Source organism: Hesperophylax consimilis, chromosome 6, assembly GCF_061612785.1.
Source record: "Hesperophylax consimilis isolate HC1 chromosome 6, BYU_Hcon_1.0, whole genome shotgun sequence".
Lineage (NCBI taxonomy): Eukaryota > Metazoa > Arthropoda > Insecta > Trichoptera > Limnephilidae > Hesperophylax > Hesperophylax consimilis.
The window spans coordinates 1,932,159-2,004,247 of NC_142841.1; the positions used below are offsets into that span (position 1 = coordinate 1,932,159).

At 35.5% G+C, this 72,089-nt stretch overlaps 1 protein-coding gene across 1 annotated transcript; it reads left to right on the plus strand.

Moving 5' to 3' along the window:
- The first annotated feature begins 18,344 nt into the window (after positions 1-18,344).
- On the plus strand, positions 18,345-39,762 carry LOC149422822 (ATP-dependent RNA helicase DDX54). Its single transcript, XM_089632302.1, has 14 exons — positions 18,345-18,457; positions 18,586-18,795; positions 19,219-19,398; positions 21,524-21,707; positions 22,964-23,138; positions 24,586-24,757; positions 27,615-27,825; positions 28,019-28,266; positions 29,473-29,679; positions 30,034-30,171; positions 30,283-30,458; positions 30,588-30,723; positions 38,785-38,953; positions 39,470-39,762. The coding sequence occupies exons 2-14, from the start codon at positions 18,613-18,615 to the stop codon at positions 39,682-39,684; spliced, it is 2,394 nt and encodes a 797-aa protein (XP_089488428.1). The 5' UTR covers positions 18,345-18,457; positions 18,586-18,612; the 3' UTR covers positions 39,685-39,762.
- Positions 39,763-72,089: the final 32,327 nt, after the last annotated feature.

The following is a 72,089-nucleotide window of genomic DNA, read 5'->3' on the forward strand; positions in this document are numbered from 1 at the left end:
AATATTGTAGCAAAAATAAAAATAAAGTAGAAGTCGGGGGACCTCCCAAAAAGACAACACGATCAAGGGAATCAAAGATGTGAGGTCAAGTCAACAGATGGAATAAAATATAAAACATGAGTACGGCAATTTTATGCGCTATATAATTGCGCTGTATTAAAATCAACTTTAAAATATTGTTGATATTTTTGTGGTGTGAACAAAGTTTGTTACTTAAAAAATAACCTATTTTCAAAATCAATTTGCAATTATCGAAGAAGTTATTTTCATTTAATGATTTAGTATTCAGTGATTACTTTATTTTTTATATATGTGAATGATTCAAGGAGTTAGTGCCAGTAAAAAGGTTGTTGGCACTCCCTCTAAGGTTCCTACTCCTTCGCTAAAATATCCTGGTAATTGGTCAAATTCCACTTCAGGAAAAAAGCGAGACATAAATTACTTTCCTTCCCAACCAGAAGACTATGGGGTATATTCCTTTGATGAATATATCGACGACCTCGCGCACACTTGTGTTAAGTGCAATTTAAAAATTCCATTAATAAGTTAATTATAAGATGTAAGCAAAAAATTCAATGTGAATATCCGCTTTTTATCCATTTTAGATGAAATATGTCGTGTTAATTTTTTTCATGTAAGATCGTTGGAGTATGTATGATACAATTTATATGATCAACCATTAATCCATGTATGATCGTGTGGGAAGTGCGGAGATTAGCAAAGAATACAAGGCTGACGTAAGCGTAATGAGTAATTTAAAAGGGACGCTTAAATGGTTTGGGCATGTAGAGCGAATGAACGAAGAAAGGAGTGTGAGGCGAATATATGACGCGAATGTGAATGGTGAAAGAAGTCGGGGACGCCCGAGTAAGACATGGCACGATCAAGTACAAAACTTTACTTTAAAAAAAATATTTAGAAAAAAACTTAACCAAATTCATAAATCACGAATAACCATTACAATGTCACCTTATAACGGGGTACCACAGTAATGTCAAGATTTCAAGAGTTGTAAAAAATAATAAAAATTTATATTTGAACATATATAAGTTTGATTATATGTAAGTGAACCTGATACTTGAGTCGGGCCATTTAAAGAGTAGGAATAACAAAAGAGTATGTATTAGACAATGTATGAATATGAATGAGGCAAGAAGTCTGTGCTAAGACATAGTTTTATTTAATTTGTTTTTACTCCCAGCCGTGCTTTAACGTGGATTTTAAAAACAGAATATATCTAGTGAGCTATCGAAAATAATGCAAAAAAATAAAGTATGATATAATAGTAAGACAAACCGAATATAAAAAAAATTATTAGTAAAACATGTAACAGTAATATAAAGATGTTTGGCGGTCTGTCCTCTCTACCTACAACAGTAGGAAACGGCGGGATGGTTAGTTAGTTAGTTGTTAGTTAAATTTCCTGCGAAACATCTATTTACAAAGTAAGTAATCTAGATAAATGCTTTCCAAAACACGTAATTGTTTTTGCTTTAACTGCGCTTAGCACATACCTATGTGCGCTAACCCATTGATAATGTTATTTTTAGGATCTAGTTTCTTAGTTAAACATTTAAAAAGAAACACAAAAATATACCTATAAGGTTTTTTTAAAGAACTTAACATCTAGCTGTGAAGAGCGCCTGTGATGTGATTTTTCATAAAAAAAGGTTACTTTTCCCCGAACTGCTTTATCGCCAACGATAAATTCTATGAGTAATATTATGTCTCACGCAAGGTATATCCGACAAAAGAGTTGGTAAATTATATTATGAAAAGCTCTTGAAAGTAGAAAAGTAACAATTTATTTTATTGTTAAATAGAAGTTCCTTATATTACCACACTATTAATAGGTAAGTAACTACCTCCATAAAATATGAATTTCCACTGCAATTATTTACATTCAAAATGAACTTATACGAGAACATGATTGCGGTTAAATACGATTTTAATAACATGCTTGTGCAAAATTAAAAATATACATAAATCAGACTGCCACTGCGGTAGTAAAATCAAATCTAAAGATTTCGTTTCACTTAGAATATTTCAATACGACAGCGCCTGGGTAACGAAAAGGGGTTCCAAACAAAAGTCCCTGGACCCTTCGATATATATTTTTTTATATTCGAGACGTCAAGCAGTTAACACGTGTCCTTTTAAGGACCTTCGAGACCAGTTCCGATTCTTGGGGTTCCTGGTCCAAGCATGTGGTGCTAGTCATAAAGAGATTATTCTGTACTTGCACTGCGAAAAGATACTCTCTGGTGGTATAAGGACGAATTCTTTCAAATATTATCCACAGGTTTACAAACAGCCGTTTAAGAGGAAGCTACAAGCCAAAAATGTGTATATTCTTAGTATACCTTATATCGTAGGTAATAGGCATTCATATCGTTGGGCAAACGGAGTCTATGTAGAAACGTTCGATTTCAAGCACAAAACTGGTTTTTATTTATTTTGTAAATAGGTAATTTTATAAGAAAGCAAAAAGTTAATCAATTGAAACTGTTACAGATAATCTTAGCTATAATAATGTTTTTTTTTATTTGTTTCCTTTATGCGTTCATACATTTCTATTGAATTTTTTTTTAAAGTTTGCATTTATATTTTTTATTGAGTAATTTATATATTTATTTGTATTCCACTCAAGCAAAGCGATAGAAAAACCTTCAATTTATCTAAATCATATTTTTTGTATTTATAATGTACTAAAGATTAATCAAAATAGTGATTTGGCATTAAGCTTCGCCTTAAGTTGCTGTGTTACCTGGAATTCATAGGAAAATGAAGCTTTTTTCAGTTTGCAATACTTTTTACATCGTGGGAGTTGGAGCTTTAAAATGTCCACTTATTTGTCCATCAAATTTGTGTGCAGCGCTATGGAGGTGGTTTTCACAAAAACGGCGCTATACAAATTTTCCAAAATTTATTAATATTATTGTAAGACAAAACATTATACTGTTTGTTGCACAATATTTTTCAACGGTTTTAAGAAAAAATATTCGTAAAAAGTGTGTTAATGTATAAAGATACCGTGAACGGCTTCATAAGTTTTTTTTTCCATCGGAAAAACTTTAGATATGTATGTTAAGGCAAGTACCTACCTACCTAGTAAAGTTATAAAATTTTGTATTTGTTCTAAAAAACTCAGTTTTAACCCAAATTTAAGAAAATTTTATAAATCTTCATAGTAATAATAATTTTCCATTTTAGTGGTATAATGGAAGTGATTAGTTATAGGTTAGATAAATTAGATTGTAAAGCGCCCTTGCGGTGATTTTCTCACGAAAACGGCGCCATGAAAGTAATCTTTTAAAGCGTTTTCATAAAGCGTGACTACGAACAAATATTAAACTTAAGTTTAAAATCATTGGTGAAAGTCGATAGTAAAGCAGTACCTACATAATAATTGATAAATAAATTCTTAAGTCAAAGAATAATTTTACTGAAAGCTCAAGTTAACCTAATGGGTGCATTTGACGGAAAAAAGAACTAGTGTCCCACCGTGTAAACAATAAATTTGGATGCAACTCGGATCCATAGAAGTTTTTTTACACAACTTAATAAGATAGCTCTGTCTGAATCCAGATATCGCAAGTTCGAAGCCTGACTACAATTTATTTTTTCTTTTGAAATAAAAATGTATTAAATGTAATATATTTTCACCACCCCCACAAAAAAGATTCTTTCTGTATAGCTCTGTAAGATTCAAAATCGACTTGTTGCTTAAAAAATATATATTTAATGACTAGATCTAAACAGCCAGATAATTCTCAACCTTCTCTTCAATTTCTCATTCCTCTCGTTCATTTTCTTTATCTCTAAGGACTAATTTATATCTAAAACTTATTTTAACCCTAAACTTAAAAAATTTAATGACGTCGACAACAAAATGTATTTTTTTTTTTAAATTTTAACCTGAAATAGGAAATATTATGCACAGTGATTAAATAATATGTTTTAATATAAAAATCACATAAATAATAACTAACTAACCATCACGCCGGTTCTCCGCAGGGGAAGGCAGGGAGGACGGACCGCCAAACAACTCGGTCTTGGCATTCTCGCTTCGTTCACATTCATACATACTCTTCTATTATTCTGACTCTTGACATGGCCCGACTCGAGTACCTGATTCACTTGATCGTGCCATATCTTCCTAGGGCGTCCACGACTTAGTAATAATATAGTAATAAATATACCAAAAAAAAATGTGCATTATAAATACAAAACAAATTCTAACGTTTAATAAATTTTAAAATGGGTATTCCAGCAATTATGTTGAACTACAACACTCTGTTAAATTATATGAATATGCTCAAATTGTCAGACAGAAGAATTTTCACTGACTTGGTATTTCCATATAAAATTCTAAATGATTTACTTGATTGTCCGGTATTGATAGAATTGATAAGCTTTCGGTTTTCAAAACTACAATTTATCAGGCTATAGGAAACAAAATATTAACTACTAACTATTTTAAAAATATATTAAAATCTTTTTTAAAGTTTTTTGGTGCTACTAAAAATATCTACTGCTTCTGCATATTGGTTACCTAAGTTGTACGTGCTAGTTTATTAACGAATGAGTAGGTATTGACATTATTGTTGCAGTGAAATATATTTAAGGAAAATGAAACTTAGTCGATATTATAATATTATCATTGGTACTAATCTTTATAATTCTTCTGAGCACTGTTTCTATTTACTTTGCCTGACAAATGCGAGACGGGGCCTTAGAGTAATAACTGAATTTAATGCGAGAGAATTCTACAACAAGGGAGATTACTGTTCGGGTCACAAAGACCTCTTCATTGTGATACACCTTTCTTACTACTACTAGTATTGCATTGGTATGTGTGAGGTAAGATTCCGTAAGGCCGTGTCAGCACGTGCCAAAGAAGTGTGTTTCTTATTGAGGTAGTATCGTAGGTGTGGTGAATTTAAATACAACAGTATTACGCACCAAATAAAAGTTGCATTTCCAGGAACTATTGGAACTTAGTACCACTAATTTTGAATTAGGAGTTGGGAAAATAATAATAATAATAATATGGTAATTTGTATACCGCCGTTCATGTGAAAATTCACCTCAAAGGCGCTGTTCAAATATGACTACCTATTTGGGATCCATCTAATTATATACAAACAGATTCAAAAAGCATTCTCAGCTGGTAGATCACTTCAGATAAACACAGTTTTATTAGAAAGTTTAAGCTTGGAGACCATTAGATTTTGCCGTGGACGATACTGTGTTAAAACTCTGCACGTTGGACTTTATTTTATCTTCATTTTCCATTAATACGAGTATTACATTTATTACAAGATTAGTGGCAAGGATAGAGTTGATATTTATTTTAATAATTTCTCTTTGTATTGTTCAATTTTAGGACTGGAGAATTGATTGTAGAATCAAAAACTTAAATATTCACTATTTGGGTGGCGGGTATGTATACCGCCGCCCGGAAACAATTTATTGACCTGAATGAACCAAAACCACTGCCATAGATCACCTTAAGTGGTTTGCTACGTTTGGTAGGGGTACGATGAGGTTTCTCCAACTGGTGGTAAGGCAGAGAGACTGGTTGATGGAGACCGTTTGACCTCTCCAACAGGACTCTCGGAACATCGCATTGCACCGTAGCGAGAGGGGTGGTTTCTTACGTCCTTCCCTGCTGGACACACCGACCCTCAGATTCCTATTCACCCCTCACACCCTTTTCTTCCCCATAACTTCTTCTCTTCCCTTCCCTAAAAAGACCCTCCACACAGTATCCCCAAAGATGGCATAGGCACTTATTTTTTTTCACAGGACCTAAAATCAGAAAAATATTCAAAAGTCTCATCTAGGAATGTAGGAATTGAAGCAGGGTCCTCATTTTTGCCGGGGCTTTGCTCGCAAATCATACCTAAGGCGAAGTTTAATGCCAAATCACTATTTTGATTAATTTTTATAACGAATTGGTGTACATTATGAATACCAAAAAATATGCTTTAGATAAATTGAAAATTTTCCTATCGCTTTGCTTGAGTAGAATACCAATACAAAATTAAATTACTCAATAAAAAATATAAATGCAAACTACTAAAAAATACTTTTTTCAATAGAAATGTATGAACGCATAAAGGAAACAACTTTAAAAAATACAGTATTATAGCTAAGATTATCTGTGACAGTTTCACTTGATTAACTTTTTTGCTTACTTATAAAATTATTTACAAAATAAATAAAAAACAGTTTTTTGCTTGAAATCGAACGTTTCTAGACTCCATTTGTCAAGCGATTTTAATGCCTATTACCTAAGATATAAGGTTTATTCAGAATGTACACATTTTTGGCTTGTAGCTTCCTCTTAAGGCGAAGCACTACGTAGTAATGCAAAATCAAGTGTTTTTTTTTTTTTAAATTTTGATCCCTTCGAAATTTTTTAAATACCAAGAGCCACTTTTTGGCGTTATTTTTTTCTTGGATAAATTAAAACAGGCGGCTAGTGTTAAGCGGAAATTCAAACCTTATCGCCATCTACATAAGGAGGGATATCGTTAGCGGCCCTATTGAAATGTTACACGAAATAATAAAACTTTTTGTATAGCGGTTGCTCGACGCTTCTGCGCACTAGTGCATGAAACAGTTCAAATTTTCTGCAAGTGACTTTAGGTAAGTGTAAAGTGTAAGTACACTAATATGTCAGCCTTGCTATGCAACGTGGGTGTGTATTTCTACTATTTATGGATATGATTACAAGATGAGTTTGAAGAAAAATGCAGAAAAAAGTTATATTGAATAAGTAACAAATAAATAAAGAAATTCATAGTTAAAAAATACGTAGGTTGGACCCTTATTGTATCGGGAGATAGTAAGTCCATTCACTGCGATATTGCAGCTGTCCACATGTGTTTAAATATATTTATTTATTTGTATATTTAAGAATACGGCAGTATTCCTTATCTTATCGATGTTCGGTTCGGTAAAAAAGACTTACATATCTAATACACTCGTAAATATCATAATTTATAATATACCTACTGACTGATAATAGTTCACGTCTATATAATGCAGATAAAATACAAACAAAGTTTTGAGGTTTCAAGTAACTAGTCAATAGTCATTAACTCATTAGTTATGTAGGTAGATCTAAACAGCCAGGTACTTCCCCGCCTCCCTCTTTCCAATCTGCTTCCCCTCACTACCTACTACCTTCAGCCACACAACATACCCGAATTGGGGATGGTAACCAGGCAGCTCAGGTCAGTGGCAATCCAATACACTTTCGAAAAGAGATTTGAAAAACTAGGTTAGGTTAGGTTTGACTTTATATCACTGTTCATAAGTGTGTTGCCACAAACATCCTAAATATTATACAGTTTAGATATAGGTAGACCAGTTTAATAATATGTTGAAATGAATCGATTCATGAACATAGGTATCAATGATTTTCATTTTTGAGAGGGAAAGAAAATATTGTTATTTTAGTTTTTAATGATTGATTCATTTACTAAAATATTAATTCCATGGAGACAACTTGCGTTATTTTTTTTCGAAGGGAGGAAGGTGTTCAGTTGCCCTAGATAAAGCTGGTACGCAGCTATATAAAGAGGGTACAATGGATCAAGGTCATCGAGTACATCATCCATGAAATAATGAATTGACACGTTTCCTGATAAACTATTAGTAAAATACCAATAAATTGTCACGGAACACGTGTTCATAAAAATCCGAATATTTTCGCATTTCGTCATTTTATATATTATTAAGACAAGATATTATTTACGAATATACGAAAAATTTATCAGGAAGCGGTTTGTAGTCCCGTTTTTAACCGGATTACCAATTATTTGAACAGATTTTTAATAAATCAGCAATGAAATCATGAAAAAATAATTTTTAGTATCGTTTGTCAACCTTTTTTTAAATAGGAGCAAACCTATGTACATATAAATCTCAAATATTTTCAACAATTAAACCAATTGGTTACCGGCTTATTCAGTAATAAAAGTGAGAGCAGATGTTAGTTTCAATTTTAAAAAGAGTGTCCCTCTTTACCAGTACATAGTACTGTTGTTTATTTAACTATATATATAGGTATCTTACGTCGTAGAAAAGCAACGCAAGTTATGCCATCTGCTCGAGCCATAGATAATCTTCAGAAAGTCGTTAAACTTTTGTAGAGTAGACCAGCGGACAATGGGTTTTATGATAAACGTCTGCAGAAAGCTTTAAGATGGGTCCTGTCGATCTAGATCCCGGCAACAATGGGGTATGGGGAGCAATTTTTGTTTAGGATGTCGTGTATTGAATTATGTATGTTTTATCTTCGATACCCTTCGAGCGCCGCTAAGGGTAGTACGAGGTAGGTAATCGTGTATTTTATTGAGAACTGTTATAATTTCTGTATTGTCTTAAGATTTAAATATATTCATTATCCAGCCTGTTTAAAATATAAATAGAAGTTTGGGAGGGCGACAGACGTTTATTTATATGGTATTTATTTATTTACATTTACATAAAGATACATATTTCTTACATATGTTATCACTTATATACGTGAGAATAATCTAGGTTTAAAAACTCAGTTATTATAGAGTCAAAAGATACATTAAATCAACATACGAATTATAAAATTAAGAAACTCACTCAAAGTTCAAGTAATTCAAATATACACACGTGATAATACAATAATTATCCCAATAGTTATTGTTACACAATTTTGAGCAAAATAGGTAGCAGGACATTTTTTTCTGAATGAGATGAGTACTCTCAGCATAAAGCCAAGTTTGATGACCAGATCTGAATAATCATCTACTTGCCTTGAAGAAGGCGCGAAATATAATGCCTAACTTCAAACTCAAATAAAGTTTTCCACAACAAGACATGTTTTACAAAAAATATATCTTACTCAGAAATTTTAATACGAAAATAAAGATTTCACCATCCGGAAAGTATTAGCCCCTCTATCCCCTAAGTTTATTTCATCGACCGTTATGTTCGATTCAAACGGCTCCCCTTGAATGAATGTTCTAGAAAGTTGTATTGCGTATGTAGGTACCTACATAGTATTTACAGGGAGGTAGTACCTACTTGTAGTGGAGTACCTTCACAAGTAAAATGTTTAATGATTAAAATTCCCAAGGTGAAAATGAATTAAATGGCAATGACTAGTGGTCTTCTCAATATGGTATTTTGCAGATAAGTACCTACCTACTGACCATGAAATAAATTTGAATTAAAATTTGAATGAAAATAAATAATGTTCTTTTTACCCCACTAGCACAGCGCTCCATTTCACTTACACTCGCCTGACTTCATAGATCTCCATCCTTTTTTTAATTTAAACACATATTAAATATGTAGGTACATCCTTCGATGGAAAGAAATTGACTGATGATTTGATGAAATTTTTCATCATAATTACTGCATTGGCAGTTGGATAAACGGTTGGTTCGACTGGTAACACCTACGAATGTAAATAAGTGCATTCACCCTTTGAACTTAACAAAGGAAGTAAAGGGAGAAGTATGCCTAAGAAAGGGAATTTAAGTAGGTACATATACATACTTACAATGAAAGATTTGTTTATGCGGGGTCAGTGGGTGAAAAGTGTGTAGGGTGTGACGTACGATGTTGCATATAAAGCACGTTTAAAAAACCAAGTACTTCTATTACGAGTTCATCATAAATTAAAGTGTTATTTTCTGAGATTTTGGAGTATACTATTAACTTACTCGTAGAAGGACTACGGTAAGGTAAAACTCAATTCTCCCCAAATATCGATGCAGGGGATGCTTCTTCCCAAATCACAATTTATTTTAATCATCTTTATTAACATTGGTGATGAGCTGTGCCTGTCTCACTAGGAACAGTAGGAACTCCTGTGACGAGAGCAGGCACAGTTTATAACATAAACAGTTAAAAATAACGTCACAACATTACGTTACAATATTTGTACATTTAAAGAAAAAAAAGACAATCAGCATCTTACTATAGAAACACATACTTTTAATTAGATTTTAATAAAATAGTTGATGTTTGATTTGTCTTGGCTGATGATCCTTGTGGTGATTGGTGATGGTGTCTGGTTTATATTTCAAATTATTTGCAACTACTTTCTAGTTCTGTAATGGTCAGTGGAGGTGCATTATATAGAACAATTTAAATTGTACTTCCATGAAACCAAAGTTTCCGCCTAAGTTCGCGCACGAGATAAATTTATCTAAACTTCGTGGTTTTTTAAATAATTATTTGTAAAGTGCACTAACTTTGCGAGGTGATTCTACATTGTGGTAGAAGTAAAAAAGATAAATAGCTTTTTTTCGAAATTCCAACGTTTGAACGAATTTTTTATTTGAAAAAGTTGAATTGTTTGAATGGAAAATTATGAATTAAGTTATTAACCCATTTACGCCTGCCGTGCCCAAACGAGGACGCCTTCAAATCTACCCACCATTTTGTTATTAATGTGGTAAGTTTTGCTAACAGTGCATTATTGTCGAGTTAATTGATGTGTCTTACATTTTATATAAAACATTTTGGATAACACCATTTATAAAAAGTATTTTAGTGTCATAAATAAAGTGAATCTCAGCGTCGCGGTGATTACCAAATGTAAGTATTTTTTTTATATGTTTACGTTCGTAAATTTTTAATTTTTCTACATAATCTTATTGAACACTTTGTTTACTTTGGAATAAAAATTTTATAAGGTAAAATATATAATTTACTGAACTGTGAACTACTTTTTTTTGTTGGTGTCCCCAAATAGGGACAGTGGGCACATAAAGAGTAAAATATTCTTTTTTTTTACAGAGTTTTGACTGCACATAAATATGTCAAAACGGCAATTTGAAGTAAGCGATAACTATCATGGACTCCAGGAGGCCCTTGATGCTATTATGGCAGAAGAGTACTCAGATGTTGAATTTGATATCGTTGCTCTTCCCCCAGAAACAAGTATCCTCACTGACGAAGAAGAAGGCGATGAAGACAATATTATTACCAATGACATGCCAAGAGATATTCCTGGAAATATCGAAGTTTTTGTGAACAGAATCGAAGAAGATTGGGACAGTTCTGATGAAGAGCCTTTGTCTAATTCCGCTAGAAGGCAACGATGCAATGTTGGGCCCCGTTGGCGTAAATGCGAGCCTAGCTACGATCACATACCTTTTGATGAGAATAATGTACAACAACGATGCAAAAACCTAATTACTGATCTCAAAGGTAAAAATCCTGTTTCAATTTTTGAGAAGATTTTTGATCAGGAAGTAATCGATATGATTCTTCAATATTCTGATTTGTCTGCATCACAAAACAATAAACATGATATCAATATTACCGTTGGTGAGTTGAAAACATTTTTGGGCATTCTATCTCTATCTGGTTATCACACTTTCCCTCGAACGTCTATTTTGGTCTTTAGACGAGGACTGTAATGTACCTGTTGTTTCTAAGGCAATGACGAGAAACAGATTTTTAGATATCAAAAAGTACCAACATTTTTGTGATAATACTGTAGCTGCTGAAACATCAGATAAAATGTTCAAGATGCGAACCCTTGCTGAGGTTCTCATGAAGAAATTTATGCAATGGGGAGTGTTTCACACAAATCTGTCAATAGATGAATCCATGGTGAAATATTTTGGACGTCATCCATCGAAACAATTTATTCGAGGTAAGCCTGTACGCTTCGGTTATAAAAATTGGATGCTCGCTAGTGCTGATGGCTACTGCTACAATTTTGATATTTATTACAAATACCCACCAATGAGCCGTTGAGTACACGAGTTGTGAAAAACCTGTTGAACAAGCTAAACACAGATCCTAGAGACCATGTTGTGTTCTTCGATAATTTTTTCACTATCTATGCATTGCTGCGGGATTTATGGGAATCTGGCTACAGGAACTGTACGTGAGGGTAGGACCTGCAAATTTTCTCTCACACCCGTCAAGGAGATGAAAAAGAAAAGTCGTGCTGACTTTGACTACCGGTTCAACACGGTCAATAAAATATTGTTTGTTCGCTGGCTGGATAACAGCGTTTGTATATATAACTACGATAATTTTCTTCCGAGCTCAATCGAAAAGAAGAAAATCGATGAAAATATTCCTCAAGTATTTATAAATTACAACAGAGGCATGGACGGTGTCGATCAAGCCGATCAGTCGATTTCAACGTATCGAACTTCAATACGAGGCAAGAAGTGGTGGTGGGTGTTATTTACATACATGTTCGATCTACACATACTTAGTAACGACGTGAAGATGGACCAGCTACAATTTCACCCATCAGCCTCTGTAGTGCTCAATTTACAGTTTGATGGTTTTGACCACTTTCCGGAGAAGTTGACAAAACAGTTGCGATGCACTATTTGCCATAGTAAGGCACGTTAGGAGTGCAAAAAATGCAAAAAAACTTTGTGTATTGAAAAACCATCCTTCGAGAAATGCCATACTGAATGTGCCCAGTGTCCCCATTTGAGCACGGCACTTTTTTTTAAGTAAATAAAAAAAAATTAAATATATATTTTTTTATTTTTATTAAAAAATTCTATTTCCTACCACATAAAATGAATTTATTCTTTTTTCTACGATTACTTTAGTCTTGGGCGTAAATGGGTTAATCCATTTTACTTATATCATCTTTTAGAATCACCTCCTGTAGTCAATGCACTTTACCCCGGACACTATGTATAATAACCTAGTTTTTTTAATATAAAATAGGTACTCAGGTTCTTAGACTGGGTTTATTTTTAAAATAATTTGTATAATTTGTAGTAGTAAATTTTAATTATTTAAGAAAAAAACCAAACTAAGAACCTAGGTGTTATTTAATACAAAATAGGTTATTTTCAAAGGTTCATAAAAAAATATACATTGTATTAGAGATATTAGAAAAAAATAATCCCAAAGTAAGAACCTAGTTTAATTAAAAGTGTTTTTTAAGGATGTTACTTAGAGTATATCTTTAATTTCTAGAGAATTTATTTCCTCACACTTCTGAAACCATACAGCGTTAGTACACTATGGGTGCGTTTTAGCCATGTATACATTCAAAATCAGGTACAAAATTACTAATCCAGGGTACGAAGTATGCGTGATTAGTATGCAGAAATTCGAATGCTTTCTAAAAAAATTATTTCATGAGTACTTCTAAAGCCGTACAGCCGCATGGGCGCGGGGACAGTCCAAGCCGGCGTAATTGGAGCAATCCGCTCCGGGCACCGAATTGCCAAGGCGCTGATAGTAACAGTCCTGTTGTATTGTTTATTAAAACACTACAATAATTTTTCGAATTTTATTGATTACAGTGATCACATACCAGGCGTCTTCTGATTTTGACAAGGGGTGGCCAGGCGCCGTTTGGCTCATGGCCGGCCCAGTATGGGTGCATTTTATTTGAGAAAACATGATTATCCTGAATATTATATGGTTTATTATAATTACTCATGATATATTTATATTATGATATGACGATGTCATGAGTCAATATTTACATCAAATCATCAAAAAAAAATCACTACCTAGGTCAATGTTTGATTGTTGAAATTGGCACAATTTTTTTGGATGTGAATAAATGTATGATTTGGCTGCAAGATTTCGCTTTCTTTTTTCAGAATTGTGACTAATTGGTCAGATATCGTAAACCATAAAATATTAATATTTAGGCACCTACTTTTAATCTTATAAAGAAATGAAAAATGCTGACTAATTCGATAAAAAATGTTATTGTTGGTTAATTTGCAACCTACATATCAATCAATATTGGGGCATATATATTGTGTGATTTAAAAAAAAGTGTAATACCTACCAATCTAAATAATATGTCATGTTGGAGGGTAGGTACCTAGTATTTACCTACTAGAAATGGCGAACCATTTCTTTACCCTCCCTATGCAAATGCAGTCAAAGTAGATTTTTTTTATATCCACAGTCCCGAAAACATTTGCGAATAACTGATCTTGCTTTATATGTATATCCAAAACATTAATTCAATACTAGGGCAGACCCGTGAAAAGTCCGGTAATTTTATAATTGTAGGATTTGGGAACTGAAAGTATTTATAAAAATAATATTTGCCTCAGGATCATTGCAATTAAAAAGAAAAAATTTAAAATTCCGAATGTTAGTATATGAACTTAAAAATCAATCACATTAAACTATGTTTAGTGGACCTACATAAAGTACGAGTATATCCATTGGACCAAGTTCAGTGAAACTACACGGCTCGTCTCGGTTAAATATCTTCACTTATTAATTCACGTACCCATCCGTCAAATATAAAAAAAAAAACAAATAAACTTGTCGAATTAATAAAAAAAAGTTGTTAAGTACCTACTTTATAGCTTGTCTGATTTAAATGCTAATTATCAATTCCAAATTTCAAAATTAAAAGTTCATTGAACTTGAATAATTTTACGCAATTACGCAGGAATATTACACATTACCCATGCACCAACAATCGAATTTAGTATGATTAGTAAATTGTTGTATAGATATAATATGCAGAGTCACCAAGATATCTACGGGCTCTGTACATTACGCGCACCTTCTGAGAGGCTAATTTGACTCGATAGAGCCTCCGTGCTTGAGCTGGTCACTTACACCAAGCATATCAATAAAAAGCATGTTGGAAAGATTGCTTCCGTTTAAGGAGACTAGATTGTAATATCGATCCCTTTTAGATGTAATCAGACATGATTGGGTCGTTGAAACTCTGAATCCGATGAGGTTTTTCTTACCTCAAGAACAAACTCTCTCGAGCCCGTTCCCGGCTCAGAACCTACGAGCTATTGGAAGGTGTGTGCTCTTAAGTTCGTGGCTTCATTATTGACAGAAGCTTTGTAAAAAATAATATAATTTAAATTGTTGTCGATGACTCAATAACGTAACCGATTTACCTACATCCACGTACATTCCTATGACTTCTTTAACGAAACTACTTCTGACATTGATAGATTAAGCTGCACCTAGTTACGTACATTAGCATACTATCGAGGAATTCTCACACCTACTAACTAAATGGATTAAAAAATATATCGATAGTAAATTAATGTTTTTTTGCACTTTTTTCCAGAATTTTCAATTACACTAAGTAATATTGTAAAGGCTTATCAGTGTAGTCGGCCCGTTGCTACTGTTTAATTATAGCATAACAAAAGTACGTTATACTTTCGTTAGTTCCTCCTTTGGTGGTCTCTAGACTATGGAGGAAAATTTTGTAAACTTAAGTAGGTACGAATAAAGATTTTTTTCTTCTTTTAATGTCTTCCTTCTTGCCTCTTATTAGATCTATTGTTCCTATTTGGCTCTTCTTGTCTCTTATTGGTTTTTCCTGGTACTTCTTGTCTCTTTTTGGTTCTTCCTAGTTTTTTCTTATCACCTTTTTTATCTTTTCTTGGTTCTTGTTGTCTCAAATCTTTCTTCTTAGTTTTCTTGGCTTTTCTTGCCTCTTCTTGGTTCTTCCCGTTTCTTCTTATCTCCTCAAAGATTCTTATCTCTTCTTGAACAGAATAAACACCAAAAACACCTTTCTATATGAACAAAATACCAGAAGTACAGCCATTTCACAAGGTAGGTAATTTGTGTTAATTTCCCCAGTGGAGCAAATATAATAAAAACGTACTTCAAAACGTGAACCCACCGACAGGAACAAAATACTAGGAGCAAGAAATCGTTTATGTTTTTAAATACATACATTTATTAATTTCGAGTTAATTCTAATCTAACGTACCTATAAAATAATTTAAATAGGTAACGATATTTATTAATTAAATTACATGATGGTAACATTTTATTCTGAAATTATCACGTCAGTCAGTTTAAAATATCTGAAAATGAAAATTGTTTTTTCTTTATTGAATTTCAAATTAATACTCTGAGCTCTCGATGCTTTCACTTGAATTGTGGCTTCACAATTAAATGTTAATAAGTTCCGTGTGTCTTACTAGAAAAATGAATTCACTGTACAACGTAATTTTAACATATCGAATGGTTGTGTGAAATTCCTCAAACATTATTATTTTCTTTATTTTAACTGATGTTGTTTTTACGATGCGAAGTTTTAGCTGCATTCAAGATGTTGGACATTAAAATTGTGACAGTTTTGAGTGGTTTCCTGGTGTACCTTTATTCAACACAAGTGGATTTTAGTAAAAATAAAGCCACGGTCGAAACGACCGTTCATAATCTGTCACATACAGATGTGTTTGATTTTGTGACAAACCCTGACAGTGTCGATAAGGTAGATAAATGATTTAATCATTACATCGTTTGTGCAATACCTAATTAAAATACTATTAGCCATAATAATAACAATTATAGCGCTGTTTTGTGATAGTTCACCTCAAGTGAAATGAGGGGTAAAATAAATTAAAATTCTAGAATTCAGCATCTTTGTTAAAATACCAACATTCAGCATACATTATTAAAATCTCTACAGTGTCAACTCAGGGACGGTCCTGAGTCAAATGGCGCTAATAAAGCCTCAAGGGCGCTGTGCTGTTATGATGTGTTAAGACAAAGGTATTATTAGCGCCTTAGCTAACTGGCATGTCGACGAACTGCTCCAATTGGGCCTGAACAGGACCGGTCCTGCCTATGTATTACATTATTCATAGTTATAATTAAAAAAAACTTAATAAGTAAGTACAAGAAACAAGTATTTGTGTCAGAGGATATATTATTATAGAAAGATAATTATAATGTGCACAAGAATTTACTTACAATCAAGCCACACTCAAAAACTGCAGACTGAAAAGTGTAGGTACTATAGCTTTTGTCTAATTTATTACAATTAGATTTTCTTTTTTACAAATAATTTAAAAAATATATCGTTCGGATACTTAGATGCTTCATATTCTAGTGCCTTACAAATGTATTATTCATGTCAACTATTCATTGATCCTAATTTATTAAATGTCTCAAAAAGGAGCTATAAAAAGTCGTTAAAAACGATAGCAAAAAATATTAATGTCGTTAAAAACGATAGCAAAAAATATTGTTCTCCTTTGTCTGTGCCTAATCCATTGTTTTTTTGTATGTTTCAGTGGTTTCGTTGGATTTCCCAAGTAACTCATGGAGATCACAACCCAATAGGCATAGGGAAAAGATACAACGTGTTGTTCATTTCAACCCCAATAATATTTGAAACCAAAACCTTTACCGCCGAAAGCGATGAATTTCAAATGTCATTCGACAGCAACACCATCTTGCGGCCGTCGTTTGAACTAAGAGTATTTCAAACTTGCCGCTTTTTGAACTATCCCAGAACTAAAATGACGATTTCATTGAATTTCAGGCGGTCTTCAATGTTGTTTAGACTAACTATTGGAAAAATCTTGCAAAATGTAGCCAGAGAAAGAATGAAGGAGGCTCTTCAGAATTTAGATTATATTTTTAAACATTTTACTGATTACAGCTTACATAAAATGATATGAATTCTGGATTGTTTATAAAACATATAAAGATTTTAATTAATACTTATTTGTTTCTGTAAATTTTATTTTTAAACTCTTTGAAACTTTGTTTTCGATTTACATTGTATCTTACTGATTTCTATGACAATGTGATAAACTAATATGACGTTGACGTTGACGTAGCGAAGAAAGAACGGAAGACCCTGCGTGCATTGATTAGTTATATACATCAATGCATGCGTGGTATTTTTATTGCCCTGAATATTAGATCATTTCTAAACGTTTGACACATTTTAATTAACAGTAATAAAGTGATTACTATGAGCTTATTATTTTTTATTACTATTAACTTTCTTCTTCAATGGTTGCAAAATTACTATGTGGCGTCATTTTAATTATATGAAACTGAAATACTTTGTAAACGCCACTTCTTGAATAATAGTCTACGTATTTCAAAGCCAATGGCTTCTTCGTCAGGATAATGAAAATTGACTAATTTAATTATCACTATTCTGACAACGAAACCATTGGCTTTGAAACGAATTATTATTGTGGTTTACACAAAGTATTTCATTTTCCTATAACTATTATACGTGCTTACAGAATATCCAAATAACTCAGTGTATTTATAACATATATAATACGAACTGAAAAATGACGGAAAGAATAGAATGATAGGTGGGTAGGTACCTACAAACTAAACTGCACCCTTTATAATAATTATAGCAACATTACAAATTTCTCCAAAAGCCTACTTACATCTGGAGGGTCTTATCGTCTCATCCAAAGGTTTTGTTTTGTTTTTTGAGAACTTGTTTTTTAAATCTTGCATGGTTATTGACATCTATTGACATATTAACAAACTAAAATAAAACTTATCAAACAAATAATACTTTTAGAATTTTTAATTCTAAACGTGTGGCGCTAGTAGCGCTTTTGTGTCATTTATTCTCTTCTGTCAACGTGCGAGTCCCATGTGCGAGATTCTGCAGTTTGAGGTTAAAAATATCAACCAAATAAAACATGGTAATCTATACATAAATCAAGTGAGTATTCTTTTAATTATTTACCAAATTAGTGCCGCTTTTCACGTTTTTTATGTGCTTAAATTATTCGTCTTTGTTATTTCGGTTCGTGTCAGTTTTTCACTAATCAAAACAAACTTCGTTTTCAGAAGGAAATATCAGGAATCTAATCCAAAATGACGGAAGAAGACTTGGTGGGTTTTGCGGCAACTGAAGATGGAGATAATGTGGAGAATGCTGAAGGTTCAAAGAAGAAAGCCAAAAAGGGGGGCGGCTTTCAGTCAATGGGATTTGACCAGGCCATTCTGAAAGGAATTACAAATAGAGGCTACAAAATTCCAACTCCTATTCAAAGAAAGGTACGGACTTTAATTTTACATTGATTTACTTGTACGTTTTGTTTGTCTCTGTATTTGATATTTTTAGTTTGAAGGAAGCTGTGAATTACTATTTACCTTCAATATTTGTTTGCTATTTTCAGATTGTTTTGATTTTGCAAGCATAACCTTAAACTGTCATACGAATACTACGCCTTCTGGCTGTTGCTAGCTCCATTTAGTTATTTGTAAAAAATCATCATTTTACTCTTGTTAAAAATATTTTGAGAATTTATGTGAATAAAACTATGAATGATAAATAATACATTACAATGTTAAATTTAAATCATTTATTTTCAAAATGGTTCTGAATAATTTATAAAACGTTTCGTTTTCTCCAATAGTTGATCATTGAAAAGTAATTTTAACAAAAATGTTTAAAACCATTGTTTCTGATATTTCCAGAGTATTCCCCTGGCCTTAGAAGGCCGAGATGTGGTTGCCATGGCGAGGACTGGCTCCGGAAAGACGGCCTGCTTCGTTCTTCCGATGCTGGAGAAACTTCTCAGTTCTCCGGGAAAAACGTCTGCTGTCAGAACTGTTAGAGCGTTGATTCTGACCCCAACCAGAGAATTGGCATTGCAGGTACATCACTACCACATTTGATAATATTTATTATAATTGAGTACTCTACTGGCTTCTGTGTTTCCTCCATCCTACGTGCACCAAGTTTCTCTAAAAGGCCCTGGTTTGCTCCCTCCTTACCTTAAAAATACCCTCTTCACGGCATCTCCAAAAATATAATAGACTTGTTTACAGTTGGTTTCTCACAACCACACCTTGTCAAAAAGCTCCACTGTCCCAGACAGTCCCGGATTACTGAAGTTTTAGATTAGTAAGACTTCCAACTCCCAGTTGTTTTGCAGAAATTCACATGTTCCGAAGTCACCATTTTTTTTTTTTTCGAAGTCACCATCCACTCAACACCATTTTGTTTTCTTTGATAGTTCACATGTTTCCTTAACCCTATAGTGGGCGCGTCTTTCATTTACATAAATATGAATTTTATTGAAAATTCTGGCATGGTTCTGGACACGTATGATACACTGAAATAAAAGGGCTTTTTTAGTTTTGACAATAAAAGTATCATAATATTATATCATCTACATTTCAACTTTGTAAATAAACAACTCTTATTTACTCTAAGCATAAAAGAATTTCCAATTACTATAGTCTTGCGATTTTAATGATACGTAATAGAACATTCATCTTTTCATTCTACCCACAATACTGTAATTTATTGGTGAACTAAGAGTGTCCGACTACTTATTATTTTCATTATTTAGAAGTACCTACTACAGGGTGTATCGGCACGTACTCGACAAACTTTAACCAGCTATTCCTTATCATATTTGGAGTAAAAAATCTTATGTGCACTTTGCTGTCCGGTAACGTTTTTTTTAATAAAAAATTTACTATTCATATTTTCACCACATGTCACCACTGTTTTATCCTTTTTCAATGTTTGAAAACCCATCTGGCAATATTTTATTCGAATTCCGTTGAATAATGCACGTGTGTACCTATATTGGCGCACTTTTACAATCACAATGAAATGGCACGGCACCATTCGTCTCATTTTTAACTATTATTATTTAGTGTGTGCGAAAGAGCGAAGTTAGTGCCGATACACCCTGTATAATACTCATAATTAATTCTTATATTTAGTTTTAAGTATCACTTGTATTTTTCATAATAAGTTAATAGTTTTCATTTTGAGAAAATAAATGTATTAAACCGTAAATAATATAGAGCACAATTTTTACTTACGTGAGTAGGCGCGCAGTGAGCAAATCGCCGTCAGACGACACTTGATGGTAACAACCTCCTTCTCAAGCAGCCCCCCGCGTACCGATGGCGTCCAATCTTTCGGCACGGGTTGCGAACGATAGTGGGGGCAACTACTAAATAGCGCAAAGTTTACGCATAATAGATTTAAGAACGTTTTTTTGCAGAGGGCGGCAGCAAAATGCTCATAGTGCGCCCACTCTAGGGTTAAAGATTAAATGTTACATTTATTATAATCTACACGTTTATATCATTATATTAAAACGAAAATGATTTGTTTGCACACATTCATAGATGGTGCCTATTTAATTACATATTTCAATGAAAATTCTCTTTTTGCAAGTTATGTTTTAAAATTTTAAGATTAGTTATTTGTTTGCACCCGTACATACGTAATACGCATACGAATAAATAGTTTTACCCATATAAAAACTCAATTATTTCAAGAAAGTCATACAAATACAATATTTTTTCAGTTATTTAATCAAATATTGTATTTGTATGCCTTTCTTGAAAGAATTGAGTTTGTGTACGGACAAAAATATTTATTCATATTCGTATCATGTATGTACAGGCACGAACAAATAATTCATCTTAATATTTTAAACCATAATTTGCCTTAAGAGAATTATTATGATATAATTAAATTGGCCGAGTTTCAGTCGGGCTCTCAGGACAGCCCGACGTGTTTTTCGTCGGTCTCGCTATCTTTCCCTAATATATAGGGATATTTAATAAATTCCGCCGTTAAAAGTATACGTAAATGTTCCTTATTGTGTGTGAGTTACATAAATGACAGTTTTTAAAGAATAATTAATAAGTTTATCCCAAGGGATAGTGTAAATAATAGTGTGAATAAAAACTAGAAACAACCGCCACTATCATTTACAATTAATTCTATTTATTTTTCTTGGTATTCCAGACCCTGAAGTTTGTTCGAGACCTCAGCCGCTTCACGGGCATCAAGTCCAATGCTGTGCTGGGCGGAGACTCCATGGAACAGCAGTTCAGCACCATGCATCTTGGGAAGCCCGATGTTATAGTGGCCACTCCTGGACGATTCCTCCATTTGTGTGTTGAGATGGAGCTTCAGCTATCCAGCGTTGGTGAGGGAATTTACAAATTGTTTCATTTATTGTGAAAATATAATGCCACCCAAATGCCACAAATCTAATTGTGCAAGGGAGACAAAACATTGGAGGAGTATCAACTTTAGACAGCACATCAAAACTATGTTGTGGCGAGATTTTTGGGGATAGGTGGTACATAATAATAATATTTGAATGATTTGTATAGCGCCGTTTTTGTGCAAAATCACCTCAAGGGCGCTGTACAAATATATAATACATTTCGACAATGATCTATGTTATTACTAATATATTATATGGAAATAATATACAGTACCATACTTACCTGGTAGGTCACTTGAGATTAACTAATTGTTTATTAGCGAAATTTAGATACAGGATTTAGGACATAATTGGAAAATTGGATATAACTGGACTTTCTCTCAGGAATGGTATATTTAATTTAAGGATATGACAGCTTAAAAAGTTATGTTTTTAGTTTAGACCTGAATTCTGTTGGACTTGTTATGGATCTTAGTTCCTGAGGAAGTTTATTCCAAGCCTTTGGCCCAGATTCTCGTAAAGCGCGATCACAACTTAGTATTTGGCTTGCGTTTAGGTTCCATCAGTCTGCCTACAGCTTATATAATTTAAATATATTATTTTTACGAATTCACTTTGAATAACCGAACTTGAAGGGCCGACCGCGGTAGTAATCATCTGCGAAAATTCAATTTACACGGGAATAATTCGTATTATTACGAATTTATTCAAAAGATGATACCCGAATTTAAAAAAGAGGCCCAGGAACTCGATTTTTGGCGTCTTTATTTTTTGTTTTTCATAAAATTTCGAATTAATTAATTTGAAACTTGATTTTTAATGTCCTGTGGATTTCGAATTAACGAGTTTCTACTGTATTTCATTCTTAATTTAACCGATGTCAATTGTCTGGTATTGATTATTTACCGCTGTACGCAAATAGAATTTCATAAAAAAATGTTTTTTGGACTGTATTTCGCTTTCATCATTACTGAAATTGAAAAAATACTAGAAATTGTGAACATTTTGCTTCAATAATTAACAAACGTTACTTGTCAACAGTCAGACAAAAGAGAAGTATTCTTTATATCACCGAACTACTTTATGACGCAGTAACAGAGTTAATTTTAGGTACTTATTATTTTTTACTGCGCAATCTTTAGTGATTGGAAATCTACGCATCCGTAAGTTCCATGTAAAATGCCCGACTCTTGATAAGTAATTTATATTAATTGATTTTGCCTTTGTTCCAGAAATTGTGATATTTGACGAGGGCGACCGGCTATTTGAGCTGGGATTCGGGGAGCAACTTCGTGAGATTTTGGCTCGCCTGCCAACCTCTCGTCAGACCCTGCTCTTCTCTGCCACTCTTCCTTCGGCCTTGGTAGAGTTCACAAGGGCAGGACTCTCAGATCCTATCCTACTACGGTAAGTCTATAATTTATGTAATATTAACATATTCTTCTTCTTCTTCTTTCGTATGGTGGGGGGTCAGAGGGGGACATCTAGATCTGCGAGCCATTTTAGGGCCTCAGGCGTCGCCATGTGGACCTCATCAATCCCGCCGGGGAATGAATGGAGCGGGCATTCGTTGACCACATGTTCGGTAGTCTGCACCGCACCACATTCACACATCGCCGACTCTTTAAGGCCCCATCTGTGCATCATGTGGGCACAGCGGCTATGGGAGCACCTTAACCTATTGATGGCGGACCAGGTTTTGCGAGGCAGTGAGAACCCAGGCTGTCTCTCGGTGGGGTCCTGTATGAGATGGGCATTTCCCACGTTGGCCGTTTGCCACTCAAGTTTCCACCTATCTTCTGGGGTGAGAGGTAGTCGGAGGAGCCTCTCTCCTTCCGCCCAGAAGGGCTTTCGGGACTTCAAGCGGCATGCCGGGTGGGAGACGACATCTTCGTGTAGAGGTATTGCGCTTTTTTGCAGCGCCTTCTTGTATTCTCTCAGTGTTGCAATTTCTCGCCTGATGTTTGGCGGGGTTATGTTTGCAAGTACGGGGAGCCAAGGGAGAGGAGTAGATTTTAAAGTCCCGCTGATGGTTCGCATTGTGGCATTAAGCTGAACGTCTACCATGGAAGTGTGGGCGCTTCTAGCCCATACTGGAGCACAGTATTCAGCCGTTGAGAAAACCAGGGCAATGGATGCTGTTCTGAGCGTGTTGGCGTCGCATCCCCAGCTAGTTCCAGCTAGCTTATTAACTAAGTTAAGCCTTGTCCTGGTTTTTTTACCCACTGTTTCCATGTGTTGCCGGTAGTTCAAGTTCCTGTCCAAAGTAACTCCGAGATAGCGGGGGTGGGGGTCATGGTAAATATTTTTTCCATCAAACTGAACACAGAGTTTGGCATCCGCTTGTGAATTGCTAAGATGAAAAGCTGTCGCAACTGTTTTCGACCCATTTGGCTTTAGTCGCCAATTGAGGAAATATTCTTCCAAAGCCTTTAGGTCAGAATTGAGGATATCTTCTGCTGCTTTAAGGGTTTTGGCTTGAGCTGTGACGGCGATGTCATCTGCGTAAGCAAATTTTCTGCCTTCAGTGTGTCATTAACATATTGGATTAGGTATTTCTTTAGCACATTTTCTTTCTCATTTGGATGCGTTTAATTTTTAAAAGTGTGCTAAACAAAATTTGATTTGGTTTTAACAGCTGCATTATTGGCAAAAAATTAAGTTCAGAGAAAATTCAGAGAGAAATAAATTGAAGGAAAAATTGACCACATGTTATTATGTGAGACACGGAGAATACATATAATACGTATGTATTTAAAGTTATTATTTAAATTTTTAATATTTGAACAGTCCCCTTTAAACGCCGAAACTTGAACCGTTTCAATTTTTGATCTTGTTATTTGTTTCTTCTTAGTCTGGATGTGGAATGGAAGCTCCCCGCTGAGCTGTGGCTGGGCCACGTGTGGTGCCGCACAGAGCAGCGTGAAGCCGCCCTGCTGCTTCTGCTCTCCCGGCTCCTCACCAAGACTACTCCGCAGGCCATAGTCTTCTCCGCCACCAGGCATCACTGTGAATACCTGCATCTTGTAAGTTCAACAAACAAGTTATACTTTTTTAACCTTTGAATTGTTATACATATTTATGAATAATTCTTTGCTTCCCCCTCAACCACAGTTGTAGAGTTGTTAATTTGTAGAATGCTTAGCTACCATTTGTTAAAATGGTGCAAAAAACCTTGTAGTAAAAACAAATGAAAGACAGGTTGTTATTTTTATTTAGGTTCAGAACATATCATATTTTTCTGTATTTATTTTCGAACATTAAACATTTGTATTTTATGGTTTTCTATTTTAATACTTAATTCTACAAAATTGCGCCATGGACATTTTGCTAATTTGTGTTTAAAAACAAAGTGGATTTTTTTAACTAAGGAGTTTTACTATTCGAAGCGAGACTAATTTTAACACCAAATGGCATTAAAACTCTATTTTCTAAAATACCCAAGTTACGCAGTCTGTATCAGACTGGTGTCCTTTACATTGACTGTAAATAGGTGGTGCTGGGTTTCTATTCGGTGAGCTGCTATATGTCCAGAGCCTGGTCCGGTTGCTGTGAAGTTGTATATCCAAGGAGAGTGAAGTCGCTAGTCCAAGGAAGTGCAAGGTCGGAAGTCAAAGGTGGTTATAGTGGTTCCAGCGGGAAGAAGCAGTCCAGAGTGAAACGTTCAGAGTAGATGTGTCGGAGAAGAGAGACTTGAGATTGCTTTTCGCGCAGTATATAAAGGACAAAGTGGGACCGTGCGCATATCGGTGTGTGCCCGGCAGGACCGCCCCTTGCTAACGAGGTGCTTTTCTATGCAGCGTCAATATTAAAATGACTTATTCAATAGTACTCTTTACGCCGCTTCATCTTATGTAAACTGCTTTTCCCTAGCAGTTTTTTGTTTTTATAATAAATTTATTGATACATAATACAATTTGAATCAGTGGGTCCTCCCTTCTGTGAACATCGTGGAGGCACTGCTGAACCTCGGTAGCTGCATAAGTTGCCTGTATGCATTGTTGTAGCAAACCCTTAGCTTGTCCCATCGCGCTACTGAATATTGTGTCCATAGTTCTGACGTGTATAGGGCAGTGCAGTACGTCTTAAAGAGCAATTTTCTAACATCTTCGCTATAATGGTAGAACCGCCTTGAGAGCATTCCGGCCCTTATACTGATTGCTCTCCTTTGTCGTTCTATATCTTCTATATCCTTCATGTCTTCTGTAAGGATATGTCCCAGATATTTAACCTGTGAGGCCACAAGCAGTTCATTTCCTTCTAGACAGATTGGTGGAACATTTAGTGGCTCCTTCTTATGTTTGAAAATGACGATGGCTGACTTTTTGGAATTGCACAGCAAGTTATATGAGTTTGCGTACTCTTCGCATATCTGTACAAGTTGTATCATCGCTTTAATCGAAGGTGCCGGCAGCACCATGTCATCTGCGTAGTAAATATTATTACAACATTGTCCGCTGATATGGCAACCAATTTGTGAATCGTTGAACTCTTGTTCCTACAATCCGCTTTTAAGGATCGTTTATGTAAACATTAAATAGAATGGTAGACATATTACCCCATGCCTGCTTCCGATTTTAAAGAAGGGCCTTGAAGAAGCTTCTGCCCATTGAATGTAGTTTTTCTGTTGTCCGTACCAAATAGCTAGTATGTTGACAACTGCTGGGACATCTCGCTTTTTGAGTTTTTACCATAATAAGTGGTGGGAAACACGAAGGCCTTGCTTAGGTCAAGAAAAACCTATAAATGGTGTTTTTTATAGCAGGCTATTGTTTGTTTGACTCCATAAATGGCCATGTTGGTTGATGAGGCGCTCTTAAAGCTAGATTGATTATCCAGGGTAGTTTGTCTTTTACAAGAGTGAATAAGATTTTTTCAAATAGTCTGGAAATCATTGTCTTCAAGGAGATTGGTCGGTAATTTGCTAATATTGATGCATCCAGTTGATTGGATTTCAGGATTGGCATGATAACAGTTTGAGTCATATCCATCGGCATATGTGTGTGTCTTAGGAGTCTGGAGTATAGGGCCGCTAGAATAGTGTAGAGCTGATCTAGGGCAGTTTTGCTTAATCCCACCTAAAACCATTTCAGGAGTAACATTTATGACCAGGTCATCATTGGCCGCAATCAGTAATAATTCGTTTTTTCTTACCTTCGCCGACTCTCCTGGCAAAGTTTTTTTTTTGTGAATGTTTTATCACATATGATTTGCATGGTTTGTTTGTCCATTACCTCCATCTTTTGTTGGATAAATTCCAGAATCTCATTCACTACAATCCCGCATGGGCAGTCCTCGATTAGAGACATTTTCGGTAATTTTTCGTATTTTTTTTTTTAAATTTTTTTTTTGTAATTATTTTTTATTTTTAATAATATGTTTACATGGTACATAATTCATTTTACATCTTGTATTTTTTTACTACTCTTCCATTGAAAGCATTTGCTTGTGTATTACATTAAAAAGATTTGGACTTCTAGCCGTAAACAGCAATACTGCAATTTAAATATTTTAATATTTCTACTGCGACCTTAATGTGATTTTTTTTACAAAAACTTCTGGATACTGGAAATATTAAGTTATGAAGGTTAATGGATTTATAGAGATAATTTTAGACGGTACCTAATTGTATCTTGTTCGTTGGCTAGCGTCTAGATGTGCATATTTGATATCAAGTACGTAGTAAGTACGAGTATAAACATTTGATGTCCAGCATCCCTTCTACAAAAAGTCACCGATCTCCACTGATAGGTAGTTGTCTATATTCCATCCTCACTACCTGTTTTACCTTACCAGTATCTTCATACCGACTCTTCAAACAGTGGGAGCAATGCATGTAAAGTTTTAAAATTTTTTTTTGATTTTGACTACATTATTCTCCAGATTCTCAGCAAAGCAGGCATTGATTCGGCCTGTATCTATTCGGGTCTGGACAGTTCGGCCAGGAAGATAGCTGCGGCAAGGTTCACCTCCAAGAAGTGTCCGGTGCTGTTGGTGACGGACGTGGCCGCCAGGGGACTGGATCTCCCCGCCCTGGACACAGTCATCAACTATCACTTCCCGGCCAAGCCTAAGCTCTTTGTGCACAGAGTTGGTGAGCACATTATTTATATTTTATCTTGGGAGTATTACATCTTAATATTTCCTTATTAATCAATTGAAATGAACACATGCCCTCCACCTTTTTTATTTTCATTAGGTACATTGATGTAGTTACTCTTTTTTTTAATGCAATTTTGTGCACATGTTTCGAATAAACACATTTCAACAAATATTTCTTATTCCAGGCAGAAGTGCCCGCGCCGGCCGCTCTGGTCGCGCTATCTCCATTGTGTCGCCGGACGACGTGGCCCACCTGCTGGACCTGTACCTGTTCCTGGGTGCCAACCCCATCTCGGCGGATGCCATTGACATGGCGCAGCTGGCCAACCCGGAGCGCGACTGCCCCTCGGGTGTCTGGGGCACCCTGCCCTCCGATCTGCTCGACATGCGCCAGGCCGACGTGCTGCAGTGGCAAACAGACGCTTCCGACATTGTGAGCATTATTTTATTCTGCGTTAGATGAACTTATCACATTCACTTGTTAGACTGGTCAGTGGCTGAGTTGGCATCGCGTCTGGCACGTATTGTGGGTTCAATCCCTCGACTGGCTAAGTTTTCCAGTATTGCATAAGTGACATTTTTCACTTACCATGGTGGCAGTAGGAGATTTTTCAAATTATTGTCAGGTTATTCGTAAACCAGAAAAATTTGTCTTTCTTTTAAAATTTAAATCTAAAAATTGTCTATTTGGCAGTAAACAAAAGAAGGCGCGCAGACGCACGTCTCATTTTCCATGTGAAAGGCATGATTTATTAGTAGCTAGCGTTCGTTGGTGGCTTGCCACGCTGCAGTTGTCTCCCACACTGCGATTCATTCCGGACGACGCTAGAGAACGTCTCTAGTTTTTGGTGGAACTTTAACTCATTTTCAATCAATATCATAAAAAAAACGAATCATTTATGTATTGTGATGTATGATTTATACCAATTTAACTCCTCAAACCTCAGGCCTATTTTGTCAGGATGTCGGGAGTATTTCCGCTTTGCAATAAAATCCAAATAAATGAAAGATTTCTGAACGTATCTGAAAAATGCTTTTGAAAGGTGATGAAATACGCTTTCACATTTTATTGTTGGATACAGTTTTTTGAATGTTAAAATTATGAATGCAAATGAGAAAAAAAAATTAGATGTTTTTCTTTACGTTTTTTGAAACAAAAATTACTGACAATGAAAAAATATACAAAAACACAATTATTTTATTAGATACACTCACTTTTTTGTTGTTTCATATAAAAAAAATTCACAAAATTTCACAATTTTTTCTCAGATTGCAGATCGGAACGTTTGATTTCCTAGAGGTAAACATTTTAATAATTATGTGGTTAACTTCTAGATTTGAATAAAAAGCGTGGTGTTTTTTCCTTCTAACACCGTTTAGTTTATATTGTTCACCATGAGAGTAAGGGAGATACAACGATTTCTGTGAGACTATATGATCTGTTCCCAAAACAAATTAATCTGAGGTGTGTACATATTTATTTTTAACAACTTTTTTTAAAGTAGGTGTTTTTAGTATCGCAGTGGGACCTTTCATTTTCGATATTGTGATAGCGCGGTTTTCTTCCCTGTATCCTTAAATCCTGAAACAGTGTATTGACAATAATGTAGGTTCTAACAGATCCTTCTTTTCATTTCAGTGTGACATGAAGAGGGTTTGCAAGAATGCCTGGGGTCAGTACATGAGGTGCAGAGAAAATGCTTCCACTGAATCCAACAAGAGAGCTAAGATGCTTCAAGCTCCACTCAAAGTACACCCTCTACTCATCGTCAAGAAACCAAAGAACGATCTAGCTAATGCAGCGGAAGATCTTCTAGAGGCCATGAAACACTACAGACCTAAAGGGGTTAATATGCAATTATATACATGTCGCTTATTCTTTTATATTTTCCATTCATAAACTGATATTTGTAGAAAGTTTTACCATGAGATATGACAACTGTTTGAAGAGTCATCTCCTTCCATATAGCATCCCCAAAGATGACATAGGCCTTGACAGAAATTATTTAACACCAAATATTGTCTCGACCTTTTTGGATGCTGTGGAGGCCAAGACCTAATTTTTGGGCCCAGGGAATTGGACTGGTAGACTATGAGATTGAAGACAGTGTGCCATTTCTTACAAGTGATCACGACTCTCCCAGGGTTGTAACCATGATGATGATGAAGCTAATAAGTTTTTGTTGTTGTTTTTTTACAGACAATTCTGGAAATCGGAGCGAAGAATGACGCACCTAACTATGCGGCAATGAAAGCAAAGAGACTATGGCATCAAGATAAAATAAAGACTATTGTCAAAACCGAGCTTAGTTCTGCTGGGCTTTCAGCACATTTGCAAGTAAGCCCTTAATTTTATATAAATTTCATTAAATATATATTTTCAGTGTACATATGTTATATAATAATGATGTCTTTTATTGTATCTTGTATAATTTTGGTTTTTTTGTAGAAACCTGTGGTGCACGATGAAATAGAATTATCCAAGGCATTCCCAACTATAATAGGCGGCCATACCAAATTCGATGCAAACAAATTGTACAGTAAGAAGAAAAGGAAAGTAAAGGAGGTGGTACAAGATCCCAATTACATTCCTTATCATGCCAGCGACATGCACACAGAATTAGGGTGAGTTACAGTTAATTTATCTACATACTTATGTACGTATTTGTAATTTTATTGATTAATATTTTTTATTTAGTTTGAGGATTTTTAAGAAGAAATATTGTAATAACTTATTTAATTTTTTGTGTTTAGTTTGGCTGTCAACTTTGGAACAGAAGCTCAGAAAGCTCAGTTAGAATTGGCTCCAGACACTCACGAAGACCTCAGGAAAGGGCACCAAACTGTGAAGTGGGACAGGAAACGAAAGAAGATGGTCCATGTTGACCCGGTGAGTGGCTTTCAGTCTTACTACAATACCAACAGAACCTTCCTCTGGACATACTTCTTCATTTCTCTTCTTCTGTATATATATTTGTGGATTATGTATCTACTCTTCATTTGGTCAAAAGAGCACATAATTCTAATTTACATCAAATTTTCACATTTTTTCAATTTTTGAAAAGTGAGGTTTTGTTTTACTGAATTTTGTCTTTGGAACTGTCGATATGGTTCTCTCTCTGAAAACTTCTTGTAATTGTAATCTCACATTCTGTTTACATGCATCGTTTAGCTAACCCCTTATTATTATTACCATTAGTTGCATTGTCAGAATAAAAGATTGTCTCAGTTTCGGCCTGATGAACATCCTCCCATCAGAATTATGGCTAACCACATATGTATTTACTAAAAAATCAATCCTTAAAAACAAAGTTTTTTTTTACTGTAATACATACATGTATTTTTATTAATTTTTGGTTTGACTGAGGATTGAACCTTTCTACCCAGGAACTAGAGTCTACAACTGAGCCAAATCTCATTTGAATATACATAAGTATCGCTGACCTTTTTGCTGATTTTTTTAAAAGCGTTTATGAATGTGAGACACCAGTTTCTGCTAGTACAGTATCAAATTTTACTACTGATCATAATCTTAATTTATCTTTTATCCACATAGAATATAATGATATATTGACTGAACTAAAATTACTAGATCAAAGCAAAAGTGGTGGACCAGATAAAATACCTCCTGTATTTTTGAATAATTGTGCTACCAATCTGGCGTATCCTTTATATTTGCTGTTTAATCAGTCTTTACGAACAGGATGTTTTCCTACTAAATGGAAATTCAGCTTTCTTACGCCTATTTTTAAAAAAGGCGATAAACACGAGGTGATTAATTACAGACCGGTGTGCCTTTTATCAACAATTCCTAAAGTTTTTGAAAAAATTCTTCTTAAAAAAGTTATTTTCCGATTAAACCACGTCATTTCTCCTAAGCAACATGGTTTCTCTACTGGAAAATCTACCCTTACTAACTTGTTAACCTATCAAAACTATATATCTGATTCCATGTCTAGTAAATGTCAAGTTGACTCTATTTATACCGATTTTAGCAAGGCGTTCGATAAAGTCAATCATGAGTTATTGCTGAATAAACTCCATAAATTCGGTATAGGTGGTTCACTATATAAGTGGTTTAATAGTTACTTGACCGACAGATTACTGGCTGTTAAAATTGATGGCACATTTTCATACAAATTCACTGCTACGAGTGGTGTTCCCCAGGGATCACACTTAGGACCAATCCTGTTTTTATTATTTGTCAATGATGTATTGTATATTTTCAATGATGTTCAAGTGTTAATGTTTGCAGACGACCTGAAATTATTCAAAGCAATCAGAAACATTAACGATTGCCATATATTGTCAAATAACTTGTCAAGATTAATTATATGGTGTCGTGATAACCGCTTGAAACTTAACATAAGCAAATGTCAAATTATGAGGTTTCATCGAATAAAGTATCCAATATTTTTTGATTATTCCATTAACAACATGTCGTTAGTATCTGTCTCGGAAATTAATGATTTAGGTATTTGGTTTGACACGAAACTTAACTTTATCAAGCATATTGAAATAATAACCAATAAAGCTTTGAAAATGTTGGGATTTATTTTAAGGGTATCTAGTGATTTCAATAATGTAAATACTGTAAAAACATTATATATGTCACTAGTAAGGAGTCATGTAGAATACAATTCCACGGTTTGGTCCCCAAATTATGAGGTTCATTCACATGCGATTGAAAGAATCCAAAATAAATTTTTAAGATATGTAAATTTCAAAATGGGCATTCCTAGAGAAAACCTAAATTACGATAACTTACTTTGTTCATTAAATTTAATAAAATTATCTGATCGCAGAATTATTTCCGATTTAACGTACGTACGTCTATGGACAACTAAACATCTATTAATTTTGTTCCGCAATCATTTACTCCCTATTAAATATAAAACTACTTAAAATAACAAAATAACCGCGCTAATCTACTTCGGACCGTCCCCGTGACGTGTACAAGTATTCGCAAGGTGAGATTCCTCCTTTTTACTGAGAAAAGACTCATTTTAGTTTTTAAGTTCATTCCAAACCAACATTTACGGAAAGTGAAATTTTCATATTTTACGTGCTTTCAATTAGTGAAATAACACTCATAGGGGTGGTTTTTATCCCCCTTTTTTAATGCCTTACCACTGTTTAATCTCTTGTGTACTTAATAACGTTAAAAAACTCATAAAAATTGCTACCTGTCAAAATTCAGTGACCATAGACAACTTGGAGCTTTGCGCAGAAATTGTGCAAAATTGTGCAGACTGATCTTGTCTTTAATATATCTCCATAGATATTCATAATAGACGGGTAATTCTTTCACAAATTGCAAGAATTCATAGATGCCCATCATTTAAGACCAAAATCATCCATTGGCTAGTGTTATTTCAGTTAACCAATCACAAGACATTTATATCACAACAAAAGCGAATACGGATTATTGTAGCATTTGTTTCCCCAAAATAAATTTATAATTTCTATAATGTCCTCTGATGCGACAAAACCTTCTCGCGATGAATACGGTCATCGTAAGAAAAAAAGAGTACTGGACATTACGCTTTCCCCTAATGCCAAAAAAACAGATCCAGAGATCATCACAGTTGACCCTCATTATGAAGATTCTGACTCGGATGATGAGGGATCCCGATGCTCAGATGAGCCTGACGTGTCTCCCAGTGCCTCTGGAGTAGAAGTCCTAAATGACGCCCAATCTCATCTGATGGCACTACAAGACGTCCTGGCAGAAAAAAGCTCAAAGGTATCAAAGGACCAGCAACTTCGAGTTTCAAGAAGCGTATCCGAAGTTCTCCGAGCCGTATCCCAATTGCTTCTGGAGCGCGAGGCTATGCGCGCTGATATGGCAACAGTTACTGCACAGCTTCACATCGCGAGAGAAGAAACAAGGAGCGAACGAGTAGAAAATAAGCACCTACAAGAAAAAATCCTTCAGCTGGAGTCTGACCTTGGTCCTGTCATGCATAGAGTCGCTATAGCAACGGAAGCCAGCCTTTCATTTGCAGACATTGCCCGAAATAGTTTTGCGGACGCTGTTCGGAATCGTCCTGAAAAAGCATCCAATCCCCCAATCACACGCACGAGGATTCAAGTGGGAAGCCCAAAGCCTTCGGTGTGCATTTTTCCCAAATTAAAGGCCAAAGATAGTGAACAAACAAAGCAGCTTATGAAGGACACTTTCCGACCATCAGATTTAGGTGTACGCGTGACGGGGATCCGGAAAATAAAAAATAATGGTGTGTTACTCCAGACGGCGACAAAAGAAGACTGTAAAAAAATTTTAAATGCCCCAGCTCTTGTCAATTCTTCAACCCTGAGTGCCCGACTGCCGACCAAAAGACTACCGAGAGTCATATTTTTTAATGTTCCCCGTGAGCTGACTGATGATGATTTCCTGCAGAGCGCTCTTACCGGCATCTCTGGGATAACTGACGTTGGGAGCACCATAGCGAGCTGCAGGCTCAGTCACCTAGCTGGTGCTCGCACAGGATCAACTTGCCACCGGGTCTACGAGGTGCCTGCTAACCTGCGACACATCCTAGTGGAACAGGGAAAGGTCTTTGTGGACTGGACAGTGTGCCGCGTACGTGATTTTATTGGCCTCACAGTATGTTCCAAGTGCCAAATGATCGGTCACTCTTTCAAGTTCTGTAAAGATCAAACAAGATGTGGTCACTGTGGCCAGGATGGTCACTCCCGCGAAAGTTGCCCAAATACTGCTGCGAAGGCAGTTTGCGCCACCTGCATCAGATTTGGAAAGCCCGCCACTCATCCTACCGGAGACAGGGAGAACTGCCCAGCATACCTAGCAGCGCTTTCGAGGGATTTCTCCACGATCAGCTATGGCGTCTAACTACATAGATGAAGACTATGATGTTGACTTTAAGAGAACTAATAGGTTAGACCAATGGACGGAAGAAATGGTAGAAAAAAACAGTGAAGTGGGAAGTTTTATATGTGTGCAAGTTAATATACGATCAATCTCTAAATATTGGGATGTTTTACATGCTAACCTCCAAAATTGTTGGAAAAATATAGATTTATTAATGTTATGTGAAACATCTATAAAAAGTGAACAAACTTGTCTTTTCGAAATTCCAGGTTATAATAGCATCAGTTACTGTCGCACATCCAAATCGGGAGGGGGTATAAGCTTATATATCCGGGATACTTTAATTTTTACACAAAATACATATGAAACAATGTTTTTCGAAAATATCTCATGCCTAATAACATTACCTAATAATACAACACTTAATGTTCTTGCTATTTATAGACCACCAAATCTTAGTAAACAATCTTTTATAAATGAGCTTTCTTCATTACTAAACAAACATTCGAACCGTAATGAAAATATGTTAATATTTGGTGATATAAATATTGATTTGCTAAATTATATTGACGCTATAACGATCAACTATGAAAACACTCTTTCAAATAATTATTTTACTAAATGTATCAGTGACGTTACGAGGGAAGCCATAGCTAAAGGTAAAGTGACACGTACGTGCCTGGATCATATATTTGTTAGGTATATTAATAAGCACAAAGACACGGACATGCTACGTGCTTGTGTATGTGACTTCATTATTGCTGATCACTTTACAACAGGTGTGAGCATTCCATATTATAAAATGAATAAACGTATTGTAAATGAAGTACGGCAGGTCTCAATTTTATCCCAAAAACGTATAGATTGCTCTATTAGAAATTATAACTGGAGTGCTTTACTACAGACAAACGATTGCACTAATTTATATAATCAAATAAAATCCAATTTTAACGAATTGTATGAAAATAGTAGATTAATTATAGATGTCAAACCTAAAGCTCGACCTTGGATAATAAAAGAATGGATGACCGAAGATATTTTATCACATATTAAAAAAAAAGATTTTTTATTTAAACGATGGAAAAATTCACCAACAAATACAATTTATGAAAAACAATATAAATCATTTCGTAATTATGTCACCAAATTAATAATCAAAAATAAAACGGCATTTTATAATGATAGATTTAAGCATCATTTTACAGACAGCAAAAAAACCTGGGATGAAATAAATAAAATTCTAGGACGTAACACAAAGAGTAACTGTGATGATGTTATATCTAGATATATGCTAAAAGATCAATCCGTGGAAATTGTGACAAACCAATTTGTAAACTATTTTTCAGACAGCATTTCTTCAATGGTACACAAATGTGATTTTAGGGCATCAAATATCGTCCCGCCAGAATTGCAACATAGCTTATATATACCACGAGCGTCACTCGCAGACATAGTGAGCATAGTGAAGCTCCTCAAAAATTCAAAGTCTCCTGGCATAGACAACATACGAATGTTTGACATAAAAAGACACATAGATATCCTAGGCCCTATATTAACACATCTAATTAACATAATTTTAACTCAGGCTGTAATACCGGATGAGCTGAAGTGTAGTATTGTCAGACCTATTTACAAAAGTGGAAAACATACCGATATAGGAAACTATAGACCGATTAGTATACTACCAGCTATAGAAAAGATTCTCGAAAAATACTTATCTTTAAAACTAACTAAATACTTGGACTTCTTTTCTATAATAGATCCCAATCAATATGGTTTCCAAAAAAAAAAAAGTACCGAAATGTTACTACAGGATTTTTCTAATTTTATAAATAATGAATTGAATAACAAAAGACATGTTTTGGTACTGTTCATAGACAATTCTAAGGCATTTGATACTATAGATACGACGAAATTGTTAAATATTTTGGAGGCAATAGGGGTAAGAGGAAATACACTCAAACTATTCAAAAACTTTTTAACCAACCGCCAAATCAAGGTAAAAATATCAGATAAATTTAGTGAAATAAAAAATGTCAAAACTGGAGTTCCACAGGGGTCAATTTTGGGACCAACATTTTATATTATCTTTGTATCTCTTATGACAAAAATTTTTTCGTTTGTTAAATATTATGTATACGCTGATGATACTGCACTTGTCATATCCCATGAAAATTTATCTATTGCAATGAAATTGTTGCAGCAAGACTTTATTTCTTTATTAAGGTGGTCACATGATTATGGTTTACTAATTAATTCTAAAAAAACAAAACTGATGCATATAAGATCACCACATGCCAAGTATAGCGAGGCACCTCTAATCATATCTCACTCTTTTGACTGCATTCACAACAATATCACACAGCCCTGTGCGTGTACAAATATCGAACTGGTTAACCAATATGTCTATCTAGGAGTTACAGTAGATTGTAACATGAAGTGGGATGTACACATTTCAAAACTGTGTAAGCGCCTTCGGTCTATTGTAGGAAGACTGTATAAAATAAAATATTTTGTGCCTTTAAAAACTATGAAATTGATTTATCTGTCTCTTGCAGAATCTACCGTAAGATATGGGATAACTTCATGGGGTCAATCGTGCAAAACCAACATAAAACATGTACAAATGATTCAAAATGCCATTGTAAAGTTGTTAGTAAGCAAAACCGTTTATAACCAGAGGAGAGACATTAGTATTATGTATAAATCAATAAATGTATTACCGATTCGTGCCCTTATGTGGCAAAAAATTGTATTACAGCATATATCTGACAGTCCGTATAAAACAATGGTGGATCATGTACACAATACACGTTTCATACAAAATAAAGGAATGAAAGTACCTATGTTTCAAAACAAATATGGTCAAAGAACTCTTGAATACACAATACCTTTAATTTTTAACAAATTGCCATATGAATTAAAAGAAAATTGCTCCATTAATAAATTCTCTTTAATATTAAAATCATGGCTACTAAGGAGTAACCTCATGTATTAAGACTGTTTTTTTTTTTCCCCACAACACTGTTTCTGTATTTTCAAATTTAAGGTATAACACAATTTTTTATTTATATTTTTTTTGGTTTTTTTGTAGAAATGTATGTATTACTACGCTAAAGCGTTGATGATTATTTTAATTTTATGTACTATACTATTATTATAGGTGCAACTAATCTCCTGCTGACAAGCTACTTGCAGTAGCTTAGCGGGTATAAATAATATTGTATGTAATCTTTATACAAATAAAAAAAAAAAAAAAAAAAAAAAAAAAAACCTGTTTGTATAAAATCATTAATTCAATGTTTGATACCCCTGATTTATTATATGTAATCTCTTTTCATACTCCAAGCAGGTCGGTTTCAAGACAGTACCTACCATATTATTGTAGCAATTCTATGTCAACGTCCCAATATCATACTCCTATGCGACGGATTCAACAGCTAGGAAACAAATACTCAGATGTTGTTGATATATTTAGTACATCAATTTCAATATATAAGCATACCCTATTGAAGTTTTTTTTTTCATCGAGTAGTGGAATATTTGAATAAAGGTATTTAATTTGATTTGACTAACATATAATAATTTTGTCAACTGAAATAGAAAAAAATATTTTGGATTTTTTATATGTTGTGCCTGCATTCTGTGTAGATCAAATCAAGTTGAGTGATATTTTGACTTTATATTTATTTTTCTGCAATTGTTTTAATAGTCGTTTCCTGCACTATTTTCATGTATAATTTCGTAAATATTTTTTATATATATGTATGTAAAAGCCTTAATAGGCGTGAAATAAATAAATAAATAAATAAATAATGACGTTTGTTGCATATATTAACTTCTGTAATGTCATTGAATTTCCGAGAAATGCGTATATGTCCGCTTGTGTGTGAAAATTCTCATCGTCTACTGCATACGTCTACATCGTCATCTGCCTAGTTTCAGCTCTATTGGATGTCGAGAAGTCGTTTAATTTCCATTTCCAAGATTTGCATTCATTCACGAAAATGAAAGTGAAATTCAAATGTTTTTATTTTAATATTTATAATGGAATTCCTTTTAGATCTTGAGTTCTTACCATATTTGTAATTCTAACCTTAAAAATTCTTTCCTCAGGATGGTGGTCGAGGCAAGATGATTCGCACGGAGTCAGGAGGGCGCATCCCAGCTTCCTATCGCAGCGGTAGGTATGAGGCCTGGAAGGAGAGGAACCACCAGACCGAGGAGGCAGAAGTCGGAGACGATGATGATGATGGCCCGCAACAAGCCAAACTTAACAAACCTGGTAAGAAAAATGATTACATATTAATAATAGTTATGCATGACATTTCATTAATAATCTTTTAATTTTTAAAAAAATATTCTTTATATATAATCGACCATCTCAATACAGGCATGTATCTAGCATGGTGGTCGGAGAATTCTCAATGAATAATAAAAAGTGCACTGAATAAAGAAAAAAATTTAAAAAAATAGAAAGGAAGGAGAGAGGCCATGAACCATTATTAGTATGAAACCCACTTGCAAAAGTGTCGCCAACATCGCTCACGCAACACACTCATACTACCGCAAATCGCACCTACTCACAGCAGTGCTCTGTCTTTCTTTCTACCTAAGCTTGGCGACAAGTCATTACACTTCCATGCCATATCTCCCTATGTTCCTATTGATAATGATTAATACTGTCCTTTGTAGATTATCATATTAGTAAACATTGAATGTGATACCCATTATATTTATGAAAACTGCCGGACGTCAAGGAGCCCACTAACATTTTAATGTTTTATTTTTCTTTTCTCAGTTTCTGAATTCCGTCCCCGCTGGATGAAATACAACGAGAAGATCGAGCAGAAGAAAGCGTACAAGGCCAGCGGGGAGTTGAAGACCAACCAACAGATCCTCAAGGAACGTTTGAAGAAACAGAAGGCCAAGGCCAAGAACTCTAAGTCCAAGGGAAAGGGCGGCAAGGGGGGAGGCAAGAAAGGGGGAGGAAAGAAGAGGGGAACTAAGAGATGATAAGGTTCATCAGGGTGGATCTCTTTTTGGAAAGTGACACAAGTTTATTTATCAATAGGGTGATACAGACACATTGTATTAAGATTTTACTTGAAAATGTATGATCTCTGCGCACTGTTAAAATAAATATATTTTATTGAAATTTTTTGGGATTGTTTTATTGCTTTGTTTTCAGAAATTTAAAATAATGTTCTTATTTAAATAGATTTTTCTTTGTTTTCCTATGCCAAAAATTCCAACTACCCAGAGCCGGTGGAACCATGGCATCCTCTGGGGAATGTTGTTCGGCCGAAGGTTGTGAATAGATAGATCTGATCATGAAACAAACGCGATTTTGAGCATTATTTCTATTCTGAATGGAGGTCTCACTAGGTTGAAACTGAGAGTATCTTTCACCCCGAAACAAGGTTTAAATAATGTATCTATTTACTGTATTATTATTACTTGATTCAAATTCTACATTGTTCTACAAGTTCTACAATTCTACAAGTCAGTTTTCAAAAATTCCAAATGAAATTTAAAGTCATTAAAAAGGTAATGTCAAAGAGAATGCTAGAAAAAATCTTTCCAACAGATAATGGTAGATAATATTGACACACTTTGGCCGGGAAAGGAATTTAATTTATTTATTATGGAATTCTACCCGTTCGATTGATTGATGCTTAAGGCCGGAAAGGGTAGTTCTAACTTTTGCGCCGGCCTCATTTCAATCGCAGAAAAGAAGGAATTATTCAATGTTTTTAAATGAAATTATATATCAATCTCTTTTTAATGGTACCAACTATCTGCATATAATTATCGAATCGTAATGCAAGTCTTCTTCTTATATTTATCTTCGTGCCTTTCGTTTACATTGGTATTTTAACAAAAAGATTGTATACTATTTTGATAACATATTTTATTATTGTAATAATTCTGTACGGGACGTGTTCGCCTGCACAAGAAAAAACTGTAAAATATAAGCACCGGCACACATTTGCCTTTGTCTTTTGTAATGATTCAAATAAAGCACTTGAGGTATTTCATTTGAACCGTTACAGAGTTATTTAAAATACCATAAAAATGCAGGGAATATCGACTCTTGTAATATGTTTGCATAAACGAATGCGTCTTGAGAAAGACTATATATTCGACATTTGTAATTTGCATTTTTAAAAGAACACCTTTATAAAGATGGTTGGTTTTTATTGTGGGTGCAACTTCTTGTGTCCCTCCAGGCTCAGTCGGTAATTGCTCTGCGGGGCGCTGGCTGGCGGGCTGGTTCAGTAGGCAATGGCAGATCCCCTCTCCGAGGCTGGCTAGCAGGCAGGTTCAGTAGACAGCGGAAGTGGAGCGGGGGGGAGAACCGGGTTGAAATCAAACACAGCGAGTTAGTTCCCAGGTAGCGAAACGAGCAGAGCGGACAGCGGTAGATGTTGCTCGGTCCAAGGCTTGAAGCGGAATGGTGCAGGGACCGGTTTTCGCGGCGTATTTATAAGATTCATTATGACCGCGTCTCCGACCCTTGTTTGTAGTATCAAATTCCCGTAACGAGCTTAGCTTTTTTTTGCTATGAAGCTCTCCACGTTGTAGGATTAAATCTGTTTATCTCAGAAATAAGGAAATATTTTATAATATTAGACCTTGTCTACCGCTGTCGTTTTGCCAAAACCACGACATCGCCATATTTTTTATTTGGTTATAATAAGACATATTCTACAAGATAGTGGTCAAATATCTGTAACATTTTCAGAGTTTCGCTGAGTACATAATTGTCTTACATGTAAAATATTTTATTTCTATTCGAGCTTATTTAATTAACATGTAAGTATCTTTGTATAAAACTATTTAGTTAACATTGTCTCCTATTATTACAGAAAAGGCTTGCAAATTCTAGTATTTTTTCTAAATCTCTCATTGCCTGTTGACGGCAGAGCGGGTTTTTTCGTTCAGCCAATGAACGTTTGCTTCGTGAGAGCAAGATGGTTGCGTGCGTTAAGGCGAGACAACTGCTCTCCCATTTAGCATGATAAAATTTACCGTTAAACGGCAGGGCAGGTTTTTAAACATGGGTTACCTATCTGTAGGGCAGGTTTATCAACATTAGTTTTTATGGAAGGTTTTACAAAGTTTTCGACAGTGGTAAATATGATGGCATTTTGTTGTGTTTGTTATATTTGATGTACATGTTATATTGATGATGCTGATGATATTCGATACAAATTCAATTCCTGGAATAAGGGTTTTTATTACCGTGAAACCTGATTCAAATCTCTATCTCTGTTCCGCCCCACCTCTATGTGCAAGTGAGCGAGAGATGTCAGGCATATTTAAAGAAAGCAGGAATGGGCAAAATTACCGATAGGCGGACCATAATAAACATATTACAAGGTTAATTGAGTTGCATTCAGTGGCGGATCCAGGGGGGGGGTCACGGTGGTCATGACCCCCCCCCTGGGCCCCAGCCCAGGGGGGGTCATGACTACCTAGGTCCTGGGCCCATCCAGGACCTAGGTGGACCACTAATTAAAATTGTTAAACATAATGTTTTTATATATTTTTTGTCACAATATAAATTTTATTTAAGTACTTTCAATATTTAATTAATTTAATATAATACTTTGTTTGACGGCAAACGCATTATTCGGGAACGAACGCATCGAAAATTCGAATGTTACCGCGTCACCGCGCACCGCCACCGGCGCGCGCTTCGGCCGCCACCTTTCATATTATTATGACACATTTCGTGTAACCACGTGTGACGCTTGCGCGCGCTTTGTTTCGACTAACGTCTAGCGTCTAGCAAAACCTAACCTCAATCGGAACGACTAAACTTTATTAATAAAGTGTTTACTTTTATTTGTTTACTAAGTTAAAAAAAATAAGTTCCAATATAAGTAATAGTGTTCTTAAAAATTGTTGCTGCAAATTCAATTCATTACAAGAAATGGTAAGTAATCTAATCAGTTTCTTCATTATGCCAGTGTATGTGTGTTTAAACTCAAATGTTATTTGTTAATGTTCTAAGGCTGGGGTTAGACTCGTAAGTTTTTTTCCTGTAAAGCGCTCTTGAAGGCGAGTTTGGCCAAATTCCCAATGTAAACGACACCAAAAGTCACTTAACGTAATTTTAGTAAGTTACAGAACTTATTCTTTCGGAAGTTTTTTGACAGGTCTGGACAGGTCTAACGCGCCCGCGCGAATTACCAGCCTTCCTATACTTCCTAAAGCAATTCTTAAGGCGAGACACAACCTCGTTCATCGAGGTTTTGCCCAAGGCTAACATTTTAATTTATTTCGGCGAAATTATAATTGAATTTATAAAAAATAAAATTATGCCGCACGAGGGATGCAAGTTATTTATATTTTAGATTAATAAAACAATACCTTACAATTAATATATTTTACGTTCAACGATTTTAAAACTTTGTAACCCGTGTATAACTATAAAGTTAGCGGACTTAGCGGTAAGTACCAGATTTTATTTTTCTAGATGATGAATTAATAACTTCGGAAGTGGACACATTTTTAATATTTGTAACAAATTCTTCAGAATCAATTAAAATGAAGGCTAAAAGTGTGGATAGATTTTTTTACTAAGATTACGAAAACGTTAGTAATTTTTTTTAGAAATGCATAGTATTATTTTTAATGATGGATTTTGAATGATTTACATGAAAATGTTCCGTCTCCGATTATGTTCCCTTAATTTTGTAAAATTCCACACTGATTATTTTTTTTATACGGCAACACTTTGATATACGGCGAATTTTTGAATTTGACGTTTAACGTTCACTAGATTTATTATTTGTTCTCTGCGAACTTAACCACTTAACCTTTGATTTGACTTTTTGCATGAGTAGGTGGTTTGGTATATTTATGCTTTTTGCTAAAGATGGCGGTGTTTTGACAGATGTTATGAACAGAACTCCGTACAATTTCATGCCATTTTTGTGACATTCGTGTGGAAAACGTTCTTTTTTAAATGACTTTCGGCTAGTTAATTACCGTTTTTTTGCACATATAAAATTATGTCCCGTCTTTCCGGTTTATAAAAAATGGTCTGATTTTTCGAGTTGAAATTTTAAAAAAATCACCAGGGTTTCAAAAATACGATTAAAAAAAATACGGAACGTCTTAGAATATTTGCCTAAACCCACAGACATAGGAATTAATAGACGAGAAGATAAGGGCGAGGGGTAAAATCAACTGTTGAAGAACGAAGGGGGTAAGGCTGACTGTGATTCGTCAATAAATCAATCTGACAGTAAATAGGCATCTCGCATTATAATATCACCATTTAGTTCTTAAAAGTAAAATCTGCATTTAAATGAATAGACATTTTTTACATGGGAGCGCAAATTACTCGCCACGTTATGAACTAATTTGCGAAGTCCAAATTCGTCAAAGTAAATTTCTTCTGTTTGCAGAGTCGTAGTTAGTTTCAGAGTATTTAGTTAAGACACTTTTATAAATGTTCATAATTTACTTCCCAGCAACCAACCAGCTTTGTGTTTCGCGTCCAGACGTTTCTCGATGTGATAGTAACAACTGATTCATATTATACGATGTGAATATGCTTAAAATAAAGTAAAATAATGCTTATATATGGAATGTAATACGACAATTGGGTTTATTCTCTTTTTCACATCTATTTTTACAAGTTTTCATAGTACAAGTCAACATTTTGCCGTGTTATTTCGTAAAATGAACCGATGATGCCTCGACCATAGTTCGCACAAGAATGATGACGTCACGTTTTCAAATTTCATTTGAGGCCATACGCGAGCCCAGCCGGCTCAATGGAACCGGTATGGGGAGTGGGGATAATACGCTTTTAATCACTTAGGGCAGGTCTACTAATATTCATAGTTCTATGCCTAAACCGGATTTTTTTTTAAATGTGATGCATGTGGCCTATTATCGGTCCAATCCTTTCTAATCCTAATGTTTCTGTTTTTAACATTTACGTATTTGAAATTTTGAATACGAAGCCGGTTGCCGTCTGTTGTTGACGTCCTTATGGGGACCTTTAGTATGGTGTATGTAAATTTGATAAAAATACATATACCTAGTTTTTTAAAAGTATGTATTAGTTACATTTTGTTTATATATATATATATATATATACATATATTAACAAAATGTATATATATATTATATTTCACTTAATCAAGTTTCTTTTTATTAATATATGTAGCTGGGAGCAGTTCCTTGATAATGTCTAATACTGATATATGTTTGCCGGGTTTGAACCCGCGATCTCCGGATCGCTAGCTGGCAGCCTTTCCCCTCTACCATGGAGGCCGTCGAAATTTTACTTTTTGTTTTAAAATAATATATATTGTATTCGTTTTAATTATGCTCTTTTTGGAATAAATTCAGCATAGGTAGATGCAAGTTATTTATTTTCACCGTTTTTTTTTTAAGTCTATGTATCCATAAATTGATGTATCTAATGTAGAATATTTTCATTTGAGAAATTTTATGTTGACGAATATAATGCTTAAATTCAGTATTGGTAGATCAGAGTTAATATTTTATAAGAATAATTTTTAAATATATGTAGCTGTGAGCTGTTCCTTGAAATGTCTAATACTGAGATTTGTTTGCCGGGGTTCGAACCCGCGATATCTATTGTATTTGTTTTAATTATGCTCTTTTAGGATAAATTCAGAATAGCTAGATGCAAGTTATTTATTTTAACCTTTTTTTTAGGTGTATGTATCCATAAATTGATGCATCTATTGTAGAATATATTTAAACCTAGCTGTGAGTTGTTCCATCATCATTTCTAATATTGAGATTGGTTTGTTGATTTGTTTCCAAAAAATTTATTTGTAAATAAATTTTACAAAAATTTTAGATGTGGAAATTTGATAAAGTGTATGTAAATTTGATAAAAGTACAGTTTTGTAAAAGAACGTATTAGTTACATTTTGTTAATATATATACATATTATATTTAACTTAATCAAGTTTCTTTTTATTAATATTTATATGTACCTATTAATAATTCACTTTCAGAATATTTTTGTTTGGATTGTAAATAAATAAAATCAATTCAAATTTTATAAATATTTACTTTTATTAGCGTTCCCCATAGTTTGAGGATTGTCGATAATATTGACTACGCTGCCGGCTCGGCCGCTGCTGGCAAAATAGAATGGACGGTATTCATCCACCAGGTAACAAGGTATTAACAAGCGTATGGAAGCATCGGCGAACGGAGATCTCGCTGGGCGCTTCTTACGTATTGCAAGCACCGCGTCATGGCAACAATATTTATTTCAAATTACTTGCCTCGTGCAAATCAGGCCAAAATATGACGGTGCAAGGCGCTCGGTTTTAAAATTTATAAAGCACAAGAATCGAAATATTTCCAGCGTTTATATTCCTCTTAAATATGGAAGTACAGTACTTACATTTATTAATAACATTTGCTGCACACGATTGGTCCTAAAGGAGTTCAAATTTTTAATTCATTCGGCCTCACTATTGAGAAGAGCACGCTGGAAGGCATTATTCTACTCTTCGATAGACTGGATAGACACTTCATACCTACAGTGAATATTACAGTGGAACGATTCAAATTCTTTACCAGGAAGCAAAGAAATAACGGTCAACAAGCTGTTATTATTTGTCTATTTTGTCGTGACAAGCAAAGTGTTACAATAATAATGTCGAGTCAAATTCTGCAAATGCAGAATGCTACGGATATGGTTGGCGAGTGGAAACGTTTTATGCAATCATTTCTTTTATATATGATGGCGAATAACTACAACGAGGAAAAGGAAATTCAAAAAATTGCAAGATTCCTACACACAATACTATGTTGAAGACACGCCTGACACCATGTTATATTGTGGTGAAATAAGAACACGATTAATAATTGTAATCTGTACTGTATTGGTTGACAATTGACATTACACGAGCCTACGCCGCCCGGGCTTGCGGACCAAAAGACAATCTTAATGATATACCTAGTGTTACCATATCCAACAATACCTACTTTTTACTTGTATATATTATTATCAAAATTAAATTATAACTTCTTGTAACTGTAACTGACCGGACCTAAGTCCTCCATCACAACACAAGCAAGCATTTTCGGCTTTCTGTGGTGGTGGTAGGAGTTATTGTTGGGTTATTCGTAACCCGGGAATGTTTGTCTTTCTTTAAAAAAAAAAAAAAAACTTTACCCGACTACGTGACCCCCCCCTGGCGCCAAAGCTGGATCCGCCCTTGGTTGCATTTCAAATAATATTCGATTTTCGTTTAGTACTTTAATAGCTTGGGTATGCTGAGTTACTACTGAGAGATTTATATTAAAATATATTAATTATTTTTCGAAGATTTAGCTATTTAAAACTAGTTAAAGAAATTCGCGCGAGACAGCGTAGCGACATTGAAAAAATATCTGCCAGAAATGTGTTAATGTAATCGCCCCCCCCCCCTCCCCTCGGTGACTAGAACCGCAAGACAACCCACTTTAGGTATCAGTGATGATATGCGATGGTATGTCTGTAGATCAAGGTAAAAAAACTTATTTTTAAACTTATTTTTATCTATGAATTTGTAGGTTATAACTAACGTAGCGTTTAACCAAGCACAATCTACGGAAATGGGGAATTTTTGTCCGAAATTCTAATACTTAGTAATTCTAATAATAATTCTTAAAAATGGGAGAATTCAGTATTTAAGTAACTCATTTTTATCTTGTATGTGTTTGTACTCATTCTGAAATGTAGGAAAATTTTAATATGAAATCCAGGGAAAGTTTCTTTTGGGCATATCTCATAAATAGGGTACATGCAGTGTATGTAATACAGTGTTTTCAATGCATTTAATATATGTAAAGAATTTAATCAAACCCGAATATCATACCTGAAACCTCCAAATTAAAAAAAAAAAATAATTCACTTATAAAAGTGTAGGAAAATTCAAATACCAATAAACGAGACAAGATTGGCTTGCGGGATTGTGATGTCACGTGGTCCTCTCGGTGTTGCTTCCGTTGCTGGTTTGATTGCTATAAACGAAAGTTACGCTTTCTAAATCGATTTGTTTTTATAAAACATATATACCCACATTACCTACCATCGTGATAGACAATGGTTTTCTACAAGGACAGGGAGGGTTGTGCGTTCTGGATCACACTGATGAATGGGTCGGCCTACTTACTGCGGGGCGGGCCGGGCTGGGAGAGGCCGGTTGAGGGAGATCCAGTAAACCGGTTATCGCTGTCCGGGCCGCTGGATAGTACAGGGGCCCGACCCTTGGGCTCACGACCAAGGGTGGGCTGCCCCATCAGCCAGCGAAAAAACCCTGCCGCTGATGTTGTGCCGGTTCGTGACCGGTGAGGACCCAGCATCCAGCGTTTGGGGCGCACTGGGCGACCTCCACAGCCGGACTCTCCTGCCCATTGCCTGAAACCGCAGTCAGAAGAACATACCTTACATTTGGTGTATCCAGTTGCTCCACTCTCCAACTCCCCACCCAACCTTTTTAACCTAATCCTTCCCAACCCATCCTAATTCCCACAAACAAATAAAACAAACTTAAAAACTATGAACTCACAACAAATTAATATAAACTCAGCGACAGCGAACAGTAGGAGTCCTCAGTGTGGACCGAAGATGAAGGTAAATTTCGCTAACATTCGCGGTCTGCACACCAACCTAACTCCCATCCACCACCACTTTCTCTCACAAAATCCCCATCTCCTCTTCCTTACGGAAACACAGATTGCCGAGCCCCCAGATACCTCCTATCTGAACTGCCCAGGATGTCATCTGGAAAGCCTTTTCAGGCCAAAAGGAGGTGTCTGCCTTTACAGCCGTGCTGACATCAGCTGCGCTCGTCTCGCAAATATCGAGAGCGCAAAACACGAAGTGTTATGGGTACGTGTGGATCTCACCGGTATGATGAGAATTTATGCGTGCCTATATCGCTCACCAAACCTTGCCGAATCAGACACTGTTGAGTTGTTTAAATACTTGAGTGACACTGTAGATATTCTCTTGCCCCGTTATCCATCGGCCGAGTTTGTAATCCTGGGGGACTTCAATGTTCATAATGAACAATGGCTGAAGTTCTCGGGCCCAACAAACTCTGCCGGTAGATCAGCGGAATCCTTTGCTCTTATCCATGGACTAAGCCAACTCGTAGAATCTCCGACCGGAATACCAGACATCCCATCACATCGAGCCAACCTACTCGATTTGTTTCTCACTAGTGAGCCACTCGGGTACAGAGTGGAGGTGACAGCGCCCTTAGGATCCTCTGACCACTGCCTGATTACCACCTCTGTCCCATCCTCCATGAACCGTCAACCCGACAAACATGTAAAGAGGAAGGTATGGCACTACAGGGCAGCAAAATGGGACGGCATGCGGTCTTTCTTCGGCGCCTTTCCTTGGAGTACTGTATGCTTTAGCTCCGAGGACCCATCAATTTGTGCACGCGAGGTAGGAGAAGTAATCACATCAGCAATGGATTGCTACATTCCCTTCTCCGTCAAATCCTCTGGAGTAGGCACAAAACCTTGGTTTGACCATCGCTGTGCTGAAGCTGTCAGACTCAAAAATACGGCTTTTAATACACTCCGGAAGATTAGCTCCATGAATAACCTTTCGGAATACCGAAAACGGGCAAGGGATTGTAAGAGAGTTCTAAATAGAGCTAAGAGCGATCACGACCAGAGAATTGCGAAAAAGCTGGCCGACTGCCCCACTGGTAGCCGTGCTTTCTGGTCACTCTCTAGCTCGATCGGAAGAAATTTCTGCAGAACCACTTTCCCACCTCTGACCAAGCCTGATGGTCGGCTGGCTAACTCAGCCCGCGAGAAAGCTGAATTATTAGGCAAAATTTTCGCGGAAAACTCAACTCTTCAAGATAACGGAAAGACTCCCCCTTCCATTCCGCACTGCGGTTTTCAAATGGAGGAACCGAAGATCCGGAACAGAGAGGTTCTCCGAGTCTTGAACGAGCTGAAAGTCGACAAAGCCTGTGGGCCAGACGGAATACCTGCCTTGGTCCTCAAGAGGTGTTCTGCAGAAATGACTCCAGTGCTCGCGAAATTATTTAGGCTCTCTCTCAAAGGTGGAAAGGTGCCAGATCTTTGGAAAAAGGCAATCGTCCACCCAATCCCAAAAAAGGGGGACCGCTCCGACCCTTCTAACTACCGCCCCATAGCCATCACTTCCATACTCTCGAAGGTATTAGAAAGGGTGGTTAACAACAAATTGCTCACATATCTCGAGAATAACAATATCTTAAGCGATCGGCAATATGGATTTCGTCGAAATCGATCGTGTGGCGATCTACTCGGATATGTAACGCATATTCGGGGGCGGTACATGGAACGTTTTGGTGAAACCCAAACCGTAGGGTTGGATATCTCCAAAGCCTTTGACAGAGTCTGGCACCGGGCGCTTATCGGGAAGTTACTATCGTATGGGATCCACCCAACCCTGCATAGTTGGATTGCGGACTTTCTGAGGGGAAGAACAATTCAAACCGTGGTTGACGGCTCTTCTTCCTCACCGCACCAAATCAATGCGGGGGTGCCACAAGGATCTGTGCTGTCTCCGACGCTGTTTTTATTGCACATCAACGATCTCGTCGAATGTGCACCAATTCACTGCTACGCTGATGACAGCACCGTTCACGAGGGTTATCTTTTTGACAGGCCCCCTTCCACCTATGATGTCCGAACAGCTCGGGAAGTTTTGAAGCGAAAAATTGACCACCACCTAGAGATGGTTCGTGCCTGGGGTAAGGCCAACTTGGTCAGTTTCAACGTCTCAAAAACCCAAGCGTGTCTGATTTCGGCAAAGAGGGAGATCAATGACTGTCTGGTGCAATTTGATGGGAGCACTCTCCCCAATAAAGACTCCATTGAAATGCTTGGAGTTACTATATCAGACCAGCTCAAGTATCGGGGATCCATAGAAGCCCGAGTAAATCAGGCCTCCAAAAAGTTGGGCGTCTTGTACAGGGCTAGGAGATTCTTCAACAGTGACCAGCTGCTGACCCTGTACAAGTCTCAAGTCCGCCCAACTATTGAATTTGGGAGCCACCTTTGGGCTGGTGCCCCAAAATACTTGATAAACCTGCTTGAGTCTGTGCAAAGGAGAGCGATCCGTCTGATTGACAATCCGTTGTTAACAGACCGATTGCCTTCTCTAATGCATAGACGCAATGTAGGCATGCTGTGTCTGTTCTACAGGTATTTCAATGGAGCCTGCTCCAAGGAGCTAGCAGCATTGATCCCTGATGCACCGGTGCACGTGCGCGAAACTCGACGGACACGAACTGAACACTCGTTCACGGTTGACGTTGGCTTCATGAGAACGGGCCGTTTTTACGACTCGTTTTTGTGTAAGTCGGCTCGTATGTGGAACGAGCTACCGGCATCTGTTTTTCCTCCCTCCTATAATCCGAGTCTCTTCAAGGCCCGCATCAACAAATCCCTTCCTACAGCCCCTACCTTACTCCGCCTCACAACGCCGCCCAACCGGGTGGTGACATAGTTCCCCTGTCTGTGCACTGCACAGGCAGGGACACTATTGTGAGGTGTCACATAAAAAAAAAGGACAGTCCGATAATTTACCGTATTTCAACGCAATCGTGATGGCATTATTATTCTCACAAGTTGATTTTTGGTAAACTTTTACCTACAACTGCTGTTTTAATATGCATTTTTATTAAACAATTTTAAACCTTTTACTATAATAATTTTTTTTTGCATTTACGATTATAGAAAATAGTGCTATTTAATATCATTTTCGTAATTTGACAAAACATGTCGATTCTCGACGAAGTCATTCCAATCGAGTGGTTAGACGTACTTGTTGTTCGAGTGGAATGACTTTTGACGTTTGGCATACGTAAGTGTGTACTTTCGATGAGACTCCAGAATAAGAACGTCGACCAATGTATGTACTTTCGACGGCGATTGCGAGCCGCCTGGATTGGAGAATCGATTCTCTGAAACCATTGAGGTTATACATATATACCTCATTGACTGAAATTTCTCTTTCTGTCACCTACGCGCGTCGTTCATGAAAGTTAAAAACGGAAAAATGTAGGGTAATTAAAATTGTTGAACTTTTTAAAATTAATATTACCATAGCCGAAAACATCAACTCTCAGTTCCTACTTCCTACTGGCACAGGAGCTAAACGGCGCCTGGCGCAAGTAATATTTTTGGCGCCCCTTGTCAAAACCCGTAGACGCCTAGGTAGATGATCGCTTTTATTCAATAATTCTAGTATAGCGCCGTTTTTATGAAAATAATCTCAAGAACCGTCAAGTGTCAGGTATTAATTATGAGCGCCTTGGAAATCGGGGCCCGGAGCGGACTGCTGCAATCGCGCCCGCATAAGTCCGGCCCTGTTCTGGGATGTTTTTTTTGTCATCCTACAACCTGGCAAAGGTTAAGTTTTGTTGTTAATAAATGTTTCTCATTTCTTAACTTTCTACGTGTAAAAGTTTCTCGAGTACAAACCAGTACTTTTATAGAACTTATTTGAAAGCGAAAAGTACCTGGATGAAGTTGTTAGTTGTTATGGACCGCAAACAATGTCTCAATACAGTTTTGAAGATAAATATCCCGCAATAAAAATTGAAATGACGAAGAATGCGATATTACGATACAGTTCGGGTCTGGGGAATTGGTTTGTTTCCCCTATAATGGTTTGTATATATACCTAATATTGTCATTGAAATAGAAGACACGAGAGTAACGGCGTTTGTATCAGTTTGATCAGTTTACGTCGAATGCAGAAAGCGATCTACCTTGACGTATAACATTGGGTGAAGTCGTGCACGCACTACGGAGATGGCTATAAATTTGTGGCCGCCTGCTTTGATTCATGAAAAAAAAATCCGCCAAAATGGATATTTTATTTTATTTTGTGAAACTCAAGCATAAAACAATTTTTTCCAGTACTGTAGTACTTAATTTTCCACATTATACAATAAATAATACATGAAAAGGGGTTCGTAAGTAGATTTTGCACTTCAAAGTATTTTTTATAGGACTGATACATTATTTTTTTATAGTCATGAAAAGTCATGAAAAAGCTCTTTAAAATCAAAAACACATGATTTTTCTTTAATTCGCATTGTCCTCGTAACATTAATTCTATTTCTAGATTCATAGATATTTTAATGAACATCGATCAGAAGAATATTCACGCCTTTGCCCCGTATTACACCTAAAAATACAGGTTAGTAGGTACATAATCGCTTTCTTCATCGGTATTCATACGTCATTTTACACATGTTTTAATTTGAATACCGCACAAGAGTCCCAACACTCCCAACTGCCCGGAGCCAGTGCTACTATGACATCCCCATTTGGGGTAAGTTTCGAAGCTAAATGGGGAGAGGAAGGAGGTGGGGTGAGGAAGGTTTGAAGTACCCGGCTATTCTGGCTAAATGGTGGTCTTCACCACACCTCCGAAGGTCTTGGACCTTATTGGAGGTCGTGGGATATTTTCAGAATTGCCCACCTGCTGTGTTCAGTACTACAACTATAATTAATATGCAAAAAAACTTTCTCCTTTCCTAATTTATGGTACAATATGTCCGGGGGTGATGATACCTACAAAAAAATTGTTTTTTTCAGTTTCATAATTTTGAGGTAGTTTTCAAATATAAAAGTTGAATTTTTGTATGGAGAAAATGGAAATTAGTGAAATGGTCTTATATGGAAAATATATTTGTATGAAAAAAAAACGGAATTTCGATAAAAGTATTTCATCTTTTTTCACCTCTGGAAGTTTGTGCACTTTACCCCCGGACACCACATATTTCATATATATATATATATATATATATATATATTTATTTTTTTTCATGAAAACATTTTGGGCCCAATCCTGCAAAAGAGTCAGTCACCCATCCAGTGTGTCACGCGCCAATGGTGGTATTTCTATTAGTTTTCAATGTACAGGGAGCCGTCACGGCATCGACAGATAAAAAGCTCGTTAAAAGTTTTGCTTTAACGGAAATTGCCGCCCGCAACATGTAATGGCCGCAAACTTTCCCAATAAAATAAACTATTAATGGTTCATAATTCCGCGGCGAAGGCAGATATTTCTGCACCACTTTTCCATTCAGGGCTGACTTGCGAAAAGGGGCTAAATTTCCTCGGTCATTGAAAGAGTATTATAAGCGCCGAAGGCGAAATTCCGCTGCGAATTTAGTAACAAAGCAACCATGTTATTTAGGTAGGAATTCAAATTTCTAATATAATTCACGGATTTTTACATCAAATCTGCATTATTATTGGATTTTTTCATTCGTAATACGGTCATACGTGGTTTTACCATACTGGCGCATTTTGGATATTATTTCCACTTCATTCAATTTCCCACCTTTCCCTCTCCATGCCACATTGCTATGGTTGCTATCAGAACTCTATTGCGGACTGCTTTTTTAATTTTAAGATGATAATTTGTTATGGCGACAACTGCGTTCAGTCCACTGTTAATTGATTTTCCTTCAGTAGGCCTTCCGCCAAGGTCCTTAGCACACTTCCCGTCTCACGAATACTTTTTAAGTATGCAAACTTATTCACTTGCTGTTCAGATTGTTCGTTGCGGCATGCTACGAGAACGTTCGAGATCTTCAGTGTGTACTGCGCGCATCACACATGGAACCTATTAGAATAATAACCAAGGCGCACCAGTCTACCTACGACTTCTGGTAAGCATTCCTGGTTGGTAGACGCGTGTGTCTCCGCCAGTCAGCCTAGCACGAGATCCCTACGTCAACTGCGAGGGGCGACTATCAGCAATATTTGTCAGCAACAAACCACTACCACACTGACTACCAAATATAGACTCTGTTCCACACACATCTTCCATCTGTCTCTCTGTCTAAATCTCTATATCTTCTGTATCTAAAAGCATTATTTATTGTTATTAAGTTTAATTTGTAGAACTCCATTTTAATTTTAATTTTTTATATATTCAATAATATTGTTATTGGGTTTATAAAAACAGTTTTTTAAACAAGTTCTGCTGTGTAATTATTATTACGCGTGACAGCTGTTTCGCCCTTTGAAGGCATTACAGTTTGATAATGCCTTTAGATGGCGAAACAGCTGTCACGCGTAATAATAATTACACAGCAGAACTTGTTTAAAAATAAACTGTTTTTATAAACCCAATAACATTATTATTGAATATATTTAAAAAAAATAAAATCTAAAAGCATGTTTAAAAATACAATTTATTTTGTTTACGTAATTTCAGTATTTTTGGGTTACCTGCGTTGAGCCACATGCATACTTTTCTAAAGTATACGTGTTAATACATATCGACTTCTGAAGTAAATAATTCAATTATTGAAATTTGTACGCAAAAATTGTACTGCAATTTATCGAAACAAATTCATTCAACCTGACGGTCCTGTCGACCTACAAGTTACAAGTTCTAAAGGTTTGGCATTTTACCTTTCAGAGTGTGATGGGTACCAACCTATCTCTTGCATGCAGGATACAGTGATATTAGTGAATTTCCCAAGCAGACAGACAGAAAGCTGACAGCATCCCTATCTGCTGCCAACTGAACTTATCTTACAAAGCTGCAAACCTGCAACCTGCAACTAGGTGACATTTCCGTTTCAATTGTGAAATGCGTTTGGCAGGAGATATGCTAGGATTGCTAGGGGCTTCATCTTTTTAAGAAAATATTATTTGAAAGCGCATGTTAAAGTGTAAAGGTGATGGTAGTAGGAGATTTTCAAACATTGTTGGGTTATTCGTAACCCGGGAATGTTTGTCTTTCTTTATAAAAAAAAAGGACAAGTTTCGGTTCGATACAATACGCCACGAAGAAAAGTAATCGCATACATATCGAAGAGATGTGATGTTTTAGTGTTGAAAAAATCCAATTTTATACTGGACTCAACGAAATATTTTTTTCGGGCAGAATGATCTGTCGCTCTAATGCCAACATAAAAGGGTGTTCAATTAAAATTGACCGAATAAATACGAATTTAGGATTGTTCGTTCTTCGAATTTGAATATTCGTCAGAAAAAAATCTGCTTTCCTACGAATCAAAATTTTCTGGTAGAGACATTGATAGACTTAGTTGGTCGATGGGTAGAGATATTATTATGTTATAAATGTTTTCACCACCAACATAACATAACGATTCTATTAAAAAAAAAACAGATTCTGTGATTTGCAGATCGTTTTGATTCTGTCAGTTCTTGTAATTTATAGGATTACTAACGTACGTATTCTCACTCGGTATTAATATAGTGAGAACGGGAGTCTTCAATAATTGTTTGATTCGTTCAAGATTGCAAGAAGTTTAATAGTAGATACAATAAAAGGACACCCCTCCATTCGGTTTGAGCATGTTTGAATTTATGAATTATTCTGCCGGAGCATAGAAATACAAATGAGCTCCCAACCTATGCTCGGTTATCCTCGAGTGCAATCGGAACCATTCGGGACCCAACAGTACAAGCACTGCCACCTATGACTAAATCTCAAAACTATCTTAACTATTAATAAATACACCAAATAGCAATATTACAGTTATGTTTTTAACGTACATTTAACTTTAAACAAAACAATTTTTTAGTAAAATGTACTAACTGATGAACTGACAATTATATTTACCACACGGATTCGAAATGAAAAGTGAAATTCTACAAATAATGCCCTATTTATGCTAAGCTAAGCATATTACTAGCTAACAATATTAAATTAAAATCAGACTTCTGAACTCAAGTATGACTTGAGTGCCTTCGAAAAATTCAACCTCTGAAAGACTTAAATTTATCGCGAGCAAAGTCTAGGATAAGCTTTTGTGTTAAAAAATTTTCAAACACTTGAGAACATTTTAAGTTTGAAAAAAAATATATGGTAGCTCGGTAGGTACCTATGTATTTTTCGGAAAATGCTAGGATTTTTCAACCGCACTTGTCAAAGAAATGTTAAGAACCAATTCGACCCATGCCAATAATACATCTGTTTTCAAAATTATAAAGAAATGGTTTGACAGAGGATTGAACCTTCCTACACAGGAATTGGAGTCGACAACTATACCAACCTCACCAAACGCCGATCAGGTAGGACCGACATTATTATTTCGTATATTACTGCTGTGATTTCATAAAATCTCAGAAAAAGGCGTATACATCCGTGTGTGTGCACGCGATTGCCACCAATGCATTGTCATCGACATCGATTGCCGAGTTGCACGTTCCGTGTCCGCTTCCCAGATTTGCATTCATTCATACACTCCCGAAAACAAAAGTGAAATTTAAATAGATGTTTTCAATAAAGCTGCCACGGTATATTACATGAGCAACATGGATAATTTATTATTATTTATAATAATTGATAAAGCAGAGTTTTAATTACTAATATTTATTTGACATCTGTATATTTAAATGACGTAATGTTGCCGTTTTATTGTCTTGTTTGACATCGTATGTCAAAGTTGTGTATCTTTGAAGCATGTTGTTTATATACGTTTATTTAATTGATCTAACAAAGATTTGAAAATGCCTTATTTCAACACTATTCCTAAATGGAAGTAATATTTTTGTAAACTAGTCAAATCGTTGAATTTTTAATTTATGTTCTCGTTCTTTTTATTTTTGTTTCTTGCATATATTTTTTAATGTAATTTTATTTTTATTATTTCTTTCTCATGTTTCAAAATTGTCTGTCATCAAAATTGTACCACCTACATGTAAAAGCCCTCTGGGCGTTAAATAAATAAGATAATATTTGGCTGTGCTTTTCAATATAATGATGAGGTAAAACTGAGCCGTGTGAAACATCAATTCTCCCGGTGATCAGAGCTCAGCAGACAGCTGATGCTGAAGGGTGGAGGCCACTCCGCAATGTTGCATCGCTTGGGCAATGTCATCTGACTTGTCAGCTGCAGAAGATGTCTTCGAAAATAACTATTACCAATATGTCATCTGAGAATAATTGGACAAAAAATGCTACTACATCCACTGAAGGAGTTTTGCAGTGAGTGCATTTTTATATTTTATTTTTCTCAACCTTCTATACAGCCAGTGAGAGTATGGCATCCCCAATTATTGGTGTATATTATGAGGCTGGAGAAAACGGGGAGGGGAAAGAAGGAGTTGGGGAAGAGGAAGGTGGGTAAGTTCCTGGCTATTCAGATCTCGTCACCAAACACAGCTAAAGCAACCAACATATCGATTCTGAATGATGATGTTTCACCAGTGCGATCCTGAAAGTATCATATATCTGTAATGTGCCGCAAAAATATCCTTTTTATTTTGAAAGGAAAAATTGTGAAATAAAAAAAATATATATTTAAAAATATTAAATAAATATTCCGCAACCTCCTGATTCGTAGCCAAGGACAGTAACCACTCGACCACATTGCTTAACTTAATCGTAATTATGATTATTTTCGAATATAAATTTGGTATTGTCACGAATTATGATGATAAATCAGGTATTATCAGTGTAGATTGGGGTGAAGTAAACAACGTTACTTTGTAATTTGTTTATTTGTTTATTTATTTATTTGTTTTTTACAAAAATATTACAGCATAGATTTTGACTGTCCAACTAGGAAGGTCTCCCGTTCTAGGACAGTCAAATTGACAGTGAATATACTTAATGGTGAAATCACCGATACAATTTATTTTGAGAGATTACAAGTAGGCCAGTGCAATTAGCGCCAAAAAGGGGGTCGCGATCGAAGTAATTCCGGTAGTCCCAATTTTTTTATATGTTATATAAACTGATCCCCTGATGTAAAATCTGAGTTTCCGACCTTGGCACACCTGTGCTCGCGCCGCCATTTTGAAAAAACTGGCCGAAATCGGGCCAAAATCTAGTTTTTCCCAAATATCTCATTTCCAATGCAAATTTTGGCTAAAGTTTTTTCACAAGTATAATAGAACATAAAATAACCTACAACTTTTGTAAAATCAAATTTCTTCTATCTCTAATAGGTACCGAGGTAGAAAGTCGTAAAGGTGCGTATATTTTTGAAAAAACAAGTTTTTTGCGCGACTAGGTTTGGTTTTTTATAAATACCTCGTTTCCAGTGGAATTTCATGAAAATTTTATTGATACCAATTATGTAGAACATAAAATTTAAAAAAAGCTGTTGATTTAAATTTAAAATTTTGGTCAGGGATTTGGTCTGACATGACCATCGAACAAACTCTGATGAGATCGATGAAAACTTCTGGAGGTTTGACCCAAGGACGGGGAATCACAGACAGTTCCATCCTTTGTTGGACTGCTGGATTTGTTTATCTGCATAACATTTGTGAGGGTATCGAGTCATTATCGAGCAGTGGCATAATCGGGGATAGCAAAGTCACTTGTCACATGGCTTAAAAGATGGGGAAATTAGCTATGCCTAAAGTTATCAACCAGAACTTTGGAAACCTACACTTAAAACGTAATGATGCGATAGTTTCTCTTGCGGCGGTGACCAGCAGTGTCAAAAATCAGGGTGTGACTATGGCAATAGATCCATTAATGCTATTCCATCGTATGTGTATTGCCAAAAAGTCTGAAAGTGAACTTAAAGAATATTTTCAATATGAACTCTCTCCTGTACCATTGTCTCTTTTCTCAGAGGAAGGCATGCGCAAAGGAACGAAGTCTATATTTTATTCATCATTCAACCCTCTACCAAATAATACAGAACTGGGAAGCAGTAAAATACACGTAATTGATGGAGGATATTTACTGCACAAAGTTGTATGGGGTCGTGCTTAACCCTTTTCAGTAATTTTCCAGCAATATTTCAGGTATGTACAAAATCATTATGGATCCAATGCAGTAGTGGTATTCGATGGATACCCAGATTCTATGGAAAATAAAAGCACTAAAGGGGTGGAAAGAGCACGGCGTGCCAGAGTTACAACTTCTGCTGAAGTTTTGTTTTTTGAAAGCATGCACCCACAAGTGACACAGGACAAGTTTTTGGGAAATGAGAAGAACAAGTCTCGTTTTATTTCCCTACTCAGAACCTCATTTGCACGATCCCACATAACGACAGTACAAGCTGAAGAGGATGCTGACGTTCTCATAGTGAACACAGCAAATTCGTTGTCATCTCAACATGATGTAGTCATAATCGTTGGTCAGGATATTGATCTGCTGGTACTCCTCACAGCTCTCTCACTTCCCAACGTATATTACCAAAAAGTTGGAAAAGGTAAATCACCTAACGCGTTGTACTCGAAAAAATGTTTTAAACACATTGAAATAGTTGAAAAAATTTTATTCCTTCATGCCATAAGTGGTTGCGATACAACTGGAGCTCCGTTCGGTCAAGGCAAACACAATTTTTGTAATATTCTTCTCAATAACCACTCAGTGAATGAACTTGTTCGTGTATTTCAAGACCCAAAAGCAAAGACAGAAACAATCACTTTGGCTGCCGAACAACTATTTGCACTTTTGTATGGCGGCAACGAGAAATCAAATGTGGAAAATTTAATGTACATCATTTTTGTCAAAGGAGTAAAAAAGAACAAATTCAATTTATCCAGGCTACCACCCACCAAAGATGCAGTCCAGCAACACGCTTCAAGAACATACTTGCAAGTGCAGACTTGGCTTGGTCACGATAAAGATCCGACTGAATGGGGGTGGAAAAAGGATGCTGTTGGGTTACTTACTCCAGTAACAATGTTGAAGGAAGCTGCACCTCAGGCCTTGCTGAACTTCATATCATGTCAATGCAAAAAAGGTTGCGCTGGAAAGTGCACCTGCAGAAAGTCTGGTTTGAAATGTTCCCTACTCTGCATTCATTGCAATGGCAACTCCTGCGAGAATGCTGTAGAAACCTTTGTTGATGACGATGACGAGGAATATGACGACCCAGTCGCCACAAATTTGGGTGATAAGACAGATGAAAAAGCTATTCAGGGCCAGAAGTAAGAAACTATAGTCAAGGGCTCGTACTTCTGTCTAAACTGATCTACCATTAATTTTATTTTTTGTTATGCGGTAACTTAACTAATAAAGAAAAGAATGTCAATAAATGTTAATTTTACGAAAATACCAATTTTTTTATCTTTTTTATGTACCTTATCATCTTAATTGTATTAATAATCTTAAATGTATGTTGTGATTACGTTGATAGGCATGTCAGACCAAGCTGCGAGCACAAATGTAGTGGCTTGGCCTATTTTAGTGGTCTTCCCATTGGGAATGTATGGCGACCGATATGCTGAAATAGTCTATCTACTATATTTATAGCTAGGTCTGACACAGGCATGACGTTTGTTGTCAACGTATATGTTCTTAGAACAATAATTGTTAAAGAAAAATAAAATCAAGGAATGCCTAGTTTAAAACACCTAACCTCTGTTTCAATTTTTGGCCTGGTTTTGGTGGATTAGAGTTTGGATACGTAATAGAGATAAAAAATATAAATTATATACCTATTTCTTTAACAAAATTTTATTTTCTACAAAATTATTATCAATAAATTTTTCACAAAATTGTACTGGAAACGAGGTATTTATAAAAAACCAAACCTAGTCGCGCAAAAAACTTGTTTTTTCAAAAATATGCGCACATTTACGACTTTCTACCTCTGTATCTATTAGAGATAGAAGAAATTTTTTTTTACAAAAGTTGTAGGTTATTTTATGTTCTATTATACTTGTGAAAAAACTTTAGCCAAAATTTGCATTGGAAATGAGATATTTGGGAAAAACTAGATTTTGGCCCGATTTCGGCCAGTTTTTTCAAAATGGCGGCGCGAGCACAGGTGTGCCAAGGTCGGAAACTCAGATTTTATATCAGGGGATCAGTTTATATAACATATAAAAAAATTGGGACTACCGGAATTACTTCGATCGCGAATCGCTAATTGCACTGGCCTAAAGAGTGAAAGCGAGGATACGTACCTATAGCCTTTATATTACTATATTTTAATACATAATAAAATAAACAGTAAAATAATAGAAATAAAATAAAAATAAAAATAAAAGAAAATAAAATAAAAATTTAAATTTGTTATAAAAATTTAAATTTGTAAACATAAGAAATAAATCAGGCGCTTGTATCACATAATTATCATACAATATTTTTTAACATCTTATTTTTTAACGTAAAATAAAATGAAAATAATAGAAATAAAATTAAAATGAAAGAAAATAAAATTAAAATAAAAATTTAAATTTGTAATAAAAATTTAAATTTGTAAACAGAAGAAATAAATCAGGCGCTTGTATCACATAATTATCATACAATATTTTTTAACATCGAAATAAGACTATAAGACTTAAGAAATAAATCAGGCGCTTGTAACACATAATTATCATACAATATTTTTTTAACAGTATTTCTGACTCCAACCTGCCTAGTAACCATTTTGTTATTTTTGGGCCAAAGGATGGCATTTCACACAGTTTTAGTTGCGAAGGAATTTTGTTGTATAATTTTGGTCCCAGGTATGAAAATATTTTTTGAAAAGCCGCTGTGGTACTTGTTGGAATATAAAGGTCATTTCTGCCTTTGCTTCTGGTTTGATGTTGGTGTTCGATTGTTTTCATTTTATGTTTATTTTTATGAGCATAGATTATTGTCTTCTTTATGTAACTCTGTCGAACATCGAGTACATTAAATTCCCTGTAGAGAGTGTCGCTCGGATATCTGAAAGGTTTCTTCATAATAACCCGTAAGATCGATTTCTGTGCTTTTAATAGCGGGGTTAATATTGTTATTCCTGAACCTCCCCATCCAATACAGCCGTAGGTTATTATCGAATTACATAGTCCGTAATATAATATATTTTTTAAAGGTGTGTTTTTAAAATTTCCCGCAGTGAAATGAATATGTGAATCAGTGAACGCACTCTTTTAGCTAAATTTTCTATTTGGTATTTCCATTTCAGGTTATTATCAATTATAATTCCAAGATACTTAATAAATTTAATTGTCACATGATTTTTTTTAAATGATGAACCTTTGAAAAATTACAAGTTTTCCTTATTAAAAACAAGTACTTACATATCCATATCTACCGGAATGAAATCCTGGTGGTAATACGACAAATTATTGGCAAAAAAATATTACGTAGGCAGTTTTTGAACAGTTAGATATTACGTAGATAGGTATGTCTATCTGATAAGTTAAATATTACGTAGGTAGGTATGTCTATCTGATAAGTCAGATATTACTTAGGTAGGTATGTCTATTTGATAAGTTAGATATTACGTAGGTAGGTATGTCTATTTGATAAGTTAGATATTATGTAGATAGGTAGGTATGTCTATCTGATAAGTTAGATAATACGTAGGAAGGTATGTCTATTTGATAAGTTAGATATTACGTAGACAGGTATGTCTATCTGATAAGTTAGATATTACATAGGTAGGTATGTGTATTTGATAAGTTAGATATTGCGTAAGTAGGTATGTCTATTTGATAAGTTAGATATTACGTAGATAGGTATGTCTATTTGATATGTTAGATATTACGTAGGTAGGTATGTCTATTTGATAAGTTAGATATTACGTAGATATGTAGGTATGTCTATCTGATAAGTTAGATATTACTTAGGTAGGTATGTCTATCTGATAAGTTAGATATTGCGTAAGTAGGTATGTCTATTTGATAAGTTAGATATTACGTAGATAGGTATGTCTATCTGATAAGTTAGATATTACCTAGATAGGTATGTCTATTTGATATGTTAGATATTACGTAGGTAGGTATGTCTATTTGATAAGTTAGATATTACGTAGATAGGTAGGTATGTCTATCTGATAAGTTAGATATTACGTAGGTAGGTATGTCTATTTGATAAGTGAGATATTACGTAGATAGGTAGGTATGTCTATCTGATAAGTTAGATATTACGTAGGTAGGTATGTCTATTTGACAAGTTAGATATTACGTAGATAGGTAGGTATGTCTATCTGATAAGTTAGATATTACGTAGGTAGGTATGTCTATTTGATCAGTTAGATATTACGTAGATAGGTAGGTATGTCTATCTGATAAGTTAGATATTACGTAGGTAGGTATGTCTATTTGACAAGTTAGATATTACGTAGATAGGTAGGTATGTCTATCTGATAAGTTAGATATTACGTAGGTAGGTATGTCTATTTGATCAGTTAGATATTACGAGAAATCTAATAATATAATCAGAAAGTGTATGTATAGACTCTTGACACAAAATCGGAATAACATCCGGAATATATATTTAACAGAAAACAGATAGCCATTAATACATCTCAATATATTTTTAATCGATTCATTATCATTGTTTTACTTTAACTGTGATTGATCCATCGTTTAGGAATAAACAAATATTTAAGAATGTTTAGTACGTCTTTGATGATGCACGATTTTGACAGCTCATCTTTGAGGTTTTGTGGAGTTACTTTAATTTACTTAATGTAAAAAACATTTTTGACAATTATTGTAAAAAAAATGTCTTGTGTCCTGATAATCCTTTACATATATTCCCAAAATTTTTCGCGCAAAGTTCAAATAAAAAATAATATTTTTTTAATTTTTCCTCTAAGTTCCCTCTTCTCACTAAAATATAGAGCCGTTATTACCCTATTCGTATGACCACGAGAACATAATTCAATGAAAATTTCCACCCCCTTCGATTTAGACCTTGCTCAGGTCAATGTCCAGAAGATTCTAGAATATTCCTCACCGAAGGCACTTAGCTACCAGGGGAGATTCACAATAAAAACCTCCCCCTAGTATATAACAGGGATGAAAATATCCGCATGAAACACAATGCTGCTATATTCACATGAAAATCTATAAACTCTTTTGTGAAAATTAATTTTAAACCACATTTACGATCGTACTTTTTGGTATTTTCTCAGCGAAGACGTCCAGTTATTCGTTCCATTTACACAGGAGGAAACCAAATATAGAGGTTATGACCTGTGAGCATACGTCCGTAACAATAACTCGCAAACCTGACTGGGAAAACAGAGGTTATATCTTGTAAGGAGAGTACGTCCGTAACAATAACTCGCAAACCTGACTGGGAAAACAGAGGTTATATCTTGTAAGGAGAGTACGTCCGTAACAATAACTCGCAAACCTGACTGGGAAAACAGAGGTTATATCTTGTAAGGAGAGTACGTCCGTAACAATAACTCGCAAACCTGACTGGGAAAACAGAGGTTATGACCTGTGAGCATACGTCCGTAACAATAACTCGCAAACCTGACTGGGAAAACAGAGGTTATATCTTGTAAGGAGAGTACGTCCGTAACAATAACTCGCAAACCTGACTGGGAAAACAGAGGTTATATCTTGTAAGGAGAGTACGTCCGTAACAATAACTCGCAAACCTGACTGGGAAAACAGAGGTTATGACCTGTGAGCATACGTCCGTAACAATAACTCGCAAACCTGACTGGGAAAACAGAGGTTATATCTTGTAAGGAGAGTACGTCCGTAACAATAACTCGCAAACCTGACTGGGAAAACAGAGGTTATATCTTGTAAGGAGAGTACGTCCGTAACAATAACTCGCAAACCTGACTGGGAAAACAGAGGTTATATCTTGTAAGGAGAGTACGTCCGTAACAATAACTCGCAAACCTGACTGGGAAAACAGAGGTTATGACCTGTGAGCATACGTCCGTAACAATAACTCGCAAACCTGACTGGGAAAACAGAGGTTATATCTTGTAAGGAGAGTACGTCCGTAACAATAACTCGCAAACCTGACTGGGAAAACAGAGGTTATATCTTGTAAGGAGAGTACGTCCGTAACAATAACTCGCAAACCTGACTGGGAAAACAGAGGTTATGACCTGTGAGCATACGTCCGTAACAATAACTCGCAAACCTGACTGGGAAAACAGAGGTTATGACCTGTGAGCATACGTCCGTAACAATAACTCGCAAACCTGACTGGGAAAACAGAGGTTATATCTTGTAAGGAGAGTACGTCCGTAACAATAACTCGCAAACCTGACTGGGAAAACAGAGGTTATGACCTGTGAGCATACGTCCGTAACAATAACTCGCAAACCTGACTGGGAAAACAGAGGTTATATCTTGTAAGGAGAGTACGTCCGTAACAATAACTCGCAAACCTGACTGGGAAAACAGAGGTTATGACCTGTGAGCATACGTCCGTAACAATAACTCACAAACCTGACTGGGAAAACAAAGGTTATGTCTTGTGAGGAGAGTACGTCCGTAACAATAACTCGCAAGCCTGACTGGGAAAACAGAGGTTATTTTTATTTTTTATTTAATAAATTTGTCCATGATGATGCAGTACATTTTTTTTTGACTATCACATTAGGCTAATGCCCGTGTTGTGGTAGTCATATATAAAATATTTCATTGATAAAATATTAAATTGTGAGAAGAGTACGTACGTAACAATAACTCGGAGACCTGACTGGGAAAACAGAGGTTATGACTTGCGAATAGAGTACGCCCGTAACAATAACTAGACCAGACTGGGAAAATGGTATTATTGTTGTTAAAACGATCAACACATTGGACGTAAAAAACAAATAACAGAAACAAAATGTTTGTGTAACATGCAGTGACAACCTGGTGTAGATCTACTGTGAAATGTTTGTGTTACATGCAGTGACTTGGGTATATAACACGGTCGATCGATAAAGGATTTATTGATAATGTCATCAACTTGTCATCATTTCCGAGCATGAATGCAGATCGCCAAATAACAAACAGCACACAACGACTAAGTGTTCTTCATTTAGTTAGCAATCTGCAGGCGTGCTCGGGAACTTTATCGATAAATCCTATATCGATTGATCGTACATCTACGATCCAAATTAAAACTTAACTTGAATGGCTCAAGATAGTATTATGTAATATAAATAAATATAAACTTACTTAGTAATATAAGTTCCATGGTCTAAATGTTCCGGGATCTCGAACTCTTGTGTTTTCCTCCCATTGGAATACGTGAACATATCAACATTACAGGTATAACGGAGTATCCTTCGCGTCGCCGAATGATTGTCTTTTTACTTAAACGAAGTGCGAATCACTTTATCAGTGATCCAGCAATTAGCACATTAGTTAAGTAATTGTTGAAGAGCCATTATTACTGCTCCTTCCTGCTGTTCTCTATTTTAGCATTTTTTAAATTTCCTTTAGCGGGGAAAGTAGCGCATAACATATTACCTTTCCACCACTACTCGATAACTCCCGTGGCATAAGGCGAAACACCCCGCTAGCTCCGCAGCCTAAATCCACCTCCCTCACTCGCTCCTCGCACACGGACAGGTATCATGATTAATTAACTATCATGCGGTGATATCACATTAACTTATCTAGATATTTGGTAAACATTAACAAAGCACAATGCAGCGCAGACTCCATGTGTTCAATAAAATACAAGAACTTTTACACTGATTTATTTTTGAAATATTTTGTCGTGTGCCGCTTATTCCTTTTTTTAGCTAACATTTCAGTCGGCGTTTTGAAACATCAGGAGAGATTTTAAATTAATGCCAAAAATAAATCACAAATCATAAGATGAAATAGTGGTTAATTTTGAAAATCGTAAAACTCTGCTTAATCGGAGAGAAAGCAACATTTTTAAGAATGTATTGTATTATCATATTTATAGGACCGAGAATCCATATTTTCGATCAGCAGTTCAATGAGCCACTACCAGGCTCATTGAAATCATCCGAAAATGTGTGGCAGAAGTGGCAAGCATTTCTATACATTTGCATTTTGATTTCTCGCTAACGCATTGTTTTGACAACTACCAGGTTCGCAAAAGTAATCACAACAATATCGGAAGATGCTCTCATTTTTGCAAACGATCTTGTGTAATTCCAACTTTAACATTTGCGAGGTAAACAGAAGCAGATATAGCGTTGACAAACCATGGATCGCTATACACCATAGGAACGTAGAATAATAATTGTGTTTTAATAACCATTTACAAAGTTACTGCCTTAGGAAATTCGAGAGGACTTTTGCGCCACCTTGTTTTTTCTGTAGGGTGCGTAGCCTGCACGGGGTAAGGTACGGTAATTTAGTAGTACGGTGTCAGTGGTATTTGAAAAAAGGATGTGTTCGTTTTTTATCTTTTTCGTTTTTGTAAAAATGAATCTTCGAAGCGTATATATAGGTTATTTAGCAATCGTTTTTTTAAACTACTGTCAAATACCTTTCCTTACTCATGGTAATCAATCGAAAAAACACTTCTCAAGTTTCCTGTTACTTCTTTCAGTAACAAAACATATCCCTAAATCCATTGATGTATTATACATGTTGTCAATGCCTAAATCCCAATTCCGAATTTTATTAAAAATATCTATTAATCTAATCTAAATATTTGGTAATCCGGTTAAAAATGGGATGACAGGCCTTTAACGAATGAATTAACATATTTCCTGGTAAACTTTTTGGACATTTCGAATACATTATCACGGTATCGGAACACGTGTTTGAATCCTATTAGCTCCTGGTAGATGGCAAACTTACTCTTGTGAAGCAATGGCGTACAAAATAATATCAACTTACTAATATTAACTTTTGTACAATTATTGTCCAGTCGATGACCCCTGAAATATTCCAAATTTCCGCATTAGAAGTACTGCACTGCTCTGCGGTGTCGGGTGCTAGGTGCCGCGCCGGGTGCCGGGTGCCGGGATAATGGGGAGTGGATATCCCGGCTGCCTTCCCGGGATATAAAGGCGTTTATCCTAATCCCGGGCTTGGCGCGTCACTCACAGAGAATGCCGCCCGCATCACTGTTCACCTGTGGGATGAAATATGTAATAACCTCATATTATAGCGATGAATATTATTTTCATTAGAGTGCCGGGAATGTTTAATTACGTCATATTTTCAGATTTTGCGAATACTACCACAAATATTTATATTATACGGTATATGTTAAGCTCTACTAATTAAATTATTTCTGAGATTAATGTTTCATAGTACATAACTTAGTTGTAAGATAGTTTAGTGTTAAAATATTATAAGGATATAATAATTAATCATCGAAAATGGAATAATCACATGTGGATGTTACACTCTTTTGGCCATGGATTTACTATCGAAGTGCGAAAATTAATCAGCCAAGTCCTTTTAACAACAAGTACCACACGCCTTGCATCACAGTAGAAGGGATGAATTTAAACGTCCATCACTCTTGGACGCACTTACCCCCAGATTCCTATTCACTCATGGTACCCTTTTCCTTCCCGGATCTTCCTCTCATTCCTTTCCTTAAAAAAACTTATCCACACAGCGTCCCCAAAGATAAAATAGTCCCTATGGAAATAAGTAAACACTAAAAATCGTTACTGTGAGGTAACTTACGCGATTAATTCACTGTGATCTTGCCGAGAACGAGGTGGTAACGTTGTGATCGACCCCCATTGATGTAAACAATAACACTAGGCCGAGTGTTCGACGTTTAAAATTATACTACATTTCGTTTGTTTTAAACCAAATTCAAAAATAGAACTGTACCAAAATGAACAAAATGTAGTTAACTCACTCAAGTCACTTGAACGATAAAATTATTTAACTATTAATCACAAATGTCGATGCTTTTGACTAATTTAACGAATTTTCAAAATGTCCACTTTCCACGTGTATTTACATCATGTAGCTCGTAAAACTAATAAATGTGTACCCATTCTTCATGGGTGAAGCCAGACATTGTCACAGTACTATTTTCTTTTTTGCTTGTACTATCACGTAGAATCACCTCCCGAAGTTAGTACACTTTACCCCAACACACCCTGTGTAAGAGGCAGTAGGTAGGTATAAGTAACTAGCTAAAAGATGGTACGATAGAATCTAAACCAGGCGTCGTGGGCGTATATGAAGGAGTACCTGGCTATTCAGATGTGGTCACCAAACAACGTTTGAAGCAACGTTGCAATTATGAATGGTGGTCTTACACCAGGACGATACTGAGAGTATATTCCACACTGGAACAAGCCGCAAGTGTCACAAGTCTTGCTCACGTCGAGAGCCTTACCCCTCGACCATGGTAGCCGTTAAATCTACCTTTCTTAAAAAAATAATTTGGTTTGTATTTTTACACTTACTATATTTTATCTTTTACTTATTATCTTTGTCTCGTATATTGGACAAATTGTGTACTTTCTTATTTGAAATTTAAAAAAATTGTATATATATGGTTTATAATTAAGTAGATGGGTATCTAAGTATCTATTTACAAATTTCTTGATTTCTCAGGAAATTTTGGTTTTGATTTATTAAATAAGAAAAACTAATAAATTAACTTTTTGAACGCAAGGTCTACTCTTCACAAATCGAATAGTTATTCACCTTAAATATTATGTGGTTTGTATTTTTATTTTCGGTGTCAATTTTCTTTGCCTTGTAAATTATATCATTTTATAATATTTTAATATAATTGTATCACGAAAAATCTAAATATGTTTTACATTGAATAAATATATTTTTTCGGTAGATCTATCTACTTACCGATATCTTTCGTCTTGTATAATTTATAACCTTTCGTTTTTACTTTTGCGCCAAGTCTTCTTTGTGTTTTTTACTTTTCCATTCATTTGACAGTTTATTCCAGTCATCTGAACCTTTTCACAGCTTGACAGGCCGCGATATTTAATGTAAATACTGGCTTAGGTTTTTATGACGCCCATTTTACCTTTAAGTCAGAAGCTTGGGAAATTTTAAATATATTTCAAGCTTTGTAAAGCGCCCTTGGGGTGATATTGTACCAAAAAATATCAGATATGAAAAAGAGCCAAGCAGGTATACCATAGACTAAATAGGTACGACATATTTTATTTTATTTTACTTAAATATTTAACTACGTCGAATAATACATTTAGTCGAAATTATATATTCCTAGAACATTTTCAGTTTTGAACCTGCTATTGTAAATTATGTATATAGAATTCACCAGGCTACAATCATCTTACTTCATCTTTGTTGTGATGCTTCTTGCGCCCAGTTTCGTATAATTATATCCTCTCTAAATTATTTTCAGATTTTCGTCGGTCCTCACCAATCCAATGCCGGCAGTTGTTTTCAAGTTTTCTGGGTAATTATTTTTACTATTACGGGTGATAACTATTTTGCCTTCGGAAGGTATTATCAATTTTTGTTTTTAATGAGTTTTATTATTCCAATGTTCATTTGTTAGGTATAAATTTTATTACTTAGCGACCAGTTTCGACACGTCCGTGTCATTAACTAGCTATTTTAAAACTAGGTACTATCAAACTAGGTATTATCAAACTGTTTTGAATCCACTAACAGACGACATATTTGCATATTTTGTAAGCGCCTGCTTACGATGAAATTCTTTGACGAATTGCTTTAATTTTTTATAATAGATGCCCTTGTTGATTTTCAAGTATATTATTCTAAATTATAAATGTTTATTTTACCCTTTAAAGTTTCCCCATTTGATTAAATTTGACTAAAGTTCGTTAAAGTGGGGCCAAATTAATTACACTAACTTGTATTATGGTCAATAATAATTAAATCAAATGGGGAAACTTAAAAGGGTTATAATAATCACTAATAATTCAACTCGTGTCTAGGAGTGGTGAACAAATGATATTATTTTGTTCATTTTAGGATTCTGGTCAGCTGATTTCATATAGGGCAACCGCTGCTTCCCTTCCCCAATCAATGACGCCTACCGATGATATTATAATTTCAATTGATTTAAAATTTGGTGTTGATATTAAACAGTTAATCTAATTTGTAATTTCAATATGTGTAGTCGAGTATGGTGAAGATCCGTGCGAGTGAAATCGTGAATAAATCAACAAGCAAAATGCTCCCGACTCGCTCCTGCCGCACGAGACTTGCATGGAAATGTGGAGAAGGAAAAAGAAAAGCAGGAAAACATCAGAATATATGGGCGATCCATCACAAAGCAGAAAGAAGCTCAATAATGGAAACGGAACGTGCAATTTCCCCCGTTTTTCTAAAGAACTCCGAACGGAGCTTCCTCTCTTTAACATTTTTTTGGAGAAATATTTAAATTTTCAATGTGAATATTATATCACTTCTTGGATGTCGGTGGCTAAATATTTCTGTCGAAAAAAATTGAATCTCGACAAAAAATATAAATATACAATTTTAAAAGTTTATCCTCGCTTCGTGCCAACGAAAGAAGAGGAAAATACCACAACAACTCTTTCGAATATCAATTTTTAAAATTGAGCTTACAAAACCGTTGGGAAAATATTTCAGTTATCACATGTTTTGATGTGGTTACGGTAGTTCCAGCTCCTCTGGAACCGGATAGGCAATCGAAATTTCTCTAATTATATGTGAAATTGTGTCTGAAGGTTGAAGATACGTAGGTTGGAAAATAAATGGCTATTAACTTACCATCACTAAAGGTGTTTTAACGCGACACAAGTCTAATAACGGGGGTCTGCCCGAGGATCATTTTCATT

Coding starts and splice junctions, on each gene's coding strand:
- LOC149422822 (XM_089632302.1), top strand. CDS start 18,613: ATGACGGAAGAAGACTTGGTGGGTTTTGCGGCAACTGAAGATGGAGAT. Junction 18,796..19,218: donor CAACTCCTATTCAAAGAAAG/GTACGGACTTTA, acceptor TGATATTTCCAG/AGTATTCCCCTGGCCTTAGA. Junction 30,172..30,282: donor GGCTTTCAGCACATTTGCAA/GTAAGCCCTTAA, acceptor GTTTTTTTGTAG/AAACCTGTGGTGCACGATGA.